At 43.3% G+C, this 72,089-nt stretch overlaps 1 protein-coding gene across 1 annotated transcript; it reads right to left on the reverse strand.

Annotated features, from left to right (window-relative positions):
* Positions 1–3,538: 3,538 nt before the first annotated feature.
* N4BP1 (NEDD4 binding protein 1) lies at positions 3,539–49,718 on the reverse strand. Its single transcript, XM_060083606.1, has 7 exons — positions 49,288–49,718; positions 19,762–21,455; positions 12,408–12,538; positions 10,433–10,529; positions 8,197–8,304; positions 6,384–6,491; positions 3,539–4,315 (listed from the first exon to the last, which is right to left on the reverse strand). The coding sequence occupies exons 1-7, from the start codon at positions 49,483–49,485 to the stop codon at positions 3,958–3,960; spliced, it is 2,694 nt and encodes an 897-aa protein (XP_059939589.1). The 5' UTR covers positions 49,486–49,718; the 3' UTR covers positions 3,539–3,957.
* Positions 49,719–72,089: the final 22,371 nt, after the last annotated feature.

Below are 72,089 nucleotides of genomic sequence, written 5' to 3' on the forward strand. Positions count from 1 at the left end.
GTGTGCAGAAATGTGTTCTTAGAAGATAAATCTAGTGGTTGTGGAGTCTGGGAGGGAGAGGGGGAAAGCTGAGAGGCGGGCTGACTGGTCAGAGGCTGACGCCCACAGGGAGGCCATGAGAGCGTGACTGGGGGGCAGTGGCCAATAAGGGACAAGGGTGGGCAAGGAGATCTTGTGGCGGAGGGTGGGGCGGGAAAGGAGAGCAAGGAACAGACGCAGGCCCAGTGTCTGGGGGGCAGTGGGTCTGAGGATGTCCCAGGGCTTCTAGAGAGAGCTAGAAATGAACTCGTGAAGGGCAGGGCTGGAGCTGGGACTGGAAGCCATTGCAAAGAGGGGCGGTGGGAGTCAGGGAAGCGTGCTGGCCCCGAAGGGTGAGGGCTTCTCAAAATGTGGTCCCTGGGCCACCTGCATGGGAACCATCCAGGGAGCTTGCTGAAGTTGCAGATTGCCAGGCTTTACTCCAGAGCTACTGCATAAACATCTCTGGGGGTAGTGCCCAGCAATCTGCATTTTTACTAATAGCTGCCCTCCCCCCTGTGAGTCCCAGAGCTGGTCCAAGGTTTGAGAACCACCTGTTGAACTGGCCTTTAGGTAAAAGAAGGAAGAGGAATGAAGACTGTTTAGGAGTGAGGGAAATCTCAGAAAATAGGGAAATAAGGTCAACGATGCCATGCCACGGTCACTGAACGTGGACACGGAGATTAAGGACTGGGAAAAGGCCTCTGAAGTTGGCAGCTGGGCGGTCTCCGACGACTTTCCTAGACTACTCCCACGTGGTGGGGTGGAGGCCAAGTTTGCAGACAGGGGAGTGAAGAGTGGCAAGGGTGGGGGGGAAGTAGAAACAGAGTTCCTTAGGGAAATCAGGATATTTTAATCTCAAGGATCTGGAGTACGTGAGGAATAATGGAGAGGTAGATAATGCAGAAATGGAGTCTGAGTAACTAACCAAACAAACAACTGTTGGGAGATGAGAGGAAATGGGCCCAGGGACGGACGGACAGACGGACGGATGGAAGGACAGGTGGGGATGCGGAAGGGCTGGTGGGGAGGCGGAACTGGGGAGGGACCTCCAAAGGACGCGGCGTCTCAGAGGTGTGTGGGAGGCAGGCTGGGCCTGAGAGGGGGGTGGTGCCCGGGCCCAGTGCCTGGGGAGAGAGGCACGGACCTGGCGGTGGCGGGGTGAGCTCAGAGCCTCATGGGCTTCTTTGCGTGGATCATATTCCACACGTGCCACAATAAGCCTGGGCAATAAAGCAAAACCATCCCTCCTCTCACTGACACCAAAAGCTGCAACGGGCCCACAGAATCCCTGGAGACACAGCCATGGCCTGCTACGTCTGCCAGAACAATGCTGACCCTTCATCCAGGATGGCTGAGAGGCCTTCTTACTGTTTTTCTAGCTGGCAGCCTACAGGGTCTCAAACACCGGCTACTTGACAGAAAGGTCAAACCAGTCTTTCTTCTCCCAGAGGCGGCAGCCTGGGGCCTGGGGCAGAATGCAGGCCCACGAATCACTCAGCATCACCACCTACTTATTCTTTAACCCTGGACAACCTCCCTGAGCAGCAGACACCAGTCTACTGAATGAGGGTGGCATCCTCTGCCCTGCTACCTACTTCATTCATTCCATGGAATGCCATGGAATACGGGATGCAGAGCCACCGCACACGACAGCCCCCTACAGCCCCAGGGAGTTACAGGAAGCACTGCTGCTAACACTCCCAAGGTAGTTTAGAACTCTTCCATGGGAGATAGACCACCAAGAAATATTTTAGAGCATCAACACTGATCCTAGTATTAAGAGGAGCCTGAGAACAAGTAATGACTTTTTAAAATAATCGTTTGAAAATTGAATTTTAAAATATTAAATTTAACTAAACTTGACAGATTTCAGAAAGAACCATGAATTGTTTCATTTACCAAGGTAAATAAGTAATGCTTTTCTGACACTCCTCCCACTTGGTCTTCTATGTTCTTCCTTCCTGCAACCGAGAAAGTGGAAAGGGGCAGGTAGAGCTCTCAGAAACAATACTAAGACCACAGAGGCTTACACAATTCATAGGTCAAAGGTCAAGTCACTTCTGGAGCCCAGAAAACTCCTGACCTCTAGGCCTAGCCAGCTCTACCTGGCATCAGTGGAGGCTCAGCCCCCTTCCAGGAAGACCTGTGGCTAAGTCCTGGCAATCAAGGTGTGCCCTCTAGATCCTCCTCCGAAACAGAAGAAGTGCTGGATTGGCAAGGCTGCTGGACAAAACCCTGACCCCAGGTCAGAGTCACTGCAAGACCCAGCCCTCACACCTCTGCTGTTGTTTTTAAAAACCACCAGTTGTGAAGCTGAGGCACAGGGGCTGGGACTAATGTTGCCTTCCGGCCTGCCTCGAGTCTTCTACCTCCACGTGCATAGCTGGGTGACTCGGGCAACCTGCCCCCTTGCTGACAAGCAGCTCCACAGTAGGATGCATCTTAAAGGCATCCAGGAGAAAACATGATTGAAGTACGACTTTGGCCACCTGGAGGACTCTGGATTGCCCCTCGAGGGATGCGGGGGTCAGACACGCCTGGAGGGAGCATCGCGGGGAGACACCTAGGTCAGCTCATGGCCAACTAAGTCCCCTTACCATGAAGAACAAACCAGCACCGAGTCCTCGGCAGCTGTTTCTGGGGACTGGGAGAGATGTGATCTACAAGGCAGATGTGAAACTGACCATGAGCAGCCTAGGGAGAGAACAGGTATAAAATACGAAGCCCTTTGAAGGTCCAGAGAACAATAAAGATGTTAAGAATTAATTAGCCAGAAAAAGCATTTCACTGACACGGAATTTAGGCAACACTGAAAACACAATACTAAGATGTCAGTTCTGAGAAAGACTCACAGACAGGAAGGACAGCTTAGGAGGACACTAGAGAGACAAACACAGGAAAAATAAACATGGGGCTCTGGGTCCCCACAGAAGCTACTAATGCTATTTACTGGCTTGGGTCATTCTTGAGAATAGAAAACCATTTTTTTGGCAAAGCTGCACAAACTTCACATGGTGGGGGGGTGTCTCCCAAGGTTGTGGACACAAAATTACTATAATGATGGGGCTTTTCACTAAACTTTCTCACATCCCACTAGTATCTTCAGAAGCTAATATGTAACTTCTAGAGTCAGTCAGGGACTGGCTGGTGAGTGTGTCTGAGCCCAGGACGAGGAATCCGGTCCACGGCTGTGGACTTGGGTGCGTCCAGACAGAGGGCACTCTGAGCCTCAGTTCCCTCTTCTGCAGGGTGGGAGGGGAGGAAGGGCTAGACTACGTGAGCTCTCAAGTTTCCTCCGGCCTGGATGTTCTGTGCGTCTAACTTTGCCCTGGTCATTAACAACGGCTAGGCACAAGGTGCCATCTAGTGGCACCACTTGTTCACTCTCACAAATGGCTCCAACGAAAGACCCCAGAGGAGCAAAATTAACTCCTAGGGACTCTAATTCCAGGGGTGAGGGCAGAGGAGGCTGGGAGGGGTGAGCACACTTCATGTTAGCGGATGTGACATAGTCATCTCAAGAAAATATAAGAGGTCTTGCTTTCCCTAAGAAAGCAACTCTTTTTTTATTTAGAAAGGCTAATCATATCCATTTGTCAATATTTTCAGCGTTAAGGAAAATAGTTTAAAAAACATAAAAATGTAAGTACACTCAAGAGTAACTGCTATTAAACAGTTCTGAACAGGCAGAAAATGTAGACTTTCCTTTTACAGAAAATGTTAAATCTGTAATAGCAGCATAATTTATATATAGAAAAAAGCTGGTTTTGAAAACCCAGATTTTTTTATACACAAAACATCTGTTTTTTTTTCTATACACTACAACAGCATTTCCACTGGGAAATTGGTTTCTTCACATTATGTCACTTCCTGCTGCCATGTGCAGATACTAGCTTGAGTGCATCTTCAGCCCAGAGCCCCAGTTCCCGACGGCCTTCAGTCCAACACCATGGCGGAAAGCGCGTTCAGGTCTTTCATGTACGGATGAGCTGCCAAGATCTGGTCGATTTTCAGTCTTTGCTCTGAGTCAGGGAAGATCTTCAGAAGGGCTTCCCTTAGCTCGTTGGTTTCCGCAGAAGATCTCTGTGCTGGCATGGGCAGGTTCTGCTGGATGTTGGGAAGGTTTGGCAAAAGTGGGAAGCGGGGTTGCTGAGGAAGCCAGTGGCTGGGTGGGGTGCCCTGAATCCGGGCTGGAGGCTGGTGGCTGGTGCTGGCTGCCTGGGTGCCAGGGACTCTGAAGCTGGGGTCAAACATGCCCATATTTGGCAGGGCACTGAGTAGGGGCTGCATATCTCTGTGAATGGAAGCAAGTCCTGGTGAGCTGGGTTATGAGATAAACAAGAAATCTGTCTAAACATCTGCTGCTGACATCAAGGCTCAAGGAGCTGCTTGCTCTCTGGCCTCTGAAGGCAAGATAGAAGACTGCAGCCAAGGCGGGGATGGCAGCTGTCCACAGAGGGGCCCGTGAGGATGCCAATGACACCAATTCCCCACCAGTCATGACAGGGAATGCTAGCTCTTCATGAGCGACTCCACCTCCCTGGCCTGCTGCTGTGAGGACTGACCCTATCCAGCTGCTTGGCTCTAAACCAGGGTGTACCAGAATCACCTGGAAGCTTTCAAAAGAACTGGAAACAGGGCCCTACTCTCCTGCAGATTCTGATTCTGTGGAGCCTGGTTGACGGGGCTGAGAAAAAGGAACCCACTTTGGGCAGAGAGGCTGCCCTAGCCCCCCAGGTCTGAGTGAGACGTTGGTGCCCACAACTTGAATGCACGTGAGTGTGTATACAGCGTCCGTACTGTTAAAAAGCCTCCCACTTGACTCTGCCTTGCAGCTGAAAAATGGGGTGGACCGAACACTTTTCGCACCTTCAGAAGCTCAGTCCCTCTGTGGGGGGAGCTATTACTAACTTCTTATTCAATTAGTTAACACTTTTGTGAAGAGCCATTAGGTGAGCAGGCAGGACTGACCCTGCTGCCAGGCTGCCGAGGCTGTAGAAGGAGCCAGAGCTCTCCTTCCATTGTTTGACCCATGGGCCTTGATGCTTGCACACAGGCCTCAGGTCTTAAAGCCTAGCAGAGGATTTCCAAGTTCAGACTTCTGAAAGAAAAATGAGACATACGGACATCCAACAGGTGTTAAAAATGGCTGCCGTTCTCTTGGTGTCGGTAGAGGAGCAGGACCTTTGGGAACTAAGTCCTCATCTGTGTAATGAAACCCAAAGGCTCAAAAGAGAAATGATTCACAAGACCTGGGAGCTGAAATCATGCTGGTCTTGTGTGCAGAAGACAGCTCTGTGTGGACCACCCGTCCCCCCAAAGGATCCTGTTATAAATGGAAAGGATCAGCTATAGTCTCACTGCCTTAAAAAGCTGGGGGAGCTGTGCGTCTGATTCCTCTCAGTTTAGACCTCCATAGCATCCCTGTGCAAACATCTGCTGAGAAATACACAGAAATGTAGCCTGTTTTACTTTAAAAAAGGGAAAAGGTCTATCACTGTGGAATATGATCTGCCACTTAGGCACACAGGACACTTGAGTTAACAGCGTCCATTACTTGAGAATTCTGAAAACAGAAACAACCACTAGCAACATGTCTTTAAATACAAACAAGCAGGGCCTCCCTGGTGGCGCAAGTGGTTGAGAGTCCGCCTGCCGATGCAGGGGATACGGGTTCGTGCCCCGGTCTGGGAGGATCCCATATGCCGCGGAGCGGCTGGGCCCGTGAGCCATGGCCGCTGAGCCTGTGCGTCCGGAGCCTGCGCATCCGGAGCCTGTGCTCCGCAACGGGGGAGGCCACAACAGTGAGAGGCCCGCATACCGCAAAAAAAAAAAAAAAAAAAAAAAAAAAATACAAACAAGCAAAAACCCCTAATCTACAACAAAGAAAACCTAAGCTATCAAATCAATTTCGGATAAATAAAGAATACTGGCTTCCCTATTAAGTGAGGTAGAAAGTAACACTTCCCCAGGCAGTGATTCCTGAATAGTAAATAAATTAATATAAGCATAAAATATTCAAAACAAATGACTTGGGAAAATGAATTTAAAAAAGATATTCAGACACACACAATGAACCCAAGCAGCATTCACTAATAACTGACCACTAGCAAAATATGCTTTGTCCTCTTAGACCTACAGAAAATCTGGCTCCCCATCCTCTCCTGGGATTAAAACGAAAAGGACCACAAATGAAGATTTGGTCTTTGGGAGACATTCCACATATATTTCACCAGCACTAAATCTAAGGCTATTTTAAAACATAAAACGCCATTTTTAAGTTTTAGAGAGAGGGCACTCGCCCTGAAGCACAAAGAACTGAACAAACTTGTAAACGCAAGACAATCTGGAAAAGGAAATACCTAAGGAAGACTTCCTTCCGAAGAAATTCTTCTAATCGAGGTCCACTTCTTCCCAGAGGATCATCAGGAACCATAAATATGTCCCCCACAAAGGTATACTGGAGCAATCTACAACATGGAGAACAATTACAATGCTGGAGAAAAAAACTAAAAGACTGCTTAACTGCCTAAAGCAAAAAACAAATACACCACAGTTAAACCACTTTAATTTCTCTTTTGGATACAAAGATTGGTCAATACAATAGAGTAAGAAACTTTTACCCTATTGACTCTCACATTTCTTAGCAAGACTTTCAGATTTTTATCTGGGCCTGGGAAGCAGTTTCTTCTCCTGACTTTCAATGTAACTTTGAAAAATAAGACTGGAAGACTGTCTTAGGATACAACAGGTGCTTAGGATACGACAGGTGCTCAGCCAAGGTTTAATTTTTGAATAAATGAGTCCATAAGCAAACCCACTGATGATCTTTTAAAAAAGGGAAACAGTGTGTGAAGAAAGAATATTGAAGGTCAGTTGAGCATGATTTATCAAGTCTACAAAAATGTTTAAAAAAGAAAAAAGTCCAAATGACTGGTATGCTGCTTGGACTTTGGTTTCTGCCTTGCTTTATGAATTCTGAAGGCAATGGGTTGGTGTGTGACTGAGTCTTGACTGCATTTAAACCTTCCATGCATACACAGATGAGTGTCCAATAAATACTGACAATGAGCCCAGGGCACAGATCCAACAGAAACACATACTAGGAGATTAATGGCTTGTTAACTGTACCCAGGTCAAGGACCAATTCTGAGTTCAGCTATCAACAACAGTTTTTTAACAGTCAAAATGCATATAGTAATTAACTCTCACCTGGGCATCATTTTCTAAAATGATGAACCAAAGAATCATTTTCTAAAATCCTCCAACGATTCAACAAAATATAAATATCAGACAAGGGGCAACTGTGAAACCCCTGAAGAGGTAAGTATGTAGTTACACTAGTTATATAATAGTTATACTAGATATACACAGCCTTGAGGTATGTTTTTTAGATTTGTAGCATTTATGACTCATCCCTGGCACTGCCATAAGACTATTGCTTTTTGTTAAGTAACTTGTCAGACGATGCTTGTTAATGGAAAGTCCTGGAAGCTTGTGTTCACTGATCTTAATGCAGTTGAACACATTCAGAGTGTCATTACAAACAAAAAACTTACAGTAGTGATCGCAAACTCCTGACTTTGTTATTTTGGATGATATTCAACATGTTTTCAATATAGATGACTAAACTTGGTAAAATGATGGTAAAATGCTCAAGAAAAGCATCAGATAGTAAAAAGTAGAAACACCCTCTCCTCTCCCAAAAGTGAAAACCCAATCAGCATATTGATTTTGGTCCTACCCTCTTGATGAACTCATAGTTGTCATTAAACCCCAACCTTCATATTTCATAATTGAGTAAAGTCAGGAGGCCCAATGACTTGCTCAAGTATCCCTCAGCATCAGGGCAAGGTGAAGTTAGGTGGCCATTTCTGCTCCATCACAGTTAACAGAGAGTTAACTGTGCCACAAAGATGTGCCTCTTGTCTCCTGCCAGGGAAAACTGATCTACAGAAGACACCTTTGGGCACCAGAACATGCTCACACATCACCTGCTGGAGCTACTGCTTTGTGCTGAGTCCTCCCAATTACTGAGAAGGGCCAGCCATCCTGTGGACTGGGAGCATAGTCTTACGATACTTTAGGTCCTCTACACTGCTTCCAAGGTGGACACAAAACAAATAATAAACAACAAAAGACATCTCTGACCAAAGACAAAGAAGAAAATATTACCTTTTTGTAATTATTTCTCTCCAAGAGGCTGACTCAGTCACAAATTCTCTGAAGTTATCATTTGTTACAATTATGCCACCAGTTTTGTCCGCTAAGTGTAGTAGAAACCTATGGTAATATAAGAGTGGTTAAAACGGGCAAGCAGGCAGGCATCCCTGGCTCAGAGAAGCTGTGTTATAAGAAAACAAAAGGATTTCCTCTTCACAGGAAAATCACCAAAGAATTTAACCAAGGCTGGGAAGCAGAAAGTTAAGCCCTTGTCAACTGAAGATCAATCTGAAATACTGAACATCTGAAATCACTAGAATAATTATAAATGAAGATCTGGTTTTCATACAATCTAACTCTTCTTCAAAATAATCTCAACCATAATTTATAGATCTTTCTAGAGAAGTTGTATCATCAATAAAGGGTGGTAATAAGATAATGCATGAGGACTAGAGCAGAGAATGCGTAAGAGTTGATAAGCCTGTGAAATCACTGTTAGGGTATTAGTTGCTAAGCTACGGTACTTTGGTTCCAAGATTAGCTGCTTGACACAGTCGGCCTTGCAATTGTTTTTTTAATGCCGAAATTCACATTTTCTGCTCTGACTTAAGAAGAGATGTCTAGAACAGCCATTCAGTTTAGTCCAAGTTATAGATCCACTCAAATGCAAATTATGAAAAGATACATGGTAATCAAAAAGTTTAAGAATTAAATATTAAGGAGAAATCTATTTCATTGTTGGAGATTATTCATGTTCAAGCCCTCTTAATGAGAGATTTGTGAGGATAATGAGTTTTATCTCCTAGTCAGGATAACGGCATTTGCCTGAGGCAATGTAGACAAAGATAATGAAACAATAAAATAAGAGAATCACTACTAGAATTAAAGGTGCAAACAACTGCTTTTATTAATAGTAGTGAGTACTTAAAAGAAGATTAAAAAACAAGCCTCATTAGTTTCAGAAATCTTAGGAAACCTTGGTAAGTAAATGATTTAGCACTTTGGATTTATTAATAAGTATCTTAAATTATTTCTAACTGGCATGAACTGTAAGTGGTAATATCTGCCCAGACGTATTAACAAAAATAGGTAGTAAGGGCTTCTGTGCATGTACTGTGAATCAGGACACATATTCACATCTGCTAAAAACCCAGAGAGCCATATAAATTAAGCAAAAGCCTAGCCTACACACTTACATATGCATTCAATTTCTGCTGGTGTGAGAATGAAGCTGCAGCGTTAGAGCATCTCAAGGTTCTTCACGAGCCTGGCGGTCCAACCTGCCTTTTCACCTGAGCACTCCATGGTCCCTACCCAGTATCTTAGAGCTGGAGCAAGGGTGGGCCCTCCATCCCACTCTCCCAGTACCTTCTCACTTATGCCCCGGCCCAAAGGTGCCTCCTCCCACACTCTTCTTTATGCCACCCCCCCATCAGATCTGGTCTCTCATACCAGCCTGGTGAAGGGTAAGGGGCTGTCAGTGAGAAGGCCCTTTGGACGTTCTGCTGAATGTCTGCTGTCACCCCAAGTCCCCTTCCCCTGCTAAGCCCCTCTTTTCATCTCTCACCCATCTGACCATCACTCACTACCTTGGGTTACAAGCTAAGCACTGTCTTCAATGTGGGGGAGCACTGTGGTAGAACGCTGAGGCTAAACCACTAGGGGCCTTAAGTGCTAGAGGCCAGAGAGAAAGAAAGAGGGCGAGGGCAGGAGAGGAAAGAACAGGCAGCCATTGTTTAGGTTCCCAGACACCTGTCATCTCAGCACCTGCTCTCTGAGCAATGTAACAACCTAAGAAATGCAGCTTATTCCTATAACACAAGGGGCAGCTGAGACCATGTTCTATGATGTGGACGAAATACTGAGGGCTCAGGCATCACAATGACAGACTAAGTCACTGGCCAAGTATAACAAGCAGGAGACAGAGGAATGTTTGAAAACCACTCCTGAGGCTGCCACACTAGGACAAGACAAACATTACTTTTAGGAAGTATCAAAAAAGACTACAAACTCAATATCTGCTTTTACTTATAGATTCTCAGTCATGTTTTATTAAAAATTCTAACTCAACAGCTTCTTTGGTAATCTCCCTAAACCGTACAGCAAACACCACTGAATGCATAACCTTAATGACCATAAATGTTAAAATTCTCGAACCCGAGCCAAGGGTGTCCACCGTCCGGTGGAGCAGGTGGTTGGCCCCTCACCACCCCACACCCACTTTAGAAAGGAAACCAGCCTTTCATACCTGTCATCATGAGAAGCAATTCTTTCTCCAAAGACCATCCGTGCAGGAGTTAAAGATAATATTCCGAGCTCCTGGAGCTGGGTTAAGAAGTGTTGTTCTGTTCATGGAATAAGTTGAACACACATTCAGAAAAAGGCTATCTTCCCAGATATTTAAATAAATGAAAGCACTCCCAAATGTTTCACCTGGAGAGTTGTGGGAAACCTTTTTCTATTGACTCAAGAAGACTCAATGTTACTAACTTACTGGAACGGAAGAAAAAAAAAAAATCAAGCAAGACATATACTAAGACAAATACAACATAAAAACTGACTTTAGCTATTTTTTAAAGTTAAAACTGTTCAACTCATTTGCTTCTTAAATTAAAAAGAGTAAACCATAAACCTATATTTAATGGATGTTACCATTAAGAACTTTATCACAGCCACATTACAAGCAGTAGAGGACAAAGAGAGTAAGGGCACGAGTCCCTGGGAGGGAGGGCAGGGGTGGGGACAGGAAGAGTGGTGGCAGTAGAAGCAGACAAACTGCTCTGTCCCGACCCCAAGAAAGGCCTGCTTGGTCCCTATTCCAAGAGTTTGTCACATCTCCCTCTGGCTGGCATCCTATCTAACCTCTCTCTGTTATCTGCACAAACATTTACTGATTTTCATGGGAGTGGGTTGTGACAGAAGATAAAGGAGGGCCAAAGCCACAAACGAGTAATGGGCAACAATGAAGCTAAAAGCTCAGAATCTAAGATCCCCACACCTACATTCCCTACAGTGGTACTCACCACTGACTTAAGCTGAAATGCCCAAACATGGTGTCTTTATGATTCTAGAAATGCACAGCACATAAGGCTTACAAGACTCTTACAGGGATCTTACTGCAAAAATAACTGAAATGAGTGGATCTGCCTCATTTCTCAAGTACCTTCTGTTAGGACCGATACATTCCCCTGAGTGAGGCAAGTTGGGATACTTGGGAAATGTGGTTTTACCATTTCCACCTCAACAGTGACTAAGTTTTACTTCCTGTTGTAAATGTGTTGGGTGAGTCCTGTTCTCACGCTTCCTCCTCCCAACCTACCTTTTATTTCCAAGTAATCTGATGTGTTAAGCTGCCTGGCATAGCCCTTTCACTGGTTTTCCTATTATGACCCAAGAAACAAAAAAACTTTAAGCTTCTCTGGAATATTTAAGGATCTATAATAAGTTCAAACCTTTAAAAAAAAAATTAATTAATTAATTAATTAATTTTGGTCTGTGTTGGGTCTTCGTTTCTGTGCGAGGGCTTTCTCCAGTTGCGGCGAGCGGGGGCCACTTTTCATCGTGGTGTGCTGGCCTCTCACTGTCACGGCCTCTCTTGTTGCGGAGCACAGGCTCCAGACCCGCAGGCTCAGTAGTTGTGGCTCACGAGCCTAGTTGCTCCGTGGCATGTGGGATCTTCCCAGACCAGGGCTCGAACCTGTGTCCCCTGCATTGGCAGGCAGATTCTCAACCACTGCGCCACCAGGGAAGCCCAAGTTCAAATCTTTTTGTGTGTGGCCTGCAGGTCAGCCGCGCAGTACCTTACAATTAACATAAATGACTTATATTAAGCTATTAAACAGACTGTTGAAAAGACATTCTCTTTGAGGGTTCCAAATTTATCAAATGGCCATTTTCAAAAATACTGTTTAAAGAGGAAGAAACCCAGCCTACTAGAAAGACATATTTAATCAACTTTTTAGAAAGTCAAAGAAAATTTTTGTGATATATAATGAAGTCTAATATAACTTTCTATATAAACAGCTATTTAACTTTCCATCCTTCCCCCAAGTATTTCTTATGCTGTAACACTCTTCAACTGATTTTTTTTTACTGGGTGCAACGAATTTACAGTTTTGTTTTTAAAGTTGCTGCACGTATCTCTATTCTAAGTAGTGTGTTGCAATTACAAGCCAACTCATTAAATACCTAATTAGTAATCTGGAAAAATTAGTTTGCCTCACCTGTGACATTAGGATCACGCCTTGTTCTCCACTGCGGGACAAATACAGTGATGTTTCTGTTGCCAAGCTTCCAAAAATATTCAACCGCAATCGCAATTCCACGACAAGAAAAGAACTTTTTCAGACCATGGCTATAAGAGAAAAAGTAAAATTTATTTCAGTTTAAAGCATGTTTAAACTGTGTTAAGTTTCACCATGATAACTTTAATTTAATAATTAATTATTTAATTTAATAATTTCCTTTAATAGTCTGCTGCTCTGCAAAGCCAAGAGATACCCATGACAGGAGGTAGGATTCTTAATAGCTCTGTGATTTCTGTTGTATTTTATTCAGCTGATTTAATTGAGTGTGCTTTTGTGGTAGAAAGCAGTTTTAGCTTCAGGGCAATACTTGTTTATTACACCTTTTTTTTTTTTTCCGGTGCTCGGGCCTCTCACTGTTGTGGCCTCTCCCATTGCGAAGCACAGGCTCCGGACGCGCAGGCCCAGCGGCCATGGCTCACGGGCCCAGCCGCTCAGCGACATGTGGATCTTCCCGGACCGGGGCACGAACCCATGTCCCCTGCATCGGCAGGTGGACTCTCAACCACTGCGCCACCAGGAAAGCCCCTACACCTTTTATTTTTGTTTTCAGATAAAGAGCCCATTCTAGAGAGCCCTAGTCCATGGGCCTCTAAGGATGTTCTATGAATTTTATGAAGGAATTTGTTGCTGAAGCAGAAGCAGCTGTGATCAGAACTATTCCATGACATGGTCCTCACCACCACAACTTCGAAAGGCTTCGCGAATACCTGGGGCTCCGGGAGGGCTACATCCCCTTTTCTGGAGAACTGTGAAAGTGACTCGGTTTACAGCTTCCAGGAAACAAGTTGAGGGCAAGGCTCAAATGAAACTACCTGGTGACCGTGGCCGTGATTTTGTTGAAGGCAGCAGAAAGCAGGCGGAAAATAAACACGGGACAGTACTGAACATGATTGAGTACACTTCTTCTGCAAAAGGCCAGGCACTGTCTGCTGCGCCACGGTTGAACTGTCAACCGTAAGTAAAGGGGTGTAGCTAAATTCCATGTTTATAAAAACAGGTGGTGGCCAGATTTCGCCCCTAACTTGTAACCCTTGGTATAGAGGATTAAAAACTGTTCCCCACCCCAAAACCTGGTAACAAATTTCAAAAGAAAAGAAGAAAAATATTTAAAATTTATTCTCCAGCAGTTAAGTAAACGTAAAGGTTTTATTTAAAAAGTGTTTTTAAAAGTTTGAAAATTTGCAGGTGGTAATCCGTTTGTCTACCCATGAGTATTAGAAAAAGGGAGAAATCCCTGTGATGTTACAGTTGAGATGAGCACAATCTGTCCTCACTGCTTCAATGATCGCCTATGATGCAATGACAGTAAATTCTGCATCTTCAGTCCTGTCTTCTCACGTCTCAAAACCACTTGGCAGGTACTTCCTTCACTTGGAGCTCGGCCTCCTCAGGCACAAAGTGTCCCAAGTCACCCCCAGGCTCTGCTAATTCTAACCCACCTGCACTGACTCCAGTCAGACTGACCCTGAAATGCAGCCACGCAGTCTCTGGTTCTGCTCAGGGCCTTCCACAGCACCATTCTTCTACACAAATCCAGTGCCTGGCTTCGAGGGCGCCTCCACACCTGACTAGTCAGATGGGATCTGGCCAAAGCATACCTTCTGCTTCCACCACCATCCGTCATCACACTCTGGATTTTGGCCAGGTGGTCTTGCCATTTGACTCTTCCTGGATTTTGAGCTTTTTCTTATCTCTTAAACCTCCTCCCCGAATGCCCTCAGGACTCAAGGCCAGTCTCTCTTCTTCTATGAAGCTGTCTCTAGACACAGGCCCTCAACCATCCCTCTTCTTTTCTCTGACTTGCTATCTTGTACTGTGCACCGGAACCACAGAACTTAGGAATGCATTTAAAGTCATGTTAGAGATAAAAAGAATGAAACACCTCTTGAGAGACAGAGCCACTGGCCCAGGTTGCACTGTCAGAGGGTGGATGAGCCAGAATTAGACGGACATTTCCTCACTCCTGGGCCAGTGCCCTTTCAACTACCCCCCAGTGGTACTGTCCCCAACTAAATCTACATTCTCATGGAGCAGGGATGGGCTGGACCTGTAAGAAACATCTAAAGTCCAGAAGAGTGGCTCAGAAATGCCTCCTTTTAGAGGCTAAAGCCCACTCTCTTCTCAGTGAACCATAAATAAGAGACTGCACAGGCATCAGCTATACCCCAGAAAAAGTATGCAAGTAAACAAACCCATTCTTGATGAAATAACTTAGCAGTGGTGTATTTATAAAAAAAAGCATTTAAATATGGCAAGAATGTAGCAATATGACATTTATTACTGGGGCAGGGGGGTAGTTTTTGTACAGGGGGTCTTACCCTTGAGATAAATGCACTAAAAAAGCTTATAAAGTGCCTTCTTAGTTTATTCATCAGACACAAATGTGTATGAACTCTTTTTCTCCTCTTTTCCTTAAATGCTTCTGTTGATGGAAACAGTAGAAACTGGGTGGAAATAAAGTCCCCAGTCCATTACCTTGGGACACTAAGGAAAGGGAGGGAAATGACAGTAGATAAAATTCTGCTGCCCTGGACCCCTCACAAGCTTAGAGGGGGAAAGTGGAGTTTCTAGACACATTAGCACTAAAACAAATTTCCAAAGGGTTAGTTATCCTCAGTGATAAGATCAAATCATTTTTAATACCCTGAAAAATCTCTAGGGCTGTTTTAGGAATAAATAGTTCAAAATTCTGGTAGAGAACAAATGGACTAATCCATAAAACAACAGAAACAAAATCAAGGGGAGCCAAATTACTGACCTTAAAATAATACGAAGTGTCCTTGACCTTGCCTACTTTTACTCTCACACCCTGACCAGGCAAAAAATGTGCTGTCTCCTAGCCTCCCTGCAATCAAACCAGAGCAACTTGCTGACAGGTAAACTCAGACCAGTGGTCTTTTCTGACTCAGAGACAAAGGGTATACATACAATAACACCTCTCTACGTCTGCGAAGGCCAAAGCTCCGGGGTTCCCAGATCCAAACATAGAATTAACAGATATTAAGCCTGAGAAGCCAGATGTGCAGGCTCTCAAGGGAGATTTAAACTCCTGTTTCCATAAACTTGGGAACAACTTATAACATCTGGTTGCTTTCCATATTGTAGCAGACAGTCAACTAGAAAGAGGGTCCAAAGCAGAGAGGAGGTGGGTGATAAATACCTGATAAACACTCATGGCCATCACAGAACCAAGACAGGGCAGTGTGGGAGAAGAGAAACCCTTTGAGTTACCCAGGAAAGAATAATCCCTTTCTATAGCTTCCACTTAATAAAAACAGCCATGGAACCCTGATATAGAAAGACTAGCATGAAAAATGGTTAAAATGTAGAGGCAAGTGAAGGGACAAACCTCAGCTACATGGAAAATTATCTACACAGATAAGTCAGGTGCTCTTATGCTGAAGTTTCAGCCTGACAAGAGACCGAGTGTTATCTGGCCTCCATGGTGATGCCTAGCCACACACCACAAACAATTTCCATTTACTCATCGTTTGACTCACTCATGGTGACAAATGGGAAAAACCAAGTAGAGATATGCATAATCAGCAGCATTAAGTAGGGTATCTTGGAATTTCTCACGGTGTGTTATAAACTGCAGACACCACACTGGACAGACAAATAAACAAGGCTTTGCAGAAACCCAGGGATGGGTGCACCTGAATGGCTCTAAGGTGGGGTTCAAACCTATTGCTTAAGAACTCAAATTTCCTTTTTAACCACTTCCTCAACTAGCTGGGTCAAATTAGTGAGGTTTACTCAGCAGTGCCTGAGCAACTCAAGACTTATGTATCCAATGTTGCCAAGGCCTAAAAATTCAACCTCAGCTTCTGTGGGAAGAGGCAGGGTGTGTGATGGCTCTGGAGAGTAATATCATGGGCCCAAATCTCATATCTGCATAATCTTGGACAAGATTATTGGGCCATATCATATTATATACATTACAGATTAATTTTTACTTCACAAAACTGGTGTGAAGACGATATTTTAAAAGATAAAGTTGAGCACCTGACACACAACAAGTGTTTGTTTTAAGATTCCAAATATTTGGGGGCTTCCCTGGTGGTGCAGTGGATAAGAATCCGCCTGCCAATGCAGGGGACACGGGTTCGAGCCCTGATCCGGGAAGATCCCACATGCCGCGGAGCAACTAAGCCCACGTGCCACAACTACTGAGCCTGCACTCTAGAGCCCGCAAGCCACAACTACTGAGCCCACATGCTGCAACTACTGAAGCCCATGCGCCTGAAACCCGTGCTCCGCAACAAGAGAAGCCACCGCGATGAGAAGCCCGCGCAACGCAACTAAAAGTAGCCCCGGCTCGCCGCAACTAGAGAAAGCCCGAGCACAGCAACAAAGACCCAACGCCGCCAAAAATAAATAAAAATAAAATAAATAAATTTATTAAAAAAAAAGACTCCAAATATTTGTTCAAATGTAATCCAAATTGATTACTAGAATAGCAATTGGAATAGCAATATAAATGGGTGGTGAAAAATCATTTAAACAATCCTCATCTTTCTTAGTCTTTCATTCATTGATTCATTCAAGCCATCATCACTTAGTGGCTACTATGTGCCAGGCACCATGGACCTTGGGGGTAGTTCAGGGAACAGAACAGACATGCATTGCTTCTTTTATGGAATTTACAGTCTATAATTCACATATAATATTGAAGCAGTTGATTTAGAATAATGATTTTTTCTGACTTAAAAAAATTAAGGTGAAATTCACATAACATAAAATAATCATTTTAAAGTGAACAATTCAGTGGCATTTAGTACATTCACAGTGTTGTGCAACCACCATTTATATCTTATTCCAAAACATTTCCATCACTCCAAAATAAAAACCTGTACCCATTAAACAGTTTCTTCCCAGAATAAGAGTTAATTTTAATTACTGATATTTTCAGATCAATCTACATCAAATTAAGTATAAGTCTGTCTTCTTAGGATAATACATCCTTTGTAAAAGAGGTGCTTTTGAGACACCTGTGAATTCAAAGAAAATCGAAATCCTCTCTCAAATAATCAGCTTATGGTTTCCCTTACTGCACTAATTCAGCGGTTTTCAAAAGAAATGGTACTGTACTGAAGGGTGTTAGGAAATATGTGACACTGTTTTGGGGTGTCACAATGGCTGGGGGGCAGTACGGGCAGAGTAGGAGGGACTAGATATGCAAAACACCTGTCCTGGATAGCCAGTGCCACTCTAAACTCCAATAACGACCCCTTTGAGAAATATACTAGTTACCACAAAGAGGTTTTTTAAAAGTGTCATTATCACTGCTCATTCTACCTTAATTTGCATTTCTTAGTCTTTGAACACCAATTTGGGAAATCTCTCCATACACAGAAAAATGAGAAAGGATTAATATTGCTCATAATCATGACCTAAATTTTATATCATCATTTGGCTCAAGAAATTCTAACAAGGAGGAACTACTGTGGGGCTTGGACTGTGAGTGATTGAAATTGCACTTTACATTTTTACTTAGATAATGCTATGCAGCTGTGGGTCATTTGCTGGGTTTCCCCCAAAAGAACTGCCAAAAAACAAAGTGAAATGACAATAAACAGTATTATCTGGAAATGAAGACAAGTATATTACACATTTTTACTGCTTATATTCAAACTTTAACATGAAATGCTGGCATTTTCTTCTTTTTTTGACAGCAAAGTACAGCACCATTCAAAAACATAAAAATCAAAAGAATCCCTGTATTTTAAAAAATAGATACTAAAATATTTATAGATGGAAATGAAATATCTGAGAATTCCTTCAAAATGGGTGAAAGCCAGCAGGTGGAGGTATAGGTGAAACAATGTTTGAAATGATGAAACAAGACGGGCCATGTATGTGATGGGCACATGGGAATCCCAAATGAAACCAACACGGAATTCATCCTATTATCTTCTTGTGAATTTCTTTGAAAATTCTAACAAAAAGAATCAACAAAGCAAAAAATAACGAATACATAATAAATGCGTATTTTAATAATAAAATTCACTTTATTTTTCAAATTTATCAAGTATTCCTGAAAAATCAGGGGATTAACTGATCTTTTAGAACTCCTAGGAAAGAGGCCACATAAACATTCAGCAATTCAGAAAAGTACAGCTGACCCTTGAACAACACAAGGTTTGAACTTCAAGGTCCACTTAAACGTGGATTATTTTTTCCAGTAGTAAATACTACAGTACTCTATGATCCGAGGATGCAGAACAGCTTTATGGGGGGCCGAATGGTAAAGTTATTTTGCCTGGGCAGAGGGTCGGTGCCCCCTAACCTCACATCGTTAAAGGGCCAATTGTATTTCAACGACTTCATTCCATGTCAGAAGGTCCTGCCAACCTTCCATTTCTTGAACTGCAGCTACTTAAATGCTAAACCTTGAAGACTTCTTCAAAATCAGTGGAGTGACTGGTTTTGAAAACCGGAGGGAGACTACCTAGCAGTTGTTGAAATGGCACAGTAAAGGTGTCCTTTAGGACGGGGCAGAAGGCTGTAGCAAGTGAAACTCAGGAGGCCGAAAACCTGCCTGATGTCAAACAGCTGGTCCACAGTAAGGTGGAGACTCTGTGACCCCCAAACTCTCCTTAGTCACTATATCAAACCGCCCCTTAGAGGACAAATCCAATCCCACACTGGAAGTATAAAATCAGAATCCTAAGAGGGTTCCAAGACAGGCTAAATAGAAACGATCATTTAACTCCTTTTACTAAAAACAAATATACAAACTTTTAGTAGGAGCAGAGGCCCATAAAGAAGCTCAAACTGAAGAATTTCCTTAGAAAGGAAATTGCTATCACTCTATCAACAAAAGTATAACAGAAGTACATCACACCTATTACCCCTGCACATACGTGGCTAAAGACCTGGCATGCTGTACATAAAAAGAAAATCTCTTTTTTTTGTCTTAAGCTTCATCCTCGTATTCAAAACCTAATGGTGTTCATGGCATTAAGAACCTAAGGATTTAAAAGTCTCTTTACTGCTTATCACTGGGAAATGCAATGTGAAAAGGCAAGTTTTCTATCATTCCTTGCTCTCAGAAATACAGGTTCAGCAGAGTGAAGAAAGAGTTTATATGATGCCAGAGGATGGAATAACAAAACTTTCCCAATCAGCTGTTTTCTTCTTTCTTTTTGTCAGGTAAGGCTATAGGTCAACTACACAGACGCACAGGATAGTTCCTACAAACACATGCAATTCTGAGACATGGCTAAGAGGCCTACTGAAAACGATAATTTGAAGAGAGTGGACTTACGTAATTGCAACATTGCTCCCATCTATTACAATGTGCTTCAAATCCGTCCTCCCTGGTTCGTTTTTTAATTCCAGCTTGTAGGGCACTTTCAGAGTATCTCGAAATCTTTGAACCCCAGTAACTGAGGAATCAATATGCTCAGAAGGTCCTGCCAACCTTGCATCAGTAACTGAAGGTAACAGCTGGGGCAGCGGCATTGGTGGAGAAAGGGGTGGACAGTTTGGCTTAGACTGAGGAGAAGTGCAACACCTCGAGCGGTTTTCACAGGCAGACTTCATATTATTTGGAAGCAAGGGCTCTGCTTGCTGCCGCACACCATTTTCAGGAAAAACTGGAATTCTGGGCTGGTGACTTGAAGCTCCTCTTGAAACAAAATTGACAATTTCTTTGGGACTTGAAGGGGCTAGAGAGGGTAAAAGGCCATCAGGTTCAAGGTCTATATTACAAATGTAGTTCTGATTTGAACTCCAGATTTCTTGTTTCTGTTCTATTGGCACTGTTCTGAAAGTATTAATTTTGCAATTTGAGGTACATGGCTTCGATTCTACTTTGAATGGTAACTGAGAAAACTTTTCTACCATATTTTGCTGTGTGTGAGTCTGTGTCTTCTTTGGAGTGGAATCTGCTGTAAGCTCATTTATGCTGCTACAAACACCTTTATTTTTGGTTCTGTTGGTCTCTGGATACACAGTACCAGGTGGAAATTCTCTGTCTTCTTGGAATCTTTTATTTTCCTTTTCAATTTCCTCCAAGAGTAACAATGGTTCAGTAGATGGCCCATACTCCCTAATGACCTTTTCTACAATTTCTTGGGAATAGCCCATGGTTTTAAAAAAGTTTACAAGGATGTTGTATTCCATTTCCTCAGTAGTGTCTTTTACATCTGGACTTAAATTTTCGGCATCAGTAGAAGAATCAGATAGGTCAATGATTACACTTCCAGCTAATGTCTTACCATCATGTAAAAGCTCTCCCTCTTGAACATTTTCCAAAGAAAACTGTTTCTTGGTATGCCTTTCTTCAGAATCAGAAAACCTCCTTTTGTGACAAACTCTGTCTTTGGAAAGCGCCTCTTCATCTGGCGTTACACCATTTATTGGAACAAAAAGTACATCTTGTGAACTAGAAAAGACTGTGTCCATTTGTTTTGTAAGCTCAGAAACAGGAGTCCCAGCTTTATTTCTTGCCTCTTCCTGCAAAACAATTTCATCTCTGGAAATATTCAGCCCTGTGGCAGCATTCTGTGTAAACTCTGTTTGTTTAGAATCTCTAATTTCAATTACATCATCATCTCCTGTTTCAAACAGATTCTCCTCACCCTGGGTGAGTGCCAAAAGTTCTTTTTTCAAGGAAGTGGGTAAAATCAACAAGTCCATTGTGTAACTGTCTGCACGAGCTTCAACAAATTGTTTAAATTCCCTTTTTACCTCTGATTCTTTTTGGCTGTTGGGTAGGTTCTCATTATTCTCGAAGAGCTTTACAAACTGCTGAATGTGACTCCTAGCCATGACCACAGCTTCGGCACTTCCTCTGATGCCAAGAAGGCCGATGTCGAGAATGCAGAGGTCGGCACAGGTGTCCTGAATCAAGCTCTTCAGAAACAGGCTCTGTGCCCCAACAAAAATGCAGTGCATGGCCTTGGGGTAACATTCTCTTTCTTCTAGCTCCGGCTCACAGATTCCTTTAATATATTCCTGGTAAAGAGAAAATAAGAAATTAGATCAATTTACAAAAGCTCCTTACAGCACATTACCATGTTACACATGAAATTACAAATATCAAGCTGCACAAAAGTTAAAAGCATGCTAATATCCTTGGAAAAAATACCACGTTTTAGCTGAAATATTTAAAATAACAGATATAAGTCACTTAATTGTTTTCAGAGGAACTGAAAACTTTACATCTAAGTCTAAAAGGTAGGTATGTATAACTTTTTCAATAGTGTATCTTGCAATGTGATCTTAGGAGTTTGCCCAGCTGCATGGTGGATAATGACAAGACTGGATTTATTTATGTCTATAAAGAATAAACATCTTTGCTTGCTACTAGTCATTTATTACTACTATGACATAATTAAGAGAGAAGATAATCAAATCAAGTGATTTACTCCAGAACAACCCTTGACTTTTGTTTTGCTACTATTGTTTCCAGATGAAACAGACTGATTTTTTGAAGGCATTTAAAAACAAGATCAGTTTAACAAAAGAATTCTTCTAGTTGGCTGGAACAATGTATATACACTATATACTTTTACGTCTGTTTTCCAAGAAAGACCAGACTATTTAAATGTAGATCTAAATATAAAGAACCACAGAATGCTGAATAGCACTGCCTTTCTCAGATGTAAAGCTACGGTTTCGGGCTTCCCTGGTAGCGAAGTGGTTGAGAATCTGCCTGCCAGTGCAGAGGACACGGGTTCGCGCCCTGGTCTGGGAGGATCCCACATGCCGTGGAGCAACTGGGCCCGTGAACCACAGCTACTGAGCCTGCGCGTCTGGAGCCTGTGCTCCGCAACAAGAAAGGCCGTGATAGTGAGAGGACCGCGTGCCGCGATGAAGAGTGGCCCCCACTCGCCGCAACTGGAGAAAGCCCTCGCACAGCAACGAAGACCCAACACAGCCAAATAAATAAATAAATTAAAAAAAAAAAAAAGCTACGGTTTCCAGTGAAATTTGGTATCGAAAGAGGCCTGAACGAGGTAAAAAAGGGAACTGGGTTCTTAAGCAATTAGGTTGCCACTGGAGGCTGAAGTGTGAATCAAGTAAACATGCAAAAAGCACTCACACCAACAACAGAGCATACTTGTTAATAACCTGGGCACTGGAGCCAGTTCCTAGGCTCAAATTCCAGCCATGCAACTGGTGACCTTGCTCAAGTTACCTAACCCTTCTGAGCCCAGTTTCTGCAACAGTGAAAGAGAGAGAGGCTAGCGCAATCTCAGGTGTTTTGAGGAAATTCAAAGAAATAATAAATGTAAAGTTCTGACAATAGTGTCTCACACGTGCTTACTAAATAATAAACACTGTTACTTCAAATTATCAGTGAGAGCTTTCTGGACAGACATCTGTAAGAAATGAGCCTGGCAATATCTGATCTATACTTTACACTAAAATCAGAATGGCGTTATCCAAAATGGTGCTATTTTAAAAAGATCTACCTGTGCAACCGGTTACAATGAGGCTTTACAAACTTGCACCTACTATGTACACTTGCTGTTATAATGGCCACATGTCCTCCACTAGAATTTATATACAAATGTGTACATATTCCTTGTTTACACATTTCGAACTACAAGATTCCTACAAGGAGATGAAACACCAGAAATACAAGGAAAACATCAAGGGGAAAAGCTCAACCCACGCAGTATAATAATGTTCAGTCATGAGTTCTTTACTCTCTTATGTTCTTTTGGATAAACGTGGAGTATCTATGGGCTTGGTGGTATGAATGAATCCTCTGTCAAGTAAGTGGCTTGCAAATATTTTCCCCTAATCTATAGTTTGTCTTTTCATCCTCTTTTGTGAGAGAAAAAGTTTTTGATTTTAAGGAAGCCCATTTATTGGTTTTTCCTTCACCAAGACTTAGGTCCCAAAGATTTCTCGTGTGTTAGCATCTAGAAGTTTTACATTTAAATCTATAATCCATTTTGAGTTCATTTTTCTTATCAAATGCGAGGCTTTGTTCGAGGTTCATTTTTTGCTTATGGATATCTAGTTGCTCTAGCATCATTTCCTGAAAAGACTATCTTTTCTCTATTGAATTGCTTTTGCCTGTTTGTCAAAAATCAGTTGGCTAAACTTGTGTAGGTCTACATCTGGGTTTCCTATTCTGTCCCATCAACTTATGAATTTATCCCTTCACCAATACCACAGTCTTGACTATTATAATTATCTAATGTCTTAAAATTGGACAATGACTGCTCCCACTTTATTCCTCTTTTAAAAATTATTTTTAGCTATTCTAGTTTCTTTGCCTTTCCATATCAAATTTTAGCATAATCTTATTTAGCAATTATGTTAAACCTGCACATTGATTTGAGGACAAATGACATCTGCTGACTCTTCTGATGCATGAACATGGTATGTCTCTCCATTTCTCCAGAGCTTTGCTTTCTTTCATCACTGTTTTATAGTTTTGAGTCCTATACACGTTTTATGAGGTTTATGCCCAAGTATTTCATTTTTTTTGAGCAACTGAACATGGCACTGAATTTTAATTTTGGTTCCTATGTGTTCATTGCTAATAAATAGAAATACAATTGATTTTTGTATACTGATCATATATCCTGTGACCCTGCTGATCATATTTCTAATTCTAGGATTTTTTTCTTCTAGATACCCTGGGATTTTCTATGCAGACAATTATGTCATTTCCTTTTGTTTTTTCCTGATCTATATGCCTTTTACTTTCTTGCCTTATTGTACTGGTAGAACTTCCAGCACTGTGCTGAAAAGCAGTGGTGAGAGATGACGTGCTTGCTTTTGTTCAGTCCTTGGAGAAAACATTCAATCTTTCACCATTAAGTTAAACTTTTTGTAGATAATTCTTTATCAAATTAAGGAAGTTACCCTATATTCCTACTTTTCTAGGAGCATGAACATGAAACATGAGTGTCGAAACTTGTTAAATGCCTAACTAAATCAACTGATGTAATCATGTTATGATTTCACTTCTTCTGCCTGTTAGTATGATAGATTAACTGATTTTTCAATATTTAACCAGCCTTCTATCCCTGGAATAATCACCACTTGGTCATGATGTATAATTTTTTTATACATTGATGGATTCTATTTGCTATATTTTGTAATGCCTTGTCTGGTTTTAGCATCGGGAAAATACTAATTACAAATGAATATAGGAGTGTTCTCTGCCCCTGTATTTTCTAGAAGAGATTGTGAAGAATTGGTGTTAACTCTTTTAAAAACACCTTGTAGACTTCTCCAGTGAAACAGCTTGGCTCAGCAATTTCTTTTATGAGAATTAAAAAAAAATATTTATTTATTTGGCTGTGCCAAGTCTCAGTTGCAGCACATAGGGTCTTTATTGTCGCATGCAGGAGCTTCACTGCAGCATGCGGGATCTAGTTTCCCCGACCAGGGATCGAACTCGGGTCCCCTGCATTGGGAGCACAAAGTCTTAACCACTGGACCACCAGGGAAGTCCCTTTTACGAGAATTTTATTTTTATGTTTTTTTTAACATCTTTATTGGAGTATAATTGCTTTACAATGTTGGGTTAGTTTCTGCTGTATAACAAAGTGAACAAGCTATATGTATACATATATCCCCATATCCCCTCCCTCTTGTGCCTCCCTCCCACCCTCCCTATCCGGCCCCCCCCATCTAGGTGGTCACAAAACACCGAGCTGATCTCCCTGTGCCCTGCAGCTGCTTCCCACTAGCCATCTATTTGACATTTGGTAGTGTATATATCTCAAAGCTACTCTCTCACTTTGTCCCAGCTCTCCCTTCCCCCTCCCCGTCTCCTCAAGTCCATTCCCTGCGTGTGCGTCTTTATTCCTGTCTTGCCCCTAGGTTCTTCAGAACCATTTTTTTTAAAGATTCCATATATATGTGTTAGCATACAATATTTATTGTTCTCTTTCTGACTTACTTCACTCTGCATGACAGTCTCTCAGTCCATCCACCTCACTACAAATAACTCAATTTCATTTTTTATGGCTGAGTAATATTCCATTGTATATATGTGCACATCTTCTTTATCTATTCATCTGTCAATGGACACTTAGGTTGCTTCCATGTCCTGACTATTCTAAATAGTGCTGCAATGATCATTGTGGTACATGACTCTTTTTGAATTATGGTTTTCTCAGGGTATATGCCCAGTAGTGGGACTGCTGGGTCATATGGTAGTTCTATTTTTAGTTTTTTAAGGAACCTCCATACTGTTCTCCAAAGTGGCTGTATCAATCTACATTACCCTTTCCAGCATTTATTGTTTGTAGACTTTTTGATGATGGCCATTCTGACTGGTGTGAGGTGATACCTCATTGTAGTTTCGATTTGCGTTTCTCTAATGATTAGTGATGCTGAGCATCCTTTCATGTGTTTATTGGCAATCTGTATGTCTTCTTTGAAGAAATGTCTATTTAGTTCTTCCGTTTTTGGATTGGGTTGTTTGTTTTTTTGATATTGAGGTGCATGAGCTGCTTGTATATTTTGGAGATTAATCCTTTGTCAGTTGCTTTGTTTGCAAACATTTTCTCCCATTCTGAGGGTTGCCTTTTTGTCTTGTTTATGGTTTCTTTTGCTGTGAAAAAGCTTTTAAAAAGTTTCATTAGGTCCCATTTGTTTACTTTTGTTTTTATTTCAATTTCTCTAGGAGGTGAGTCAAAAAGGATCTTGCTGTGATTTGAGAATTTTACAATTATTAATTCAATTTCCCTAACAGCTGTAGGTCTATTCAAATTATCTGTTTCATATTGGGTAAGTTATGGTAGTCTGCACTTTTTGAGGAATTGGCTAATTTCACTGAAGTTGTCAAATTTACCTGTGTAAAATGGTAGGATTTCCTTATCTTTTTGATGTCTGCAGGGTCTGTAGCTGATATCCTGATCATGAGTAATTTATGTCTTCTTCAGTGTTGCTGAAGTTTGTCAATTTCACTGACTTTTTTTCCTGAAGAACAAGCTTGTTGTTTCATCGAGTTTATTATTTCTGTATTTTCAACTTCACTGACCTCTGCTCTTTATTTCCTTCCTTTTGCTTACTTTGAGTTTATTTTACTCATCTTTTTCTAGTTCCTAGAGGTGAAAGCTTAGATTATTGATTTGAGACTTTTCTTCTTTTTTAATGTTATATGTGTTATAAATTTCTCTTTCTGGGGACTTTGCTGGTGGCGCAGTGGTTAGGAATCCGCCTGCCAATGCAGGGGACACGGGTTCAATCCCTGGTCCGGGAAGATCCCGCATGCCACAGAGCAACTTAGCCCGTGCGCCACAACTACCGAGCCTGCGCTCTAGAGCCCGCAAGCCACAACTACTGAAGCCCACGTGCCTAGAGCCCGTGCTCCGCAACAAAGAGAAGCCACCGCAATAAGAAGCCCACGCACCAAAACGAAAAGTAGCCCCCATGGGCCTCCCTGGTGGCGCAAGTGGTTGAGAGTCCGCCTGCCGATGCAGGGGATACGGGTTCGTGCCCCGGTCTGGGAGGATCCCATATGCTGCGGAGCGGCTGGGCCCGTGAGCCGTGGCCGCTGAGCCTGCGCGTCCGGAGCCTGTGCTCCACAACGGGAGAGGCCACAACAGTGAGAGGCCCGCATACCGCAAAAAAAAAAAAAAAAAAAGTAGCCCCTGCTCACCGCAACTAGAGAAAAGCCCATGCGCAGCAACGAAGACCCAATGCAGCCAAAAATAAATAAATCTATTTTTTAAATTTAAAAACATTTCTCTTTCAGCACTGCTTTAGCTACATCTCACAAATTTTGATATACATTATTTTCATTTTCCTTCAGCTCAATGTATTTTAAAATTTCTCTTCAAATTATCTAATATTCAGAGGTCTGTTGTTGAGTTTCCAAGTATTTGGATATTTTCTTGTTATCTTTCTGTTACTGATTTCTAGTTTGATTCCTTTGTGGTCAGAGAACACACTCTATATGATTTCAGTTCTTTTGAATTTGTTGAGATTTGTTTTATGCCCAGGTTATGATCTATCATGATATACATTCCGTGGGCATTGAAAAGAATGTGTATTCTGCTGTTGCTGGGCAGAGTGTTCTATAAACACCAATTAGAACCTGGTTTGTTGGCGGTGTTGAGTTCTCTTATATCCTTGCGGATTTTCTGTCTCATGGTTCTATCAACTGTTGAGAGAAACATGTTGAAGCCTCCAACTATTACTGTAGATATGTCAGTTTCTCCTTTCAGTTCTACCAGTTTTTGTCTTAACTATTTTGCAGCTCTATTATTAGGAATATACACATTTAGCAGTGTTATGTCTTCTCAGTAAATTGACCCTCTCTTTGCTCTGAAGGCTATTTTGTCTGACAGTAATATTGCCACTCCAGCTTCCTTTTGGTTAATGTTTACACAGTATATTTTCCCCTCCTTTTAATTTTAACTTACATGTATCATTACATTTGAAATAAGTCTCTTGAAGACACCACACAGTTTGGTTTTTTTTTTTTTTTTTTGTCTGCGTTGGGTCTTCATTGCTACACGCTGGCTTTCTCTAGTGTGGTGAGTGGGGGCTCCTCTTCGTTGCGGTGCGCGGGCTTCTCACTGCGGTGACTTCTCTTGTTGCGGAGCACAGGCTCTAGGTGCGCAGGATTCAGTAGTTGTAGCTCACGGGCTCTAGAGCTCAGGCTCAGTAGTTGTGGCGCACGGGCTTAGTTGCTCCGCGGCATGTGGGACCCTCCCGGACCAGGGCTCGAACCCGTGTCCTCTGCACTGGCAGGCGGATTCCCAACCACTGTGCCGCCAGGAAAGCCCCAGTTTGGTTGTTTTTTAAATCCATTCTGATAATCTATTTTAAATTGGTGTGTTTAGACTGTTTAATTTCAATGAAAGTATTGGTAAGTTTGGATTTAGGTCTACCATTTGTTTGTTTTCTGCCTGTTCCCTATTCTTAATTCCTTTTTTTTCCCTATCTGGCCTTCTTGTGCATTATGCAAACATTTTTTTAGTATTACAATGTAATTTATTGCATTTTTTACTGTATCTCTTTATGTAGTTTTTAAAGTAGTCATGTGATCAATTACATACTTAATTTTCACAGTCCACTTAAAATCAATAGTCTATCATGTCAATAGGAATGTATAAATCTTACCACCCATACTATTCGTGTTTTTTATTTTCTATATCTTATGATGCTTGGACATCTTGGGAGGCCTTTCAGACCTGGGGAGAGACTTACCCGCCCAGCTAGCTAATTCCTAGGAGTTGTGGCCAGCCTGCTTAGAGCATGCCTTTCAAGTACAGTGCTGTGCCCCCACCCCTTCTCCTTATCTAATTCACAAATCAAGCCCTGTACCAAGCCAGGACCAGGTACCAAACAACTAAGGACAGCCCTTATGCCCCAAAGCCGGCAGGGATTATCCAAACTAGCCAGTCCTAAACTGTTTATCCTGCTATGCCTTTCCCCTTACTCCTGCTTCTGCCTCCTGCCAAAAACCTGATGGCCCTGCAAGGTGAGGCATGCCCTCTTGCCTTGGGAAATGTTAAGTAATCAAACTCTGCTTTCAATGGCATTGACTTCTCCGTGCCATCACTCAGTCACCTCCATAATTTAAACTCCTGTGGGTATAAATTTTAGAACACCACCATCATATGGGTTCCATTACCCTCAGTCTCTGCCCTCCCTGCTCTCTCTTGTATGTTACAGCTATCTCATCAATTCCACGTACATACATTTGAAATCCTATCAGATGATGTCATAAATTTTACTTTCAACCATTAACTCACTTTAAAGAACTCAACAGGAGAAAGTAATCTATTGTATTTACCCAGATATAGTATATCATTTCTGTCTGAAGAACTTCCTTCAGCAATTCTTTTCCAGCAGGCTACTGGCAATGATTTTAGTGTTTTCTTCAACTGAGAATGCTTTATCATGCTTTATTTCACTTTCATTTCACTTGACAGAAAATTCTTGGTTAACAGTCCTCTTCTTTCACCACTTAAATAATATTGTGCCACTTCTCTGGTCTCCATGGTTTCCGATGAGAAATCTGTTCTCATTGTAGTTGCTGTTCCCTGAACTGTGTTTTTGTCTGGATGCTTTCATGATTTTTAATGTGTCTTCAGTTTTCAGCAGTGTGGTTATGACATGTTTGGTGTGGAATTCTTTGAGTTTATTATGCTTGAGTTCACAGCTTCTTGAATCATTATGTTTACATCTTCTGCCAAACTTGGGAAGTCTTCAGCTATTATTTCTCCAAATATTTTTTTTAGCACCACACTTTCTCCTCTACTCACCTTGTTCCGATTAGGTAACTTCCACTGTTCTATCTTCAAGTTCATTGGCTCCTCTGTCATCTCCATTTAAAAACTGAGTTCAGGGACTTCCCTGGTGGTCCAGTGGTAAACAATCCGCCTTCCAGTGCAGGGGATTCAGGTTCGAGCCCTCGTCAGGGAACTAAGATCCCACATGCCGCAGGGCAACTAAGCCCTCGTGCCACAACTACTAAGCTCGCACGCCTTAACTAGAGAGCCTGCATGTTGCAAACTACAGAGCCCACACACCACAAATACAGAGCCCACACACCACAAATACAGAGCCCACACACCCTAGAGCCTGCACGCCACAACTAGAGAAGAGAAAACCTGCACTCCACAACTAGAGAGAAGCCCGTGTGCCACAACGAAGAGCCCTCACGCTGCAACGAAAGATCCTGTGTGCTGCAACTAAGACCTGACGCAGCCAAAAATTAATTAATTAATCTTTAAAAAAATAAAAACTGAGTTCATCCAGAGAGGTGTTATTTAGGTTATTGTAATTTTCAGTTCTAACCTTTCCATTTGGTTCTTCTTTATGTCTTCTATTTCTTTGCTGAAACTTTCTATTTTTCTATTAGCTTTAAGAGTACTTTTGATTGCTTGTTGGAGCATTTTTATAATACATGCTTTAAATTCTTTGTTAAATAATTCCAACACCTATGTCATCTTGGCATTGGTGTCCACTGTTTTTTCTCATGAGATTTGGTATTTTTCTCATTCTTCATATGCCAAGTTAATTTTGTATTATATCCATTTTGAATATTATGAGTTCTGTGTCTTGTTTAAACCCATGATGAATGTCAACATTTCTGTTCTAGCAGGTAATTGACCTAGTTAGATTCAGGTTGCAAGCTGTACCCAGACTTCTGTGAGCTGTGGTCCCAATATCAGTTCAGTTTTTAAAGCCTCTGCCGTGCTATTTGTATCTGTCCCACATGTGCAATACCCAGTGGCCAATCTGGGACCTGGATGGTGGTTTTTCTATTGTTCTCAAAAGTCTTTGTTGTGTTGATAAGGAGTAGATCCATGCATGTGTGTAGCTTGGGGATGAACCTAGGAGATCACACACAACTTTTATGGAGTCATTTTCCTGAGCTCCTCCCTCTCTGCCATCTTTCTAGTGTTTTCTGGTTCCATGGGCTCTTCTTTTCAGTCCTCCAGTCAGAAAGATGGGGCTTTGGTTACCCCACTTTGCCTTACACTTCTGCAACTGTGCCTGGTCCATCCAAAGGACAGAGGGGAGAGAAAGCAATGAGACTGGCCCCATCCTCCTGGAACCACAACGCCACCAATCAGAGAGGAAGGTTCTCCTCCTTCAGAATTTTGGCTCCTGCAAGCTCCCACTGCCACCATCATGGGACTGTCTGGAAACTGGTGTGCAATGGAATGAAGAAAAACAAAAACGGATTTTCGCACAGTATTACATGCTCCATTTTCTGCCCCTTGAGTTAAACTAGAGGGCTTCTCCAGGTGCTCCTTTTGTGCCCTAGTGCCCATCTCCACTTCCAGATTAGGCTGTATTGAGTTCAGGCTGAGGGATAACAATGGAAAAAATGGTAAACTCACCACTGGTTTGGTGGTACTCTGAATTCTGGCTTTCTTTCCCAATCTGCCTGCTACTGTTTACTTTTCAGAGTCCTTAAATAGCTGTTCCATGCATTCTGTCCAGGTTTTATCACTATATTCACAGGACCGGCAGGGTAGAGTCTATCTTACTCAGAACTGGAGCTGCTCCCTGCTGCCTGCTAATATGTAAATGATGCTGCCTGTTTAGCGTAAGTAAGTGTATGGTTGAATTCACAGGAGTCAAATACCGCTGACTTCTATGCAGCCACTGGATAAGAAAAAGTGGATTACATCCACTCAGTGGAATGTCAGCAACAGTGAGCCAGCCTGGAAAGAAGAGGTTTCTTCTCCAGATAACAGACTTCCAAAAAAAAAAAAAAAAAAAAAAAAAAATCCTCTCAAACAAGGGCTAATTCTCTAATTGATCCAAGGTAAAGGCCACTTATCAACAGATCCTGCCCAGACACAAGGCTTCCAACTGGCTTTTCAGATTTAGTATGAAACATTAAAAAAAAAAAAAAAAAACCCATGTCAGAAGAAAGTGTGGCAAATATGAAGACAGAAACCAATAAAGTAGAACACAAAATAGAGAAAAACTGGAGGAAAGTAGGTAATGCAGGGTAGAAAAAACCTAAACAAAATTTTAATTACTGCTTTCAAACAGATATAAGATGATAATGAATTCATAAAACAGATATCAAAATACTACGAAAAAAATAATCAGAATAAGAGCACTAGCAAATTACGAACATGATGGCCAAAACAGAGTCAATAGAAGAACCGAAAGACGAAGTGGAAGAAATCCCTCTAAAAGTATCAGAAAAAGAAAGAAATGAGAGAAAAGAAACTTTAAATGTCCATCTAGGATATCCTAAATCCAAATAACTGGCATTCCAAAAAGACAGAATGGCACTTAATAAAGAAATAACACAAGTCATTTCCTGGAACTAAAATGCATAAGACCCCATGCATTAGTGAAAAAAGTTACATTAAGTCTTGTTTGGGAGCCAGTGCACCCAGATCCCACCTTGAAAGGGTCCACAGAATAGCCAAGCATGATTACTTTTTAAAGGCCCACTAGAAAAAAATCCGGTGGGCGGGGTGGGAATAGGGCACACATAAAGGAATGATAATCAGAATGTCAAATTCTCAGTAGCAAGTCTGGATAGTCGGGGAAAACAGGGTAGCAATGCGTTCAAAATGCTAAGGGAAAATGATCTTCCATCTATAATTGTATAACATCCACATTACCTACCAAATATAAAGCAGAATAAAGACATTTCTAGCGTGCCAAAGGCTGAGAAAATTACTCCCATGGATTATTTTCTTGAGAAGCTATTTTAAGATGAAGGCCACCAAAAATATGAGAGATAAAGTAATTAGAAAATTCCATCCAAGAGTGGCAAATAGAAGTCCACAGATTTTAGCCATGCAGCAGATAAGCTGAGCAATCAGCTGACTGGAGGAGGGAAGAGGACTCTAGGGGTGTTCTCCCAGAAAAAGAGGCTTAAAGAATAGTTAAGATATAAAGGAATATTTATATCTTAAGATATAAAGGAATATTTGTAAAATATTAGGGATGTTTAAAGCAAATTTCATAAGTAGGTGAGAAAAGGGCAGATAAAAATCCCAGGAAAAATTAAAAGCTATACTAGAAAGAGAACATAATGTAATATAATAAAGTACTTGGCCTTGCAACAAGTAGTATTTATATGTCATAATTATATAAACCTGTTTCTTGCTTTAACTAAAAAAAAAACAAAAAACAAAAACCAAACAAACAAAAAACTATGTTGGTGTCTTAGTCTGTTTGTGCTACTGTAACAAATTATCATACTGAGTGGCTTATAAACAACAGATATTTCTTTCAGCTCTGGAGGCTCGAAGTCCAAAATCAGGGTGCCAGCACGGTCGGGTGAGGGCCCTCTTCCAGACTGCGGACTTCTTGTTGTGTCCTCACATGGTGGAAGGGGCAATGGAGCTCTCTCAAGCCTCTTTTCTAAGGGTATTAATCTCATCCATGGGGGTTCTGTCCTCATGACCTAATCACCCCCCAAAGGCCCCATTCTCCTAATATCATCACATTGGGCATGAGGATTTCAACATTCATTCATTTTGAGAAGACACAAATATTCAGACCATAGCAATGAGAAAATGGGCCTCGTTTTTGCTTCATCATTTATCTTAAAGAAAGTGCATAATGCCTAATATTGATTATTTATAATTATTTAGGTAAACATCAGAACAAACTGCTAAAAACAATGAGAAGTAGTTACCTTCAGGAAGCTGGGGTGGAGTAGAAGCAAAGGGACTGCTATTCGTAATAAAAACTCTCAGGAGTACTTGACTTGTTTTAACCATGTGCATGTATTATTTTATTACATTCCCTACTTCCCAATTTTAATAAAAACGTTTAAAAGTGGATGCATAACATGCTGTGATGCTGTATGACAAGATTATAGAGGGCCTCAGGAGAGCTCCTATTGTGTAAGCCCTAGGAAGACTGGCAGAGAAATGCCCAATACAAGCACAGCTGTCTGGCATTATCCCCCAAGTAACCAAAACTATTAATGCAAGATTAACTGCATAGATTTGAGGAAGAGCTGTGCTAGGAGCTTGTTATAGCTTCACATACCCAAAACTCCTTTTTGTTTGTGTGTGCCCTAAGAGGAATGAGTAATTATCCCTTGAGATTCAGATTCAATTTTTTCATTAACAATTTACTCTTGGGAAATTACTAATAGCAACAATCGATTTCTATACGCCAGTTCAGGAGTGAGCAATGAAGTATACAGGCATACAGTGTTACAAAAATGTCTGGCCATCAGTTGTATTGGTAAGAAAGATTCTGTGGATCTAAGTAGTCATCATTTGCATTTGGCTGTATTTGGTACCTGAACATTTGAATGTTAGTCAAAAATTGTTTCCCCTCCAGCCTGCAGCATTCATGTATTGTTTTACTTTACTTAGGATTTTAAGAAAAAGTGGGGGGGAGCATATAATATATACAACAGTAACTTCCCTTTCATATGGCAAAATGAATTTCTGTTATTCTACTTTCTACAAATTCAGCTCTTCTCAACTATATAACAATTCACGAATCAGAGAGAAGCTCCTGGCAACCCCTGCCATTCAGAACATAGCTAAAACCAGAAAGGATCAAAGTGGCTATTCAAGAGTCTGCAGGTTTGACCTGGGGAAAGGGTTCTTGGCACCACTCTTCACTATCTACCACCTCTTACTTATGGGCACACACTTGAGGGACTTTATCAGCTTGTCTCCCAGATCACACATGGTTTGAAACAGCTGAATGAAAGCATAAAAGGAACAGCATAAGGTGCTACCTGCAGAGCACGCAACAGCAAATGATAATTGACAGCACAGGTGCAAAAATAAGGAAGACAAAATGGTTAAAAAACATAGCAACTTGAGATCATCTATCATGAGTGTAGAACTGACACGCTCTGGCAGCTGCCAGGAGCATAACTGCACCCTGGCACAAATATAACAGAAGATATTCAAGTCCACCACAAATCACGGAGGAAGGAGAAACTACACAGGCAAGGAGGCTCCTAATACATTACAGATAGATTTCTAAAACTGTTCGGACCAGTAGTTCTCTACTTTGGCTGCACACTTCAGGATTCTTAAGATTTCTTATAACTTAAGATACTCTCGCATAAATGGTGGTATATGTTATCTCTAAGAGAAAAGAAAGTAGAAGGATTAATATGATTTTTAGACTTTGACATATGAGTCCTACGGAACATATATAAATTAGAAGCACCATAGTGCCTTAGATAAAACAAACTTTTAATATCATTACCTACGTATCTGTAACAGGTCCATTTTAACCTGTTAAGATAACATGTCTCTATCTGGTCACCTACATTAATAATATCACTATAAAATTAAAATAACCATTTTAGTCATTTTTCCAATGCATTTCCAACATTTGCTTTCTGTCCCATCTTTCTCCTCAACCTTATTTCCAAAATGCCGACCGAGTTCCTCCCCAGGAGGAGCACCTTAACTGCTCCACAGGGACTTCCCTGCATGCTCACTCTGAGTCTACTTCTGGAGACAGACCAGGGGCCACACTCTACCCTAGACCTCATCCCCATTACATCTGTAAATCTCTAAAATTCTACAGCTTCCAAAACTTTCAGCTCTCCTGAGCAATTTATCTTCACTCTTACCCAAATAATGTCTTCAGGTCCCCAACCTCATTTCTGTCAATTTTCTCACTCTTAGTAAAAGATGTTATTTTACCAGAGCCTGGAGATATGAATTCCTTTGACTGCCTCTCTGTTTTCATCTAAAAACTCTACCTTTCACAAATTCTTTCTCCTTGCTTCTGCTTCAAAGCCATGCCATCTTCCCAGACCTTGATTCATCCCTCCCCCTTTAGCCACCTACCCTGCCCCTCTGTCTACAAACATGCGTGAGTCTTCCTGACCCTCCAGAACACTTCCCTCAGCCCGACTGCCTATGCACGCAACCACTTGGTCTTTTCATCTTCACACTTTTTGAAAAAGTAGCCTAAACCCCTTTCCCTGTCAACCCCTTGAAATCTGGATTCTGCCCCCATTCAAGCTGAAACCACTTTCCTGAATGACAACTAATGCCAAACCCAAAGGCCCCTTCTCTGTACTCTCCTACTTGGGCTCTCTACTTACTTGGTAGGTAGTACGATATCTACCGTTGACCAACTTCTTGACAAGTTCTTTCCCCTCCACACATTTGAGATACCACTAGCTGTCCTTACTTCCTATCTTTCTGACTATCCTCCCAAATCCTTTGCTGCCTTTTCCTACTGTACATTAAATGTAGATATTCCGTGAGGTTCTGTCTTGGTCTTCTCCCTCAATTACACTCTAATAGGCTTTTCAAGTTCCAACCGTAACTTTTATTTCTCTGATGGTAACTCCAAATGTCCACCTCTAGCCTTTAATACTGTTAGGCTGCAGACTATCCCCTGGGCATTTCTACCTATCCCACAAGTGCCTCAAACTTTACAGGTCTGAATCAGAGCTCTCCGCTCTCCTCCACTCCATCTTCGGTCCAAGTTCCTTTCTATGAAATGCAGATGCCTAGATTCAAAGCTTTCTTTCCTCTTCCTTTGCTTGCAATCCTTCACAAACCTAGTTGCATGTGAACACTACAACCAACACTAACCTCTTCTTTCTGTTGCCAGTCTTGTCCCACTCCACTGCCTTGTAACAGTATAAAAGCTATGCCTGAAAACACACCCTTCACATCCTTACTCAGATACTTCCTAAAGCTCCTCCCTGAGAAGGATTAATGTTCAAGATCCTCAGAATTATACTCAAAGTCTTTGTTGGTTTGGACTTCAGCATGTTTCCTTATTTTTGGAGCCTAATTTAACCCTTCCTTTAAGAATTAGCAAAAATGGGGTGGGAGGATGTTAATCTGTTTTCTACACACAACAGTATCTTATTATTTAAATAACAGCATTTATCATAACTCTACTAGACAGTGTGGGTACTGGCCTTGGTTTTAACCAGAGCTGTTTCTGCTCTTCCTGGGGGAACTAGCAATGTCAGGACACAATTCTGGTTGTCACAACTGAAGAGGTGCTCCTGGCACCTTGGGGGTAGAGGCCAGAGGTGCTGCTAAACATCCTGCAGTGTACATTACAGCCCCCTACAACCAAAGTATTAGCTGACCAAAATGTCAATAGTGCCACTGTTGAGAAAACCTGAATCAATCAATAAATGTCTAACAAATACATGTCAAAACAGGAATTAGGAAGTTTGGGAACACAGGCCGACATCCAGCCTAGTAGTATCAATGATGTGCGTAACATTGTTTAGGAGAGAGTGTGGCCAAATGACAAAAAAGTTGGGGAGGGTGTTCATTTTAATAGATTGCGTAACATTAAGAAAAATTATCAAACACTTCTAAATATGGCAAAAGGATGGGCTCTCAATCACAACGGAGCACTCTCTTTCGCCCACCCAAAGATGATTTACTTCTCTGGGAAACGTACCTTTGTCTTACACACCATTTATTATTGATTAGGGCCCGGACTGTGATGCTACGTGTCAAAACGTAGATTTCTGTCCAGCAGAGATGCCAATTATCTCCATCTGGTAGAAACGATATCCCCAGTGGTTATAACTTCACTGCTTTGTAAGATATTAGCCAGTTTATATCTACAAGCAATTTTATTCCATCATTTCTTTTTTTTTTTTTTTTTTTGGGTGCAGATACCCAGAGCCTCAAATACTCAGATCCTCAAAAGCTCTTTGAAACACCTTTCCATTCCTGTTGGTTCCCTCATTTATGAGATACCTGACTGTCTGAAAGTCATGTTTATAACTTTTAAAATAAATTTTCACTTTGGCAGTCTTGTAAGTCCAATGGAGATGTCCAAGTGAGCTCACCTGCTGGGAGCTATTAAACTGAGTGGCCCAAGAAGGGTACCTCATTGGCTCTGGGAGCCCAAGCTTACCTAATTTTGGCTCCTAGAGTGAATCCCAAGCAGGAAGTGAATTTTACTAGTGCTGCTACGCTGTTCTTTTCCCTTCTGATTTTGTGTTTTCACTTTATGGTTCTTTGCCACATGTCTGTTTCCACACTGCCTCAGGGACCAAGTGGCTACAGACTACCAGGTCAGTCTCACACATGAATCTAGTCTGCAGGAATCTGAGTTTTACAGTCTGACCGTGCGGCAATCTGTCACCAGATAACAGGGATCCACTTTCTGTGGCATGAGAGACTACAGGAAAATCTGGTTTTAGTCTTTTCTGTTCTTCTGTTTGTGCAAGAACATGTCTCAGGACTACTGACAGAAGAACAGCCCTTATGAAATCTGGGCCAGTTTTATGTTTTTGGATTACTTTCGACTTGTGGCTACAATTAGGGAACCAAAGCTGAAAGCTCTCTGTGTGTCTGTCTCTATAAATGAGAAAAAGCCTTTACTTCTTCATGGTGTGAATGTGAAATATATTCCTATCTCCAGGAGTTATTAATAAAGTAGATAATAAAGTTTCTTAAAGAATTTCTGTTCGAATTGGTTTATAGAGAACAAGCTTTTACATAAATCTGTATTTCTAGAACTCCTAGAAAATAAAGAAACTAAACATCCAAACTTATAATGTGTTAGCTTTTTAAGGACAAAAGAGAAATAACGCAAAATGCACAGAAGCTGAAACTTCAAAGGTATCTGTATTTAGAATCCAAATTCATGTAATAAAAATAATCTTTAGGGAATTCTCTGGCGGTCCAGTGGTTAGGAAGCAGCACATTCACTGCTGTGGCTCAGGTTCAATCCCTGGTCCCCTGGTTGGGGAACTAAGATCCTGCAGGCCGCAAGACGTGGCAAAAAAAAAAAAAAAAAGAAAAAATCCTTGCACAAATCAATCTGACTTGATAATTTTAATGCTAATTTAAAAATAGATGGCCTTGGTCTTCCGTGGTGGCGCAGTGGTTGAGAGTCCGCCTGCCAATGCAGGGGACATGGGTTCGTGCCCCGGTCTGGGAAGATCCCACATGCCGCGGAGCGGCTGGGCCCGTGAGCCATGACCGCTGAGCCTGCGCGTCCGGAGCCTGTGCTCCGCAACGGGAGAGGCCACAACAGTGAGAGGCCCGCACCGCAAAAAAAAAAAAAAAAAAGATGGCCTTTCTCTGATTTTATCAGGGCAGAGTACAATGCATCATAAGATTTTTTTAACTTAAGAGTTTTCTTTCATGAAGAGACTGATTATGAAAAATAAAAATTTATACATTAAACTAAATTGAATTATAACACTGCTACATTTTTTGATATCAGAAGTTATGTTGCTCAGTAGTTGTCAGCTTAAGCATAATTTCCAACATCCTTAGTTAACTTTAAGACCTTGGTCGGACCAACAGTAAATGGTTAACTAATGGACACTCTTGGATACATCGCTAATTTCCAAGTGAGAGACGCCAAGCATAAACACACACATTACACATGTTTTCTTTTTAGTATAACCACAATGTCATTATTGCACCCAAGAAAATGAACAATAATTCCTCTAATTCCCAGTCTGCATTTAATGTGTTTTTCCAGTTGCTCTGTTCTAATTATTCTGATTTTTTTCCCCACCATAATTACACAATTCTTGCCTTGCTTAGTATGTCACAAATAGAATTAGTATGCATTCTTTTGTGTATGGCTTTTTTTTTTTTTTTTTTGCGGTACGCGGGCCTCTCACTGCTGTGGCCTCTCCCGTTGCGGAGCACAGGCTCCAGACACGCAGGCTCAGCGGCCATGGCTCACGGGCCCAGCCGGTCCGCGGCACGTGGGACCCTCCCAGACCGGGGCACGAACCCGTGTCCCCTGCATCGGCAGGCGGACTCCCAACCACTGAGCCACCAGGGAAGCCCTGTGTATGGCTTTTTTCACTTGGCATACTATTTTTGAGATTCATCCACATTACCGCATGTCTCAGTAATTTGCTCTTTTCTATTGCTATGTAGTATACCATTCTGAACGTCTTTTACACTTAAACTATCTTTGATGTTTCGCAAAGGTCCCCAGACAATCAATCACAAAGATTTGTCTTTCACCTTATAAGGATGCTAAAACTATTAATTTCATTGGGTTACTCTGAATTTCTTTTTTTTGTGTGTGTGTGTGTGTTTTGTTTTTTTGCGGTACGCGGGCCTCTCACTGTTGTGGCCTCTCACATGCGGAGCACAGGCTCCGGACGCGCAGGCTCAGCGGCCATGGCTCACGGGCCCAGCCACTCCGCGGCATGTGGGATCTTCCCGGACCGAGGCACGAACCCGTGTCCCCTGCATTGGCAGGCGGACTCTCAACCACTGCGCCACCAGGGAAGCCCAACTCTGAATTTCTTAAATCGCAAACACTTATTAACTGTGTCAAATCAAAAGGGAAGCTTGTCTACTTCTACTGAGTCTCTTTACTTTTCATGGCAATGTAATTACTTGCACAGGATCATTAAGAATCTGTCCTCCCTTTTACTAGGACAGAATTAGACAAATTCATTGTGCAACACAGACCATAATTAGAATGTCATATTTGAGAATAAATCTCACTTAATCAGGTATGGCAATGTTACTATTAAAAAACAAGGATTGTAGTTCATGTATGGAACCAACTCAGGATACTGCTCTGGTACCTACTCTGTGGCATGCAGTATAAAGAAAGTCCCTTTCTGGCAGGCGAGAAATTTTAGCATATTTTGGGAATCTTGAGGACAGAAGAATTCATCCAAATGTATCAATGCTATAGGTGAAATATGTAGAGATGATTTTCTTGATTTTTTTTGGAGATTTCTTTCCTAGCTTTAAAATAGAAGAGACAAAAGAGGCAACTAAAACCAAAAACAAATGAAAACCACCCAGCTACTGAAAAGGTAACCTAAGGTTCCTTATGAAATTTCCAGAGAGGATAATTCTCTAATCTTAGTAATTGCTAATACCTCCTGCCATACTCTATATACAATCAGGCTAGTCTACATGCGTGCGTGTGTGTGTGTGTGTGTGTGTGTGTGTGTGATCAAGAGTAATCCTTGAGGCTATTTATAACTACAAGGGCACAATTAACACAAATTACAGAAACTCTGGAAGTAAGGTAAAAGAATAGCTGCATGCTCTCTCAGTGTCATACTAGAGAACTGTCTAGCAGGCCCGACCAAGGATTATTTCATAGCTAGGGCAGCACTGTCCAACAGAACTTTCTGTAATGACATATGTTCTATATCTGCACTGTCCAAATTGGTATCCAATAGCTACATATGGCCACTGAGCACATGAAATACAATGAGGAAATGAATATTTAATTTCATTGAATTTTAATTAAACAGCCACACGTGGTAGTGGCAACACACTGGACAGTGTAAATCCAGCCTTCAAACTATTTTTGTATGGGCCCTAAGAATTGTTTTTACCTTTTAAAGCATTGTAAAAAAGCAAAAAAAAAAAAAAAAAAAAAAGAAGAAGAATATGAGACAGAGACCCTGTATGGTTCATAAAGTCTGAAAATATTTATCACCTGGCCCTTTACAGAAAAAGTTCACCCACGTTTGTATGCTCTAGGAGAATGTGTTTTTTTGTTTGACATACTATTTATATTGAAAAAGGCCCAGAATCTGTGAAATTACACATTTAACTTGCATATTTTTGTCCAGTAAAGACACAGATGATTTCTGTGATAACCCCCCAAATTACTGTTTCATAATCCTGTAGGACAAAACTTGCTCAAGTTTTGTATCCAATCTAGCAGTCTTATTTCAACATTCTTTTTCAGTACCTATATTCATTTCCTGTACTGTTCCTTGGACCAGTTTTCCTATCCAGCTAGTTCCCTAAAAAATGAGTTATAAATAAATGCTTGACATGTGCTCACCTTGTATCTTTAGGAATTACATTTTAATTAAAAACAAAAAACAACCAAAAATAAAGTGCTCATTAAAAAAATTCCTATTTACAAAAACAAAACTAAAAAAATGGTGAGGATTCAAGGAATATTTTGAGAAGTAGATAATATGATGTGGCAGTCGTTCCTACTGTCTACCAATATCCACGTTCTGCTTCTTTAACAGAACCCAGATTTTGTTCAGGGCAGCAATGTATCTAGTTAAAACTGAACATTTCCTAGCTCTCTTTCCTGCAAGTATTGGCCATATGACATAGTTCTCGCCAAAAAGAGATAAGGAAAAGTCTGCTGGGGTGTTGTAGAAAGGTGTTGTGGCTTCTTCCTTCCTTCTTGAAATAGAGACTTGATGGCTGGAGCTGCAGTAGGTATTCTGTGACCATGAGGGAAAGACCAAAAGAACTGCAGAGACCTTCACCCTGACAGCTCCTAACCACTGCTCAGCCTTGGACTGTTGTTTATCTTAAGACTTTTTATTGAGTGAAAGAAAACTAAACCATTTTGTATAATTTCTATCACTGCAGCCAAATCCTGATCTATCTATCAGCCTAATTGTTAGAGATATATCATCTGCATTAACCTATTATAACAAAGTAATGACTTTATTATCTTAATTTAAAAAATACCAGGGTTAATAATGAAACATATTGTGAACTAAATATATAGGTTCAAGAATGGATAAAGATCCCAGATGACTGGAAGATAGGGATTTTCAATGAAAAGGTGTCATAATCACAACTGACTTTTACATAGAAAATTCAGATGTGAATCCACACAGTTCTTATTCATCAATTAAAGTAAGTAATTGTCAGCACTAAGACTGAATAAAACTTTCTCTAAGTTCAAAGGAACCTCTTAAATTAACGATTAAAAGAAATAATTCAGTTTCTTTAAACAAAAGCATTTTCCTATGTTGTTTCCATATGACATAACTTATTTTTATAAAAAACAGTTCTTTAATTAATTACTGTAAGGATTTCCCCCCTATAATTTTGTTTCTGAAATGCAAGACTTCTAACTTCATAAAATTATATTAATTTAGTAAAAAGTCAACATAGAACAAGATGTTGTCCCTGATTTAATTAAAACCGTGTCATACTAGCTGGTAAACAAACAGGGAAGAGGAAACTACAGTCATGAGCCATCACTTTGACCCTAGTACAATCAGCATGTGTATCCCTTATTTCAACATTCTGGTATAACCCCAAAGTATTAACCATAAAAGAGACTGAACAAACCTCTGTTTCTTAAGAAGATGATTTTCACAACCATGGTGAGTTAAAAACTATCATTCTAGAAAAAGCAAAAAGGCCTCCAACCTCCTTTCTGGTAAAATCAAAACAAAAAACTCTGTCACTACCCAGTATTACAACTATAAATTAATTCCTTCATGAACAAATCTACTGTTCAAGAATTCATTCAAGTTCTTCTAACGGAAAAGGAAATAAAACAATACAGGGTCCATCTTAACCCTCTGAAGTCAATGAAGCAACAGGCCACTTCTACTGGAATTGCGTTTTCTTTACCCTTATCTTTCTCCTCTCTTACTCCACAAATATGCAAGCAAAAACTCAGGTAAAGGACAATCATCAACTCTTCATAAGACCCTCTCTTCTTTTCCTCTCAAATTAAAAGCAGACTGGAGGTTAGTCTACCTTACCGCAGTTTCTCAGGTGTATTGTAATTTCAATGTTTAAGACTGATGAGTCCTCCAAATTACTCTCCTTATAAGTCCTCCAGATTGGTGTTCTTGGTAGGGTCACTGGCTATGCTTCACGGTGGCTATTCACTGCCACGAAGTAAAGCCTGAAATGACACCACCTGATGGGCAGCTGTAGGTAGCAAATTCAGTACCCTAAAGGTTCAGGGAGAAACCATACAACAAGTAGCCATGCTGTTTACTTCCAATTATTCCTCTTTTGTTTGTTAACCTCCAGGACAGGCTCCTAGCTCACCAACTAACTCTAGCACCCAGTTCCCTGCTATGGACCTCCATGATCTCAACACTGCATTATCTCTAGATGCCTCACATGTCCATCCTTTAGCCTCTCACTTCTCTAAATTAAAAGGAATGCTTCCACTTCACCCATGACCACTGAGGTACCACCCCTTGGTTTTCAGAATTCCTCCAGATCCAAGATTCTGATCTATGAAATGCCTCTCTAACTACCACCTCTAGAATTCTCCAACACTTACTGAAACTGTCCTCTGCTGCATGATTCCCTGAGTCTAGGAGGGGACACGGTCTAAGGTCCTGTCCCTCCCTTTATTCTTACAGTTCATTATGCCTTGTGCCTTCACCTGCCTCCTCTCCAGTCTGAACCTCTCAAGCTATTAGTTCACTAACAGTAGAAGGTAAGTCTTGCATATTTTTGGACTGTCCTAGCCCAAATAAGGCTGACCATTCAGAAACAGTTCCTGGGCCCCATTTTGCCTTGCTCAATTGCACCTCAGATTCCTTTAGTCTTTATGTGCTGGCTTCACCAACATCCTGAGTGGGGGAAATCATCACCTACTTGAGAATTTCTGGATCAAGTGATACTATAAATTCAAACCACGTAAACTTCCCTGGCCCTCACTTCAAGTCCACAGTCCTTTTTTGTTTTTTTCTAATGCACTTCCAACAGTTCCACTATATCTGTGTTGACATACTGCACTGTCTTCAAGTTCTCACCCTCCCTCTCTGGGCATAAACTGGCATCCCACTTTACTAAGACAGTACTATAGGCCATTAAGGCCTTCAATTGCCCTCTTCACCAAATGGGAAAAAAAATGTGTATCCTCACTCATCTTGTCTCCCACTACCTAAAGCAGAGGTCCTAAAAAGGCAGTCCAAAAGCTGAATCTGGTCCACTGCCATGTTTTGTTTAGCATATGTGGTTGCTTTCTATTTTTCTTTTTTTAGAATGTGTACTTTAAAAAGAATGTATTAGTGCAAAACTTTTACTGAGATGTAATTCACAGCATACATGGTTTTTAAAACATAAATTAGTTGCCCCTTAAAACAAAACAAAAAACCAAGCCAAAACAAAACAGATTTCCCATTATAAAATGCAGACTTCCGGCTTCCCTTGGGTGAGAAGATCAGACATCACTAGGCCCAAACTGTGTAACCAGCTGATACTGAGCGTGAGCATCTGCCCTCTCCCACAGGGCATGAGCACCTTGGTTCACCCGTTCCTTCCGACCAACCAGCCACTTCCCTATGCAGTCCCCCACCTAGTCCTAGTGGCTCTTTCATCTAAGGGAAGGATCTAACTCTTTGCACTCCCCAGGACTGAGATCTCTTCAGCCTCATCTCTCCTCACCCAGGCCAGACTCCAAGATCCCACCCCTGCTTTGAATCTTCTAGTTCTTTGTGAATGAGGCAGCTCATAGTCAGTGCCTCTTCCACTTCTTCTCTGACATTCAATCCTCAACTTCCTTTGTTTCTATGTCTGCCACCTTGGACTTCAGTCCCCTCCCACTGGGCCCCTAGGGACAATGCCGGCTTTTGGTTTCCCTCTCACTTTCAGACATTACTTCTCTAGCCCTTTTAGTAATGTCACATTGCTATAAAAGTTCTAAACGCTTATCCCCAATTTCTATACTTATATCATCAGTAGCCAGCAATGGACCTGATGAGGGAGGCATTGAGATGTAAATCTGACGCATCACTGGTGTTCTTACAACCTTCCTTCCATTACTCTCCGCTGCCTCCCTGCTTGGTAAAATCCATGTTCTTTAGCAGGTCGCACGTGCTTTGTGAGCTGGCACCTTCCCCCATTCCTGTCCTTCACTTGAGGAATCCATGAAAAAATGGGACTACTTCATATCCCTGTGATTTTGCATGTGCTCTTCCTTCTGGAAAACTCTCATTCATCCTCCAGCATCCCACTGGGCAGAACAACCCTTCCTCTCCTATATTACTTGCACATACTTCAACTCTTAAACGCTGTTTCCAACTGTCTCCCCTACTAGGCTGTGGGTTCCTTGAGGTCCAGAGGCAACAGCTAGTGTACTTCCTGGCACAGAAGTTTTCTTTAAGTATCGGCTACCCGGTCCCACCAACCTACAGGTCAAACAACGTATCCACCATCCTTCCTGACACCAGGGCTTCAAACCTCTCCCTCAATCCCTACATCCACTCAGTTGCCAAGTCCCAGTGAAAACCGTGTCACCCCACCCATGTCCAGTTCTAAACTGGAACAATGTTCCTTCCACAGTTGGGTCTGCCTGTCTTCAAATACAGAGTTTCAAGCAAATCCTTCCTCTCCCAAATCCTCACTGACTCCCTACTGATAAGGCCCAGTGGCCTCAGCACAGCATCTGGGTCCCTGGAGGCTTCATCTCTCACAGGGCAGCATGACTGTTCCTACCCAGACACTCCACGTTGTTCTGGCTTCGAGGCCCTTGCTCGCAACCACCTCTATCTGGGAATCTTCCCAGATCTTCAAAGCCCAGCTCAAGTACTGCTTCCTCCAACAAATTTCCCCTTTGACAAAAGTGGTCACTCAAGAGCATGTGCCTTTTTTAAAAAAACAAAAACTTCCCAGGACATTATCACTTTCTACCAATAGCCCCATCTCACCTCTCTCCAGTGAATGGAGCCCTAAAACTAACTAAAGCTCCACGTTCTCCTCTACTCAAGCATTTGCTAAAGGGTAGTGAATGAACTTTTTTTTTTTTGCGGTACGCGGGCCTCTCACCGCTGTGGCCTCTCCCGCTACGGAGCACAGACTCCAGACGCGCAGGCCCAGCAGCCATGGCTCACGGGCCCAGCCGCTTCGCGGCACGTGGGACCCTCCCGGACCGGGGCACGAACCCATATCCCCTGCATCAGCAGGCGGACTCTCAACCACTGCGCCACCAGGGAAGCCCTGAATGAACATTTTTAAAGGAGGAGGACAACATGAACCACTTGATGGGACCCACAAAGCTGCTTGGAGACTCTACCAGCTAGTTTAAAAAAGTCCTTCCTCTAAATCTTCCTTCCCCAAACCTTCTTCTCCTCCACAGATTAACTTAAAATATTGTAGACGTTGAAGAGTGTTCTCCTGTTCTTAATTTTTTTTTTAGCCACACTACGGGACATGCAGGATCTTAGTTCCCCGACCAGGGATCGAAGCCGTGCCCCCTGCAGTGGAAGCACAGAGTCCTAACCACTGGACCGCCAGGGAATTCCCTTCTGTTCTTTTTTTTTTTTTTTTTTTAAATTTATTTTTGTCTCTGTTGGGTCTTCGTTGCTGCGTGCGTGCTTTCTCTAGTTGCGGCGAGCGGGGGCTACTCTTCGTTGCGGTGCGGGGGCTACTCTTCGTTGCAGTGCGCGGGCTACTCTTCGTTGCGGTGTGCAGGCTTCTCATTGCGGTGGCTTCTCTTGTTGCGGAGCACGGGCTCTAGGCGCGCAGGCTTCAATAGTTGTGGCTTGTGGGCTCTAGAGCGCAGGCTCAGTAGTTGTGGTGCACGGGCTTAGTTGCTGCGAGGCATGTGGGATCTTCCCGGACCATGGCTCGAACCCGTGTCCCCGAATTGGCAGGCGGATTCTGAACCACTGCGCCACCTGGGAAGCTCCTTCCCTCTGTTCTTAATTTTTAAAAATCAAGTTAATGGTTTTCAAACAAACTCCAAAATGAATTAACAAGAACAAAAAGCCCTTGAGTATGGCATTCAACTTTTCCCCATAAATCTCAAAGGGAAAAAAAGGATTTCTTTTAAGTGGGAGGGTTGGATTATGAGTAGCACACAACAAAAAGATAAACGGGCAGGTGACACATACTACCAAGATACTGTAAGACACACCTTTTCCAATTAGCTTATGCTGAACTGCATGGCAGGGACAAGCAAGGCAACTGGAATTGGGAGGGTCCAGCAGGGTTTTTCTGTAGAGCAAAAGAAGCACTTTCCATGCTTGCAGTGAGCCTTGAGTAAAGCTCAACTGGGATCAGGCAGAGTACACAGTAAAAGCAGTGAGACTAGTCAGACTACAGTGGAGATTTAAGCTGAGAGCTGCTAAGGCAGAGAATTAGGAAAATAAAGTGGGGTTGAATAAATAAGTGTTTTGTAAATCAGAAAAGTTTCGAGTGAATGAGATAGGTAACAGGAGGCTCTACTAGATCTCAGGGCAGGAGAATGACTTTTTGTGGGAGGATTAGTCTAATGCAAGTTGTACTGGGGAGGGAGGGAAGGCAATGAAATAAGGAAGAGGGCGCATACCAAGAAAGAAGGTCTTAACTGCTGCAAAAATAATGGAAAGGAAGGAATGAATGCATGTAAGAGACTTTCAGAAGCCATAATAGGACTTAGTCATGTCAAACTTTTTAGCCCTGGGGAGTGGGAAGCAATTGGGTAGCTGGGGAGAAAACAAGGAGGGGACTGGGAAGGAGTCAGACCAGACAACTGGTTCAAAAAAATCAAGAACAGGAAAGCAAACTTGATTCAACATCTGCAGTGTTTTAAGTTAAGCTGTGGAGAAGAATCATACAGTTAAGTGTCCTATCTCCTCTAAGCACGTTAAAAGCAAGCATACAGGCTTCTTTTTTAATCTAAGAAAGTCAAGAGTCACAGCTAATCAGATTCTTCAAGGGCACTGTGAAATTTCTGAAGTACGACGCCAAAAATGGATCCCCACCCCCAGTGCTCATCATTTGGGAGATAGGTATCAAGAGCCAGGTCTCTGGAAACAAACTCCCCCGGTCTGAATCCTGGCTCTCCCACTTAATCGATGGGAAAACCTGGAAAAACTTGGCTCCCCGGGAGGGGGAGGATGTACTCTTGCAATATTTGGGCTTGGGGAGGGAAGGGAGTAGCTGAAGGGGCCCGAAGTAAGCCTAAGTGTGAAATGCTGATTTAGAGAGAACGTGAGTCACCTCTTCGAAAGTTTCAGTTTCTCCAGCTGTTAAAAACAGGAAGATAATAAAATCTACCTCACTGGATTTTTTAAGGACTGAATTCGATAATCCTTCCAAAGTATTGAACATAACGTCTGATGTGCTACAACCGTTCGATAAATGTCAGTGGTACACAAAATCAATACAAGGAATAATGCTATTTTAACACTATTATTAATCATCCCTATCTCTTCTTGATATTCTCCGAGTACTGTACTACTGTGATGGTTTTGTCAGATTCCCAGAGGGGTCTGACATCCCCAAGAGGTTCAGAATCCCTGTAGCGGAGACCTGGGAAGAGATAAGTGGCTGAGGTGGTAGGCCAGGACGCTGCGGGCCCTGCCATCAGGCCCTGCGCACCAGCCCGCGGGCTGGGGGGAAAGATAACAAACAACAGGCGACACTCTCAACGCGTTCACTCCGTGCCTGCCAGCCACTGCGCTCTGCGCTCTACGCACATCACCTACTCCAATCCTCGCGACAGCCTTCCGAGTCAGCTGCTTTCGTCAGCGCCACTTTACAAATGGGGAAACTGAGGCGCCCGGGATGAAACCGCTAGCCCAAGGTCACATGGCTCTAGAGCGGAGGCTCGGGAGACCGCGCTCTCACCACCGCGCCTGGCTCGGTCAGCGCAGGAAGGGCAGGGAAGAAGGGGGTGGGGACGCCCAGGGACCCCGATCGACAGAACGCCGCGGGGGCCGGGCTGGGGAAGGCGATCGCGCGGAGGCGGCGGCCGGACTCACCTTGGCGCTGTGCACCGCCTCTTGCGCCCCGCGGAGCTGCAGCCAGATGCGCGCAGGGAGCGGTTCCTCAGCCCCGAGCGCGCCGAGCACGGCCAGGCTCACGCCGAACAGGCCCTCGATGCGGCCGCGGCTCCGTTCCAGCAGCGCCGCCTTCTCGGCGGGCGCCGTGAACTCATCCAGTACCGCCCGGGCCGCCATGGCGGGCGCGGCCTCCCGCGGCGGCGCCGGGGGCCGGCGGCGGCGACGCCCCCTCAGCGTGCTGCCCCTGTACCCGAGCCCGTCAGGCGGCGTCGGCCCTCCAGGCCGCCTTGGCCCGGCCCGCGCCCTGCCGCCTGGCCGGAGGCCCGGCTACACCATCCCGCCGCGGCAGCCGCAGCTGGGCAACTGCGGGTAAAAAGCCCCTCCGCCGCCGCCGCCGCCACCGCCGCCACCGCCGCCGCCGCCGCGGGCCGGGCCCCGCCGCCGCGCATGCGCCCCGCCCGCTGCCGTCATTGAGTGTCGCCACTCCCTGGGGGTGGGGGGCGCGGAGGCGACGAAAGTGTACGTCACGCACAGTCGCCATGTTTGTTGAGGGCCCAACGATGGCTCTGGAGGGGGGCCTGGGTGGCCTTTGGTCAGGCCACGGCCTGGTGGATGATGAATTTATGGTTTTACAGATGGGGAAATTGAGGCTCCGAGCCAGTAGGCGGGACTGACCCAGTGTCACACAAGGGATTTGGCTTGCTTTCAGACATCTTGAAGCCCAATATAGCACTCTAGCAAGCTGAGTTATCCAGCTTCTCATTTATTGATAGATTTTTTTTCTCTTCCTCCCTCGATCCCTCCCCCACCTCTCTTCCCAAGTCTCCGCTACAGGGATTCTGAACCTCTTGGGGATGTCAGACCCCTCTGAGAATCTGACAAAACCATCACCAGTAGTACAGATCTCTCTCTCCCTTTCCTTTGCTTTCCGTTGTTTTTTCAGTAAAAATGGTAACAGGAAGAGAAGAAAATGGGAATAATGTGTATGGAGAATTGAAAAGCAAAGAAATGATTAAGGAAAGGTCAAGAGAGTGTTTTCTTCTGGGAAGGGAGGAGGAGAATGTGTTATAGAAGAGGTACAAGAAGTGTGGGACTAGGGGCTCCTCCGTGATTTTAGTGGGGTACTTGGGCAAGTATACCCTAAGCCTCTCCAGATCTGTTTTCCCATCTGTACATTCAAGGGTTGCTCTAGTTATCTCCGAAGTCTTTTCCAGATATTATGTTCTCTGAGCCCATGAAAACAGATTGTGGAAGATAGTGGTTTCCTTTCTCTGGGCTAAATATTGTGGGTATAGTAGATAGTTAGGGACCATGGGCATATTACTTAACTTGTCTAAGTCATAATTTCTCATCTGGAAATGTGGGTAACAATAGTACTTCCTACTGTGAAAATTAAGATAGTACCTGGACACAGTAAATGATCATTAAATATTAGCTATTATTATTGTTAAATTAGCAATATATTTAAGGCTCCATTTTCACAGAAAAGCTTTGTGTGGATTATGCAACCATACTGAACTTATGGGCCTGGGAGCCCCCTCCCGCTGTATAGATTCCCCCTTGAGGAGAAAGAAGGGGAACTAAAGATGTTGCAGTTGGAAAGGCCAAGTGGGAATGGTCTTGGTAAGAGGGATTACCCAAGGTAAAACCTCTCAAGGATCCGGGCTGCTGGGGTTTTCCATATGCCTCAGAAATTCAGACAGGTGTGGTCCCCTGGTGCCCCACCAAAATATGACTCAGCACAGGAAAGAGAACCACTAGGCTCACAGACTGACGACTTCCTGCTTCCCTGGGCTTTTCCCTGGGTGTCCACACAGCCAGCAGCCTTCCTCCATCAGGTAGATGACCTGAGATTGGCAGGCCAGGTGGAGAGTGTGGCCTTGCAGATAGACTGCACCCAGAGCACGAGTCAACACAACGTGTCATTTCCTGTCTTTCTGGTGCACTCACCTTAAATGGAATTGCTATTGTTCAGTGATTGGACAGGGCTTTCCCCAGGGTGGTTCCTGTTTGCTCCCAGCAACTTCCCTGCTGGTGAGTCTTAATTGCTTAATTATTAGGGCTGAGAAGAGGCTGCTTTGAAAAACACACTACAGCTCCTTCCCCTTTCCCCCAAGAAACCTGCCCTAAAACAACACTAGTAGTTCATACACACAACCACAGAAGAAAATTGGGCCTTTAGACTGTGTTCAGAAGTCACTGGGTTGGTGTATCGACAGAGACACAGCTTTGGGATTTTTTCCCTCTGTTTAGAACACTTGCCAGTTCATATCTGGTCAGCATTTCCCTTTAGGGAACTCTCAAGGTTTCCTGAGTGTAGGGAACAAGGAGAGAGAGGGAGAGAGAGAAATCCCCTTTTAGGAAACTCCCTTGCTTCCTGTAGTTTCTCAACCACAACTTCCATCACTTGGCCAGTCTTGCCTACCTGGCTGGCCTCACCACCCAGGACAGTTAGCACCAGGGATGAGACCTTCACGGAGTCTATATTCCAGATACTGTACCTGTTTGTTTTCTCTAATCTCCATAACAACCCATGAGAGGGTGTTGAGGGAAGCACTTATTTCCCCTTCTCATATTTTCATTGTGAGGGCAGGCGGTGGATTCCTACCCTTTTCTCCAGCAGGGCTGACTGTGGAAGAACACATGCAGTGCCCCTCGCCCAGTCTCCCCCAGGGCAGGAGAAGAACTCCTCTGACCCCACTGACTGGCTGACTTTCTGAGAAGGATCAGTGCTGGGTTGGGCCACCCTGCCCCCAGAGAGGATGTGTTATTATCTGCTGTCTGCGGTTGCCCACCGTGTCAGTGACTGTGTGAAGTATTTTCACTCAGCCACATCCTCCAGTCCAGCTTTGTCAGTAATAAAGATGACACTTTGATCTCTACCTGTCTGACACCTGCTTTTATTTCTCAGTCCTGAATGCAGGACGGTCAGGAAGAGTAAACGTTTACTGGCTTCCTAAAACTCCAGCAGTGGTTGCTATTTTTATCATTCCTATTTTAAAGATGAGGAAAGAGAAGCATAGAGAGGTTCTGGAACGTTCCACAGAGCTGGTAAGTGAAGTGGTAGGAATAGGCATTTGAATCCTGGAAGTTTGACTCTGTACTGGGTGTTATATATGCAGCCGGCTCCCTTTTCTGCCCTTGTACAAAAGCAAGAGGAAATAATATGTTCTCATGACTAACCCCTTAATGTTTGGACCCTCCTTGCCTTGGGCTGCTCTCAAAACCAGACAGACTTGAACCTGTCATATTGCTTGGCTCACCAACCAGTCTAATAAACAGACTCAAGATGGAGTGTTTTCCTGGGTTCTTTGTTTTTGGTGTAATAACACCTAGGGCTTAGAGTAAGGAACAGGAATACAACTGTGCTTCAGCCTCACAGAAATTTTAATACATTGGCAAACTGTTCAGTGTCTCTTATCTCCCTTGTCACTAGTCCAAGTTACCGTCATCTCTCCCTTTGACAGCTGTGGGGTCTCTCCCACATTCTTCCTGGCCTCTCTCTAAATTTCAGGAGCTACAACTGCTGGAAGGTTGGGAGAAATTACTCTGTGGCCAGAGCAATCTTCTCAAGTTACAAATTTCATCAGTTAATCTCTTGCTTAAGACCTTACAAGAGCTTCGCATTATGCTCAGAATAAAATTCAAACTCTAACTTGCTTTGCAGCACTTGCAAGATCCATCCCCTGCTTTCTTCTCCTCCCTCCACCTGGCCCAGTTTATACTGCCTGAGGGTATTTGCATAAGCTGTTTCTTCCTCTAGCTTTCTTTTCACTGACTTAACTCCTGCCCATCCATCAGATCTCAGTTCCGGAGTGACTTGTTCAAGAATTCTTTCACTGGTCTCTCTGATGAGTCAAGTCCCCTGGTCCCAGGCTCGTGGGGCACTGTGGCCCTCTCACTCATAGCACTAGGGCCAGTTTTACAGGCATTTGTGTGATATGACTGGTGCATGTCCATCTCCAGATGTCATCAGAACTTCAGCTCCAGGGGGCCAGTGATCTGAGCCTGGATTGAGCTAGAAGTATTCCAGGAATGGAGAGCAGCCCTTCATGGCTGGAATGTGTTGAGGCTGGGGGGCACCCGCAGGTAAAATAGGGTTGGATCCTCCAGAACCTGGTGGGCCGGTTACTTTTGGCTGTGTTGGGTCTTTGTTGCTGCTTGTGGGCTTTCTCTAGTTGCGGTGAGTGGGGGCTACTCTTCCTTGCAGTGTGCAGGCTTCTCATTGCGGTGGCTTCTCTTGTTGCGGAGCACGGGCTCTAGGCACGTGGGCTTCAGACGTTGCAGCATGCGGACTCAGTAGTTGTGGCACATGGGCTTAGTTGCTCCACGGCATGTGGGATCTTCCTGGACCAGGGCTCGAACCTGTGTCGCCTGCATTGGCAGGCGGATTCTTAACCACTGCGCCACCAGGGAAGTCCTTTCCCATGTTTTTAAACAGCAAGTGCACCATTTATTTTATGCTCCAAGATCTCTCTCCTTCCCCTGGGGGAGGAAGCCTGTGGGGGAGGGCGGCGGGGCGAACCTGAGAAGAGCACTTAGGGGATATTGGTCTGGGAGGGAGATGATGGTGGCTTGGACTAGGGACTTTGGAGTGGAGGCAGAGAGGGGGAATTTGAGAGGGCTTTTGGTGGTAGAATCTTGACATTAAAGTGCAAGGGACTTGTTTTTCCTTCGCTGCAGAAAAACCTTGCTGCTTCTGCTGTTTCTCATCATGTATTTTTCTCCCTTTATAATTCCTTTGCAGTTTTATTATCCATGCTGTTGAAACTCCCCTAACATTAATTCAACCTGCTACTACTACTACAGCATTGAGGGGAGTTATTTATAAAATTCAGTCATCTTAAGTGGGACGCAAGTTCTGGACCGAATTCTGCTACAAAGATTGTCTGCCTGCCAGCTCCCTGTACTTTCCCACCACCCTTTACAGCAGGGTTTCTCAACAATGGCACAGTCAACATTTGGGGCAGATAATTCTTTGCTGTGGCGACCTGTCCTGTGAATTACACGATGTTTGGCAGCATCCCTGGCCTCACCCACTGGATGCCATTAGCGCCCTCCCACCCCAATTATGCCCACGACAAAAATGTCTCCAGATATTGTGTAATATCCCCGGCGGAAGTGGGGAGACTAACCCCCACCATTACCCCCAGTGAGAACCACTGGTCTCCACAAGTTCAGGGAAAGCCCTGTCCCTGGGGCTGAGCTAATGGGAATTCAGACTCCATCTCCTCCTCCCTTCTGCATACTCCCTGTGGGACACACACACACACACACACACACACACACACATCTAGTATAATGAAAGCTCTCTGAGTTCCCTTCGTTTTGCTGTCCTGTCTGTATTGAATGTGGAACATGGCTTAAGAGAGTTATGGACAGTCGTGTGTCCACCAGGCAAGTGACTGAACAACGCAACTCCCATCACTACTTACCCATCACTGCTTCTCCTCTGCCTGTCTGTAGGACACGTTCTTGCCAGGACTAGCTGTCTTTAAAGCCAAGCTTAAGTCTCCCTTCTTCCATGAATCCTTGTTGGCCTGTTCAACTTCCTGTGGCTGGTGAGGGCAGTTGAATGACTGTTTAACTCATTCATGAAACAAATATTTACTGAGCACCTACTATGTGTTGGGCATTGTTCTGAGTCCTGGGAATACAGCAATCAACAAAGCCAAGTGTCTACTCTCATGAACTTACTAGAAGGGAAGAGGCAATGAATGAATGAATGAATGAATGAATGATGTAGTGTGGGGGCGTAACTGTAGGGGTTGGGAGGGCTCAATAGTCTATCCCCCATGTGTGGTAGGTAGTTTCCAAAGAAGGCCCTTCCCTCCCTGTATGTGCAGACTGCTCTTTAGATCAAGATGCTGGGATGGCTCTGTGACTGCATCGACCAATAGGATTCAGTAGGAGTGATATTCCAGGGCTTCTACCACCAACTCTTAAGGAGACTGTTGGCTCCTACTTCCTTCCTCTTGGAACACTTGCTTTTGGAACAGTCCCACTTGGAACCTAGTTGCCATGCCAAGAGGAAGCCCAAGCCCAAGCAGCTCTGTGGAGGAGAGCCAAGCCCCACCCACCAACCCCAACCCCCCCGCAGACGGCCCCAGATGAGCTCCCAGCTAGTGGCCAGCACCAAACACCAGCCATGTGAGTGAGGCCATTTTGGACCTTCCAGCCAGTCCAGCATTCCAACTGACAACCTGGGAAGCAAAAGAACTATCTGGTCAACCCACAGACTCTTGAGAAATAGTAAATTGTTAACTTAAGCTACCGAGTTTGGGGCGATTTGTTATGCAGTGATAGATAAAAGAGACACATCTAAATCCATAACCAATGACAGGCTAACATAAGAGCCCAATAGATATTTAAACTTATAATTGGTAATGTTGACTGGAGGATATGGCTAGTTAATGCTTTACTCATGAACTAGACAGAGTCCAGTGACGGGCACAACTGGATACCCTCAGGCCTTCTCTTCTTCCTCCTCCCTCCTGGGCAGGTGGGGAGGCCCCTTTTGTGAGACAGAGAGCAGACGAGAACTTGCTCTCTGCAGAAAGGCTGGCTCCCCAAGGAAGGCGGCCAAGCTGAGCATGCTCAGTGTCTTCCCCCAGACTCATCCATCAGACAACTCAATCCTCCCACAGAGAACAGGGAGTGATGGGGAGGGAGACAGGCCAACAGAGATGGTCTGGCTGGTCTTCCTCCACATGGAAATATGAAGAATATGAGAAAAAGAGTGTCCCAGCAGTGACAAGGGCTCTGCCAAGGAGAAGCTGTGTTTGTGCTACTCAACACAGGTTGGACAGGGAAGGCCTCTTTGAGGGGTTGACATTTGAGCAGTGATCTGGATGGGGGGCCGTGGGGACATCTGGAGAAGAGCTTCTAGGCAGAGACAGTGGTTAGTGTGTTTGCAGAGCAGCAGGGAGGCCGGTGTGCCTGAAGCTGGGGGCGGGGCATGAGAAGAGGAGAAGGGATTGAGGTTTAGAGGTGGGCAGAGGCCAGAGCATGGGGGCCAACTGGAGCTGGGAAGGATGTCAGACTTTATTTTACACGTGATGGGAAGTCACCAGAAGGTGATCAGTGTTCCTTGATAAATGAGGTCTCCAAGTCACAAAGGCAAGGGCTTCAGTGTCCTGGTAGTTAGGTTTCCTGTTTGTTGGAGGTGTGGCTGAGCCAGGAAGAAGGGGCTGCAGGGCTCCTGTGCGTTGGTGAGGCCACCAAGCTGGAGGGGTGGAGACTCCAGGTGCTCAGTCACGTGCACTGTGATCAGGTCCAACACCTGGCTGGTTACAGACACTTTCAGAGCAAAACGGCCAAACCAAAGGTGTTTGCTTTGCAGGACCTCTGGTCTGAGCCACACGGGCAGTGGAACTTCAGACAACAAACTTCACGTGAGTGCCTATGTAATGTTCAGGGCATTCTACAGACACTGGGTGGGAGGGAGGGGCAGTGATGACTACAGTGGGCTCTGCTTGTCTTCCTGGAGAAGGAGAAGGAAGGTGATGTCTCCATAATGAAAGGGAGGATGCTGTCACCACCACAGGAAGTGCTGAGGGCGCTCAGAAGATGCAGAGACCACATACGAGGAGGGGATTGGCTGAAGTTGCTGTGGCATGGAAGATATGCTATACAAACTTACGAGTATATTATATACACTGCTTTTCCAAATACTCCTTGCAGACTTAACCCTATGTGAGGAACTGGGCTCTGCACCCAGCACTTACAGCAGTAGGTGTTCTGCAGATTATTGATTGGCTGACTCTACACAGATGATCCTATTTAGCGCCCACAAACAACTCTATGAAGTAGGCATCATGCCCATTTTACAGATGAAGAAACTGAGACTTAGGGGGGTTAAGGAACTTGTCTGAAGTCCCCGCCACCAGGAAGTGATAGAGGCAGGACTGGCAGAGCAGGTCTGCAGTATTGAAGACTCCTCCGCAGAAGCAGAAAGGGTGGAGGCCTACCTCGGTTCCCCTCCAACTCTCTGGCTGGGCAACATCTAAGGGCCTCCTCACCCTGAGATGCCGTCTTTCTTTCCATAGAAAGGGTGGGGCAGGCTCACAGGAAGCTGGGTCACCACCCTTTTCCTCCGGCTTCGCAGAGTAAAAAATAACTTGCTGTTTCCGGAAGTGCGTGCATACTGCAGGAAGGACATGGAATATTAGTCAAGGCTCCCTTTGTTCTGCAACGGGGTAAAAAGTGTAGCTGCCTCTCTCTCCAGCTCCGCTCCCTTCTCTCCCATCACCACCTCTTGTCTCCTCTCATTCAGAATAACTGGGAGAGCTTGTACTGGAATTCCAGTTTTTCCTAAAGTGTGGAAAACTCATCACTGCTGGTATGGCAAATGATCTTCACTGGGAAACAGCCAGACTTCTAAGGAATCATAATTGTTATGTATTTCTTTCTACAGTCCTATTTTTGGCAAGAAATACCGAGCTTCCAGTTATTACAGCAATCAAATATTTCTCTCATAATTATATTTAAATTTAAAACGTGAGTTGATTTTAAGAAAAATGTTAACCGGTTAACAACTCGGGTGGTGTGGAGATACGGCCAGAATCACGAACAAGGATGTAAAGGGCTCGAGCATGGGAAATACTCATCTTAGTTCAGAGCCCAGTACACCATCTCTTAAGGGCTGTGCAAATAGCGGCAAATTTTTTGGAAGAGCCCCGTCGATGCGTCTAAGGGCTGGCTCTAGGCTGGCCCAGGAGCTGGAAGGACAGGAGTCTTGGCTCTGCCATTCCCCCTGGGGGCCTGAGTGAGCCTCCTGGCTCTGGGCCGAGTTCCCCTTTTCTGCAGTTGAGGAGGTTGCCGCCTTTCCAGCCGACGCCTTCTCCTTCTTCCACCCTCCTCAGCTCTGGAGCTTAGACCAGGAGACAGTGTAAGGGGAAACGATTTCATGCTTCACATGCACACTCGCTTCCTTATCAAATACTCCTTGCGCTCCTCTGCACCGGGCACCTCAGCTCTCTCTAGGAAAGTCGTTACTTAAGGCCGCCTTGTCTCGGCCACCGAAGCCCAGGGCGCCACCTGCTGTCCCCATGGCGCCAGTGCAGCCTCCGATTTCGAGCCCCCTTCATCCGGAGGGAGAGGATGAGAAACCCCGGGAAATCCGGGGACGCAGGTATTTTGCGAGTAGCTGGCAAGGCCGAAAGGGGATACAAAGTAAATGGATGTGGGCGATTGGAAGAAAAGCCTCCCACGGATGGAAGGGCCCGGAGAGAACCGAAGGAAAGTGGGCAGCCGCCGCCGCCGCCTCGTCTCGCCGTGCTTCTCTCTGGGATAAACGCTTACCACTGGCACCTCCAGGCGACCAAGGGGCACTGGGTCTGCTCGCCACCGCATCCCCGGGTGTGGAGAGAGAAGCAGGGGAGCTGCATCAGAAGCTCAATAAATGGATGATGAATGAAGTTAATTGGGACAGTGCATTCTTTTTTGCTGCTTTAAGTGGAGAGGAAGGCGATGCACGATTCAAGGTACAGAAAAGGCACCTCCTCCCCCCGCCGCCCCGCAACAGACACGGAAATTGCTCCCCAAAGCTGTCTTTCTCAGCAGTCTCAGCGAGGACGCTGGAACTCCTCTGCGTCCAGAATGACATCTCCATGTCCGTCCGCCTGGACCTGGCACCTCCCGCCCCCACCGCCAGCGCCCGCCCTCCTCCGCCTGGTGGAGGCTTGAGCAAACAGCTCAAAGTCCAGGTAGGTTTTGCAGCTGGATGCCGGGGTGCATCCAGGAGCACAGGCTCTCCACCTTAGGTGTTCTCTCGCTTTGGTCTGAGTTGGTGGTGGGGAGGGGGGGTGTTAGAATCGGAGTGCTCTGGTCTCACCAGTAGATTCTGGGGCAGTGGGTTTAGAGTGGAGTCCTGGGAGGCAGTGTCGTCCCCGCCCCCCCCGCCCCCCCCGCGATTCTTGTCCTTCAAAGGATGCACACCACTGCACTAGCCTGAAAGGCACTCCTTTGTCCAGGCTTCTTCCAGGCGCAGTGAAAAAATAACTGATTGTGGATGGGGAACTTACTTCCTGCGAGGTACTGCCCCTGGGCTTCATGAGAATTCTCATTTAATGTTCACCACTGCCCTTTGAGGGGGCACCGTCTTTCTGTCCATTTTAAAGAAAGGGGAGACTAAGGCTTAGAGGATTACTTGACTTGCCCCAGTCCAGTAAATGGCAGGGACAGGATTGGAATTCAATTCATTCTGATTTCAAAGCATGTGTTCTTTTCCCCTAACTTTTCCCTGTACAACAATTCTCTTTATTCACATTATTTGGGTATAACGATTTTAGAGTTAATTTTTAAAATAGGCAACACAGGTATGTGGTTCAAAAATTTTTCAAAGTACTAAAACATATTCAGTACCACTGCAAAGCAACGTGAATACACTTAACATTCCTGACAACTGTGCTTGAAAATTTTAAGATGGTGACTTTTATGTTATGTGTTTTTTTTTTTAACCACAGTTTTTTAAAAGAGGCATTCAGTAGGAGGATTCTCTCTTGCCTTTGTCACCTGTCTGGTGACCCCTCACCATGGGTAACCATCGCTATTAGTTTTATATGGATCTTTCCTTTTTAAAGTACACACGAATACATACAAATACATCCCCCCCCCTTCCTTTTTGTACAAAGCGTAACAAACTATCCATACCAATCTGCATCTTGTTATTGTCATAGGACACTATATCTTGGAGATCTTTCTATAGCAGAACTTCAAGAGCCCCTCATTCCTTTTTAAAATTAATTAAGAATTAAAAATTTTAAATTGAGGTATAATCAGCATAACATTATATTAGTTTCAGGTGTACAACCTAATGATTCAACATCTGTATACCTTAACTACAATAAGTCTAGTTAACATCTGTCACCTTATATAGTTAACAGAAACTTTTTCTTGTGATGATGACTTTTAATATCTATTCTCTTAGCAACTTTCAAATATTCAGTACAGTATTATTAACTAGAGTCACCATGCTGTACATTACATCCCCATGATATCTATTTTATAACTGGAAGTTTGTACCTTTTAACCCCCTTTGCCCATATTCTCCATCCTCCCACCCCCTCCTCTGTAGCTATGGGTGTGGTTTTTGTTTGCTTGTTTTTTAGATTTCACATATCAGTGAGATCATATGGTATTTGTCTTTCTCTGACTTGCTTTGCCTAGCATAATACCCTCAAGGTCCACCCATGTTGTTGCAAATCGCAGGATTTCCTTCTTTTTGATTTTTTAATGATTGAATTCCATTGTGTATATACATACACATCACACCTCCTTTATCCATTCATCCATGGATACTTAAGTTGTTTCCACATCTTGGCTATTGTAAGTAATGCGGCACCTCATTGCTTCTGTTAGCTGCTAGAGTAGCTCATTGTACAGAGACCATAGTTTCCACTCACCACTCCCCTGCTGATGGGCCTCAAGATTTTTTCCAGTCTCTTGAAAACATATTGGTAACCAGCACCCAAAAGAGCCCACTCAACTTACCCAGAGTTTAAACCATGACCTCAAAATAAAATGTATTGCTTAGACTCAGACTGACAGGCCCATGTTCAAGACTCGGCCCCTTGCCTCAGTAAATCCCAGGCTGTTTTTCCTCCAGAGCTGGAATGGATAACGTGCCATATGGAGTAGCAGGTGTGCATTTAGGGGCCTTGGGGTCCAAATCAAGTGTCTTTACACACTGCAGCCACCCACGTTGTGGTCAGCTCACACCGTGAGAGGCTTTTGGCATACAGGGCCCAGCAGATTCACAGCCCCCATCTCATGCCCTCTCTGGGCTTGTTGGGTGGAGTGGTGGGTGGAGTCACTCAAGATAATAAACTTTTTTGGGGGGTAGGTGGGAAGATGCATACAAATGAATTAATGTAAGTTGCACACGAGGGTGCTGGGGTGCCACCTCTTTCTGTGCTGCATGGTAGTGGTCACTCTCCATGGGTGCTCTGATGGCCCTTCCATTAGCACTTTCTCCCACTGTCCCTCATTAAACTGTGAGCTCCTGCAAACCCAAAGTGGAGACCTCGTTGTCCCTGCCATTCTCACAGCCTTGAAAGTATGACTGGGGCACAGGCAATGCTGGGTGCTGACCACGTGCCAGGGGCCTGCTCAGCACCTTATTCAATTGCCTCACTTAATCCTGGTGACAACTCCCTGAAGTAGGTGCTATTGTTATCCTCAGTTTTGAGATGAAGAAAATGAGGCACAGAGAGGTCAGGCAACCTGTCAAAGTCACACAGCTCCTAAGTGGCAGAGTTGAGATTGTGAGTCTGGGTGGTTTGGCTCCAGAATCTGTGCTCTTCACTGCTCTGCTCTGCTGCCTCTGTGACCTTTCCTCTTTGTCCTGGAAAGTGAGGGAGGAAAGCTGGATCGTGTTTACTTTAATATTTGCTTTAGCAAAAGTGTATTGTGAGCCTCGGCTCTGCTATTAATTAGCCGTTTCAACCTTGGGACAGTTAGTTAATGTTTTTGTTTCTCATCCAGAAAGCAGGGACAAGAGTACTGAGTGCATGTGGCTATCGTGAGGGTTCAGTGAATTAGGACATATAGTAAGCATTCAAAGAGTGTATGCTGCTAGGCAATGGGCCAATGGGTTCTTTAGACTCTTGGTACTCAAGGCAGCATGGGCATCACCTGAGAGCTTGTTAGAAAGGCAGAATCCCAGGCCCCTCCCCAGACCAGCTGAATCAGAATCTGCATTTTAGCAAGGTCCCTAGGTGATTTGCAGGTGCATTAAAGCCTGAGAGAGCTCTGCTCTGGGGCAGTGACTTCCAATCACCCTTCTCCCTCAGACTCCCAGGCCCGACTCCTGACCCCCCTGCATGGCGTGCGGGGGTGAGGCTGGACCATCCAGTTTTATCAGCTCCTTCAGCCTCTTCTGAAGGTTGGGGACCAGCCCTGCTTGGGAACCCAGCTCTAAGAGCCAGCAGAGATGAATGAATGAAGCAGTTTCTGCACTTTAGATGTGACAGGGTAGACACTCTTTTGGCTGTAGTGCCCAAACTTTTTAATCTTTTTCTGGGTCTGTCTTTCATCCTTGCCCAACCTGGCATTTTCAGAAATGAAGCTTTAGTGACTCAGGCAAGAAAGGAGGCCAGAGACGAGAGTGCCACCCTGTGGCAACAGCTTGGCATTACCATCAAGAAAGCGGCTGGTGACGATAAGAACTGGGTGACTTCTGTCTGTGGTAACAGGGTGTTGATAGCTACATCCTATTGAGCCTTTCTTATACGTCGGGCACTGTGCCAACTCCTCCTCATGGATTAGTTTATTTGAAGCAGGTATTATTGTTACCCCCATGCTGCAGGGCTGGGGGAGCAGAGACGGAGAGGGGTGAGGTGATTTGATCAGGCTCCCTCAGAGGTGAAGGCTGGAGCTGGGAGGGAACTCAGGGCAGCCTGGCTCCAGAGCAAACAATTATAACAGTTTTGATATATTTCCTCTGTAGCAAGAGGAGGAGGCCTTTCTGGTGTGGACCCCCAAATTTTAGACTATTTTTAGACCTGTGCTATTTTATTTACTGGAGCCAGGCAGTCAGAGACCTGGGTTCTGGCATGAGCGCCCCCCTCTCCTACCCAGGGAGTTGCAGGTAAGTCATTCACCTAATCTTTCTGAGTTTGTAGAAGAGGGGGTAATACTATTTGAGCTGTTTACATTATAGCATCTCTGCATGCTCTGCAAGAAGGCAGCATCTACAAGCCAAGGAGAGAGGCCTCTGGAGAAATCAATGCTGCCAACAACTTGATCTCAGACTTACAGACTCCAGAACTGTGAGGAAATACATTTCTGTTGTTTAAGCCTTCCAGTCCGTGGTAATTTGTTGTGGCAGCCCTAGCAGACTAATACAAGCCCCCCAAAGCAATAACCTCAATCCAGACAGAGCACATACAGTGGAAGCTCTATTTAAAAAATGGGGTCTTACTATGGAGAACAGTATGGAGGTTCCTTAAAAAACTAAAAATAGAACTACCATATGATCTAGCAATCCCACTCCTGGTCATACATACAGAGAAAACTATGATTTGAAAAGATACATGCACCCCAATGTTCACTGAAGCACTATTTACAACAACCAAGACATGGAAGCAGCCCAAGTGTTCATCGACAGATGAATGGTTAAAGAAGATATAGTATATATGTGCAATGGAATATTACTCAGCCGTAAAAAAGAATGAAATAATGTTATTTTGCAGGAACATGGATGGACCTAGAGATTATCATACTAAGTGAAGTAAACCAGACAGAGAAAGACAAATATCATATGATATAGCTTATATGTGGAATCTAAAAAAAGTGATACAGATGAACTTACTTATAAAACAGAAATAGACTTACAGGCATAGAAAACAAACTTATGGTTACCAAAGGGGAAAAGGCAGGAAAGGATAAATTAGGAGTTGGGGATTAACATATACACATTACTATATGTAAAATAGATAACCAACTAGGACCTACTGTATACTCAATATTTTGTAATAACCTATAAGGGAAAAGAATCTGAAAAAAAAGATATATATGTGCGTATAACTGAATCATTTTGCTGTACAACTGAAACTAACACAACATTGTAAATCAACAATACTTCAATAAAAAAATTAAAATTAAAAATAAAAAAGGGGCAGAGGGAGATCAGATCGGTGCTTTGTGACCGCCTGGAGGGGTGGGGTAGGGATGGTGGGAGGGAGGGAGACACAAGAGGGAAGGGATATGGGAACAGATGTATATGTATAACTGATTCACTTTGTTATAAAGCAGAAACTAACACACCATTGTGAAGAAATTATACTCCAATAAAGTTGTAAAAAATAAAAATAAATAAAAAAGGGGTTTGGGTTGACTAGTATTACTATTATGTTGAGGCCTGGTCTTGGGTCACAGTGGTGACTTCAAGTGGTGTTTCCCAAAGTGTGGTATGTGGAACATGGTGGTACATGAAATGATGTTAAAGGTTATATGGATGAATGTAATTCTATATATATAATTTTTTAATTAGGAAGATACATTATTAACACATCATACTCATGACTTCATGGTTATTATTGTTTAGAGTGAGCTAAGTTAAAAAATAATAAACTGATTTGAAGTTGATTTAAAGAAAATTAGATTAGTTGGGTGATAAGTGAATATAACAATCTTGGCAGAATAATGAAGGTATATTCACATGACTGCCATTGGGGAAATGCTGAGCTGAGGACTGACTGTTTTTCTGGGAAGATGGCTGTGTATTGAGAAAGGCTGCTGCCATGTGTCCTCCCCCACAAAGTGCTACACCTCTGTTTATGGATCTGAATGAGCTTGAATTTTAAAATGATTCAATACAACATAGCTGCTCCAAACTGCTAAGTCCACCATGGATTGAATTACACAGAAAAGAGGGAACGGAGCTGGGGAAAAGGACTTGGACTGTAAGAAAGGGAATTCTGACTTCCCTGGTGGTGCAGTGGTTAAGAATCCATCTGCCAGCTAACACATATCCTTCTCAAACTCTTCCAAAATATAGCAGAGGGAGGAACACTCCCAAACTCATTCTATGAGTCCACCATCACCCTGATACCAAAACTAGACAAAGATATCACAAAGAAAGGAAATTACAGGCCAGTATCATTGATGAACGTAGATGCAAAAATCCTCCAGAAAATACTAGCAAACAGAATCCAACAGCACATAAAAAGGATCATACACCATGATCAAGTTGGGGTTTATCCCAGGAATGCAAGGATTCTTCAATATAGGCAAATCAATCAATGTGATAAACCATGTTAACAAATTGAAGGAGAAAAACCATATGATCATCTCAATAGATGCAGAGAAAGCTTTCAACACAATTCAACACCCATTTATGAAAAATACTCTCCAGAAAGTAGGCATAAAGGGAACTTTCCTCAACATAATAAAGGCCGTATATGACAAACCCACAGCCAACATCGTCCTCAATGGTGAAAAACTGAAACCATTTCCACTAAGATCAGGAACAAGACAAGGTTGTCCACTCTCACCACTATTATTCAAGATAGTTTTGGAAGTTTCAGCCACAGCAATCAGAGAAGAAAAAGAAATAAAAGGAATCCAAATCAGAAAAGAAGAAGTAAAACTGTCACTGTTTACAGATGACATGATACTATACATAGAGAATCCCAAAGATGCTACCAGAAAACTACTAGAGCTAATCAATTGAATTTGGTAAGGCAGCAGGATATAAAGGTAATGCACAGAAATCTCTGGCATTCCTATACACTAATAATGAAAAAACTGAAAGAGAAATTAAGGAAACACTCCCATTTACCATTGCAACAAAAAAAATAAAATACCTAGGAATAAATCTACCTAAGGAGACAAAAGACCTGTATGCAGAAAACTATAAGACACTGATGAAAGAAAGTAAAGAGGATAACAAACAGATGGAGAGAAATACCATGTTTTTGGATTGGAAGAATCAAAGTTGTGAAAATGACTATACTACCCAAAGCAATCTACCGATTCAATGCAATCCCTATCAAACTACCACTGGCATTTTTCACAGAACTAGAACAAAATATCTCACAATTTGTATGGAAGCACAAAAGACCCTGAAGAGCCAAAGCAATCTTGAGAAAGAAAAATGGAGCTGGAGGAATCAGGCTTCCATGCTTCAGACTATACTACAAAGCTACTGTAATCAAGACAGTATGGTACTGGCACAAAAACAGAAAGATAGATCAATGGAACAGGATAGAAAGCCCAGAGATAAACCCATGCACATATGGTCACCTTATCTTTGATCAAGGAGGCAAGAATATACAATGGAGAAAAGACAGCCTCTTTAATAAGTGGTGCTGGGAAAACTGGACAGCTACATGTAAAAGAATAAAATTAGAATACTCCCTGACACCATACACAAAAATAAACACAAAATGGATTAAAGACCTAAATATAAGGTCAGACACTATAAAACTCTTAGAGGAAAACATAGGCAGAACAATCTATGACATACATTGCAGCAGGATCCTTTTTGACCCACCTCCTAGAGAAATGGAAATAAAAACAAAAATAAACAAATGGGACCTAATGAAACTTAAAAGCTTTTGCACAGCAAAGGGAACCATAAACAAGATGAAAGGCAACCCTCAGAATGGGAGAAAATATTTGCAAATGAAGCAACTGACAAAGGATTAATCTCCAAAATATACAGGGAGCTCATGCAGCTCAATATCAAAAAAGAACAAACAACCCAATCCAAAAATGGGCAGAAGATCTAAATAGACATTTCTCCAAAGAAGATATACAGATTGCCAACAAACACATGAAAGGATGCTCGATATCACTAATCATTAGAGAAATGCAAATGAAAACTACAATGAGGTATCACCTCACACAGGTCAGAATAGCCATCATCAAAAAAATCTATAAACAATAAATGCTGGAGAGGGTGTGGAGAAAAGGGAACCCTGTTGCACTGTTGATGGGAATGTAAATTGATACAGCCACTATGGAGGTTCCTTAAAAAACTAAAAATAGAACTACCATATGACCCAGTAATCCCACTACTGGGCATATACCCTGAGAAAACCATAATTCAAAAAGAGTCATGTACCACAATGTTCTTTGCAGCTCTATTTACAATATCCAGGACATAGAAGCAACCTAAGTGTCCATCGACAGATGAATGAATAAAGAAGATGTGGCACATTATACAATGGAATATTACCCAGCCATAAAAATAAATGAAATGGAGTTATTTGTAGTGAGATGGATGGACCTAGAGACTCATACAGTGTGAAATAAGTCAGAAAGAGAAGAAGAAATACCATATGCTAACATATGTATATAGAATCTAAAAAAAAAAAAAAAGGTTCTGAAGAGCCTAGGGGCAGGACAGGAATAAAGACGCAGAAGTAGAGAATGGACTTGAGGACACGGGGAGGGGGAAGTGTAAGCTGGGACGAAGTGAGAGAGTGGCATGGACATATATACACTACCAAATGTAAAATAGACATCTAGTTGGAAGCAGCTGCATAGCACAGGGAGATCAGCTTGGTGCTTTGTGGGGTGGGATAAGGAGGGTGGGGGAGAGATGCAAGAGGGAAGAGATATGGGGATATATGTATATGTATAGTTGATTCACTTTATTATACAGCAGAAACTAACACACCATTGTAAAGCAATTATACTCCAATAAAGATGTTAAAAAAATAAAATAAAAATAAACCTTAAAAAAAAAAAAGGTATCTGCCTGCCAATGCAGGGGACACGGGTTCAATCCCTAGCCCAGGAAGATCCTACATGCTGCGGAGCAGCTGAGCCCGTGTGCCTCAACTACTGATCCTGCACTCTATAGCCCATGAGCCTCAACTACTGAAGCCCACATGCCTAGAACCCGTGCTGTACAAGAGAAGCCACCACAATGAGAAGACTGTGCACCGCAAGGAAGAGTAGCCCTGGCTCGCCGCAACTAGAGAAAGCCCATGCACTGCAACGAAGACCCAACGCAGCCAAAAATATAAACAAACAAACAAACAAATAAATAAAAGGGAATTCCTGTGGAATAAGGTGCCTGCTCCATGTTCAGGCATGCACATCAAGAGAGGACAAAACTGTCCTGTCAAGATCCCTTGAGGAAATGAGAGAAGAGAGAAAATGCAGGAGTAGTGGGACAAAATGCCAGTCGCTTACAATTGCTTAGCCCTTAGCAATTGGCAAAGGGCTTACAGGCCTGTTTTCTTGACTGGATTCAATGATATTCTGTAATCAAGCTGGGTGGGACATGGGGAACTCTTAAGCGCTGTCTTCTCCTTCACCTCCATTCCCAGTCCCCTTGGCCTGGCTCCTGCTTCATCACTCCAGCAAGCAGACCCCTCAAAGTTACCAGGGCTCTTGATGATCACCCCAGTTTTGCAGACAGGGAGCCAAGGGCCACCAAAGTGAAGCCACTTCCTTGACTAAGGCTGTCCAGCTGGTGGGGGGCAAAGCTGAGGGGCTTTTTGTTCCTCACTCTAGGGCTTGTTACGACCTAGTATTTCCCTTTCTTTACCTGTTTGCAGGACTGTTGTATGGATGTGACACTACTCTGTCTGGGCAGCTTAAGAGTATAAATCTGGGCCTCAGTGGGAGAAGATGTCAGCAGAGGGTGGAGCTGGTATGAGAGGGTAAGGCCAGAGGCAAGTTTCAGCTCTGTTATCTCACCAAGAAAATTCTCCTGACTTCCTTGTTTCAGTGATGTCATGCTTGAAGTCTCCAGGCCTGAGATTTTTTTTTTTTTTTTTTTTTTTTTTTGCGGTATGCGGGCCTCTCACTGTTGTGGCCTCCCCCGTTGCGGAGCACAGGCTCCGGACGCGCAGGCTCCGGACGCACAGGCCCAGCGGCCATGGCTCACGGGCCCAGCCGCTCCGCGGCATATGGGATCCTCCCAGACCGGGGCACGAACCCGTATCCCCTGCATCGGCAGGCGGACTCTCAACCACTTGCGCCACCAGGGAGGCCCCAGGCCTGAGATTTTTAAAAAACAAATTTACTGAGGTATAATATACGTACAATAACATGCAACCCCTTTTTGTGTGCAGTTCCACGAGTGTTGATAAATGTTTACACCCAGGTGTCCACTGCCACCACATTCAAATATAGAACAGTGATGTCACTCCACGTTTCCTTGTACCCACGGACCTCTGTTCTGCCACGAAAGATTAGATTTGGCATTTCTAGAGCTTCCTGTAAATAGAAACATGCAGTGAGTATTCTTTCATGTCCGGCTGTCTCAGCATGTTTTGAGACTCATCCAGGTCATGTGTATTAATTTTTTTTCTGACTAGTTTCCATTGTATGTATATACCCTAATTTGTTCATTCATTTTATCTCTTGGTGGACATTTGAGTTGTTTCCAGTTTTTGTCTAATATGAGTGAAGCTTCCATGAACATTCCTTAAGATTTTGTGTGGATGTATACTTCCATTTCTCTTAGGTAGATACCTAGGAGTGGGATTGCTGAGTCATACTATAATGGATAGCCTTTAAAAGGAAAATGCCAAATTATTTTTCAAAGCGATTTTGCCATTTTACATTCCCATTAGCAATGTATAAGGGTCTTGGGTTAGGTTGCTCTGCGTCTATACCAATGCTTGATAATATCGGTCTTTTGATATACATTTTTAAACCTGACTGCTTTTTTTTTTTTAGCACTGTGGGGTTTTTTGTTGTTGTTGTTTTGTTTTGTTTTGGTTGTTTTTTAAAAAATATTTATTTATTTATTTTTATTTTTGGTTGCGTCAGGTCTTATTTGCAGCATGCAGGATCTTTTGTTGAGGTGTTCGGGCTTCTCTCTAGTTGTGGTGTGTGGGTTCCAGGGCATGTGGGCTCTGTAGTTGTGGCACATGGGCTCCAGAGTGCATGGGCTCTGTAGTTGCAGCACTCAGGCTCTCTAGTTGTGGCACGTGGGCTCAGTAGTTTTGGTGTGTGGGCTTAGTTGCCCCATGGCCTGTGGGATCTTAATTCCCCAACCAAGGTTTGAACCCGTGTTCCCTGTATTGGAAGGTGGATTCTTAACCACTGGACCACCAGGGAAGTCCCAATGTCAGTCTTTTTATATTAGCTATTTTATTGAGTGTGCAGTGGTATCTCTTCATTTTGATTTTAATTTGGACTTTCTTGATGACTAATGATGTTGATTGAGTATCTTTTCATGGACTTATTGACCATTTATGTAAGTCTTCTTTTGCGAAGTGTCTACTCACATTTTTTGCTCATTTTTTATTGGGCATTGTCTTATTATTGAGTTGTAAGAGTTGTTTTTTAAAAAATTTATCTGGACACCAATCCTTTTTCAACTATATGTTATATTTTCTCCCCCTCTGTGGCTTGCTCTTTCATTTTTTAAAATGATATCTTTAGGAGAGCAGGAGTTAAATTTTGTTTTTCTTCTGCCAAGTGGATTTTCAAGATTTAATTTTCAAAATTTATTTTGGTGCTGAGAAGTGGGAAGGCTATTTATTTGTTCACATAACATGCCTTAGTCCCCACTGTTCCTCTGGCCAAGCACACTGCATGGGAGGAATCCATCTGTCCCCCTGACTTGCTCCCAGTCAGTAATGCCAGCTAAGAAGTGCCTTGGCCCTGACATCTCAGCTGGAGGCTGCCAAGGAGAGGGGCCAGAGCTAAATCCTAGGTAAGCTGGGTAGGCTTCTGTCCTTGCTGGGGCCCTACCTTTGCAACATCTGACACTGTGAATCTAAATACAAATATCCTTTTTTTCTCTGTAGCACTTATGTTGGTTTGTAATCTTATCTTGGTGGGTTCATGTATCTGTCTTTCCCACTTGACTGTCTTTGAGGGCAGGGACCTTGTCTGTTTTAATGTCCAAGAATTTGCAGAATATTAGTGGCTTTCAGAGCCCTACTTGCCCAGCACTGTGGGAGGAAGGCAGACAGTTCCCATGCTCAGGGTCCACAAGGAGTTCTAACTTGCGGTGGAGAAGTGTCCCTCATGGTTCTCCATCCCTAGACCAGGGCAAAAGTGCTTGTCATCTATGGGCAGGAGGCTGGGAGAATCCCACCTCTCAGCCATGTGCCTGGGGCCTTCACCTCAGGAAACACTAGTTTTCATTTTTACCCTCTTCCCCCTGTGGATCCCCTACTGGTCTGGTAGGTGATGAAGGGTCTCATCACACTATTTACTCTTTCCTCCTGTCTTCTGTCCCCTCTCTTCTTTCCATCTTTCTTCTGGGGTCCTTTCCTGCCCCCTCCTCCTCTTTCCAGCTGTAAGATGTGAGGAAGACCTCAAAGACTCACCAGGAGACAAATTCAACTGTAAGGACAATAAACGTAAACATGGATAACTATACAAATTCCAAAAGTATCTTTATTGTTTTCAAAGCAACCTATTAAATAGCAGTTCTTGCGTGCATTATGAACTTCCTTAAAATTTATTGTCATCTATTACAGTGCATGTGTCAACTTCAAATTTCACCTCAAATGCCCAGGGCTGAGACTTAGGCTTTCTGGGTGGGTTAACCTCCAGTAACCCCAAAGAGCTTAAGGTATGGGAAGTGAAGGCACATCTAAGGACATAATCCTGGAGGAGTTTTTAACTTTGATGAAATCCAATTTTACCATATTTTTTCTTTTATGATTTGTGCTTTTTGTATCCTATTGGAAAAAATTTTTCCTACTCTTACTTCAAAATAGTCTATGATTTCTTTGAAAGCTAACGATTACATTTAGGCCTATGATTCATTTCAGGTTAATTTTTGTGAATGCCATGAGGTTGGCTTTTCATGTTGTTGATTTATTTTTTTGCTTACAGAGGCTTTTTAGTTTGATTTAGTCTCACTTGTTTATTTTTGCTTTTGTTGGCTGTGCTTTTGGTGCCATACCCAAGAAATCATTGACAAGACCAATATCAAGATTTCCCCCTGTATTCTTCTGGGAGTTTTATGGTTTCAGACCTTACAGTTAAGTCTTTAAACTATTTGAGTTAATTTTTATGTATGGTATAATATAAGGGTCCAATTTCATTCTTTTGAATGTGGATATCTAGTTTCTTAACAACATTTATTGCATAGACTATCTTTTCCTCATTGTTATTTTTGGCTCCTTTGTCATAAATTAGTTGACCATATATGCGTGAGTTTATTTCTGGGCTCTCTATTCCATTGATTTATGTGTCTGTTTTTATGCTAGTACCATACTCTTTTGATTAGTATAGCTTTGTAATATAGTTTGAAAGCAGGAAAGTTGATACCTCCAGCTTTGTTCTTCTTTCTCTAGATTGCTTTGGCTATTCAGGGTCTTCTGTGGTTTCATATGAATTTTAGA

The sequence above is a fragment of the Mesoplodon densirostris genome, chromosome 19, assembly GCF_025265405.1.
Source record: "Mesoplodon densirostris isolate mMesDen1 chromosome 19, mMesDen1 primary haplotype, whole genome shotgun sequence".
In the NCBI taxonomy this organism is placed as follows: Eukaryota; Metazoa; Chordata; class Mammalia; order Artiodactyla; family Ziphiidae; genus Mesoplodon; species Mesoplodon densirostris.

What these genes read in the sequence shown, in the direction of transcription:
- N4BP1 (XM_060083606.1), bottom strand. Translation starts at nt 49,485, where the DNA reads ATGGCGGCCCGGGCGGTACTGGATGAGTTCACGGCGCCCGCCGAGAAG. An exon ending in GGGAGCAATGTTGCAATTAC is followed by an intron (nt 12,539 to 19,761) that starts GTAAGTCCACTC and finishes TTTCTCTTATAG; the next exon opens with CCATGGTCTGAAAAAGTTCT. An exon ending in ATTGCTTCTCATGATGACAG is followed by an intron (nt 8,305 to 10,432) that starts GTATGAAAGGCT and finishes ATATTACCATAG; the next exon opens with GTTTCTACTACACTTAGCGG.